The sequence below is a fragment of the Cryptomeria japonica genome, chromosome 8 (assembly GCF_030272615.1).
Source record: "Cryptomeria japonica chromosome 8, Sugi_1.0, whole genome shotgun sequence".
In the NCBI taxonomy this organism is placed as follows: domain Eukaryota; kingdom Viridiplantae; phylum Streptophyta; class Pinopsida; order Cupressales; family Cupressaceae; genus Cryptomeria; species Cryptomeria japonica.
Window position 1 is genome coordinate 164,091,111 of NC_081412.1, and position 72,089 is coordinate 164,163,199.

The 72,089-nt window shown below is 34.8% G+C and overlaps 1 long non-coding RNA gene across 2 annotated transcripts; it reads left to right on the top strand.

Annotated features, from left to right (window-relative positions):
- Positions 1 to 18,666: 18,666 nt before the first annotated feature.
- LOC131056586 (uncharacterized) lies at positions 18,667 to 36,350 on the top strand. 2 transcript variants are annotated; one of them, XR_009108731.2, is made up of 5 exons: positions 18,716 to 19,423; positions 33,721 to 33,919; positions 34,044 to 34,421; positions 34,525 to 34,588; positions 36,060 to 36,350. It is a non-coding gene; the product is annotated as an uncharacterized LOC131056586 (long non-coding RNA). The 2 variants fall into 2 exon arrangements; XR_009108730.2 differs by lacking the exons at positions 33,721 to 33,919; positions 34,044 to 34,421; positions 34,525 to 34,588 and having other exon boundaries at positions 18,667 to 19,423.
- Positions 36,351 to 72,089: the final 35,739 nt, after the last annotated feature.

Here is a 72,089-nt window from a genome sequence, read left to right on the forward strand (position 1 = left end):
TAGGTACTTCCACCATGTCAAAGTTTCTCCCCTTAATCTTGATTTGGCAACCTTAACCTTTTGAGCCTCTGTCACTTCTTCACACTCAAAGTGGCTTTCCATGCCCTCAATCCATTCCATAACAGTGTCTATGTCCATTCTTCCACTGAAATGTGGCAATCCTTCAAAAGCCTTGGTGTTCAAATCCTTAATAGCTTTTACAAAAGGTTCTTCATTAAACAAGGGATCTGGTTCAGGAATAATGTCATCTATGTCAATAGTTTTCTTGCCTTTATCTTTGGTGTCTTCAACCCAAGGTTCTTGTGTCCTCTGATCCACCACTTCCTGCAGCTTATCCCTTATCTCACTCATAGCTGATTCAAGGAGTCTATTCTTCTCCTTCTGCTCTTCTACCTCTCTAGAAAGCTCTGCATTAGTAACCATTATGCTCTCCCCTACTGATTCACCAGTATATAGAGACATACACAGTCCAACAAATCTTTAACTTGCTCTGATACCAATCTGATGGGATGGGGTTTGGGATAAACTAGCCTAGTCTATGCTCTTGGATCCTTTCCTTGGATCACCTGGTGTTCTCTTCACACCCTAGGGTCTCTAGGACTTCCCTAGCTTGAGGAATCCCCTAACCTTGCCCAATCCACCCACCAATGAGTTGCAATGCTGCTCCTAAGGTCTCACCTACTCATGAGACTCAAAACCCCTTACTATGGCTAATAAGGGCTAGGCTTGTTCTACACCTTCTAAGGTCTTAGAGAGGTTATATTAGGTCTAATTCATGGTCTTTCCACCCAATCATGTGCCCCCAAGAAGTTTCAAGACTCCAACCCCTTACCGATTTCACTATTTTGTGTTTTTGTTTACAAAATAGGGCTACAAGGATTTTGACCAATTAGGCCTCCTACCTCGTCCTTTAAGGCTCCCTCTCCCAAATGATGTACAAACAACCTAGACTCCCAAAATGGACTACCATTAATTTGGCAAGGGCTCAATGATTTTCTAGGTTTTAGGCCTCCAAGAAGCCATACAATGCCCTAGGTAGATTTTAAGGTTTTTTAAGGGTTTTTGGGACTGCCAGGGACACAGTGCAAGTTTGCTATTCTTGCCACCTTGTCTGGATTAGTGGAAGCTTCTCCTTCATATAAATGGTACTTCACTCACCCCTCTCCAACTCCTCCAAAGGTTTCTCTCTTCTCTGACCAACCTTGCTCTCCAAGACCTCTGCAACTTAACCCTTCCTAGCCAGGCACTGTTCAGTCTCGCCTAGGATTGGGTCTCTTGATGGCCTCCTTGCATTTTCAAGGGCCCTGCTTGCTTTGCAGTATGGTACAAGGTCTGCACTCTCATGCCCCATGGTTTCATGGTGGTTCCATAATGGGGAATGGAGTTATGCAGCCATTTACACAATCCTATCCAAAACTGGACAGTAAGAAGATAGTTTTCAAAATATTTACAAACACACACAACCTGCAAATAAAAACCTAATCTAATTGCTCACAATGAAATTATTTACACCATAGAAGACATTCCACATAGTTTTACATGCAATTCAATCCTTTAACCAGTTCGGTTGCTTCATTCAAACTGACTGGTAACCAAAATACAGTCACAATCAGGTCTCTTTGCTTAGGTCGTACAATATCTGACATCCAACCCATTAACTTAGGGTTTGGAAATACTTATACCACCCATACCTTAGTTTGTGTGCCCATACTAAGGTTTTCCACGCTAACCTAAATAATTTGACATCATGGTGGAAAAGTTGCTTGACAACTTTTAAAAGTTGTCATGCAACTTTTGAGCAACTTTCCCAATGTTGCTTTTCATGACTCCTAGACCCACATTGGGCCAACCTAAGGACACCACCATGTTATAAAGGACCCCTAAACATCTCCAAGGCACACATACCCTTAATTTGCAAGAAATCCTCAATCTTGACTTATAACCCTTAAGACCTCACTTAGGACCCTAACTAGGACCTATGAGCACATGGCCCTTTATTTTATGTACAAAGGCTTCAAAAGAAGCATAACACCAACAAAACAAGAAGGAGGGAGAGCTTGGAAGGGTGCTCCTACACCACTTTCTCAATGCTTGTTTATATCGGATTATGCTACAAAACATGACACATTGTACAGAAGTGTAAGCACACATTAAACCCATACGCCTACAAACACTACTGGACCAAGGCCGATGAATTTTACATGAGTAAGGAAATAATAGGAACACAAATAATGGACACAAACCACAACATCATAAAAAATGCTCCAGTATAACTCTGCCCCTCACCGCCTGTTATCTAAAAGAAGAGCCCAATACCTATTCATCTCTGCTCTTATCCTCAATGTCTGCCCCAATTGAGTGGACTCCTCTGCAATCTTCTTGCCACTGCATGCACTCAAATTTTCATTCACTGTTTCCTTTAGTTTCTCCCTCGAAATAGACTTCTAAAGTTTCTCATCCAATACTACGGCCGACTACATTAAAAAAGAGTTACTGTATAATATAACACATCATGTCATGATATAGCATTCATGTCATGATATAGCACTACATGTCATGCACAATGGCACCGCATTACCTGTTCATCTTTGCAGCTATCCTCCAACCTCTGCCCCAGTTGAGGAGAGTGCTCTACAATTGTCTCACCACTGCATGCACTTGGTTTTTCAATCATCGTCTCCTTCACCTTCTTCCTCCTAATAGACGTCTAAGATTTTGGACTTGGTTTTTCGGGAACACTACACACGATGTCATCAGGCAACTACATTGACTATTCTTTGCTCGTATCGTCCATCGTCTGCCCCAAGTCACAAGACTACTCCACAATCTTCTTGGCACTGCATGCACCTAATTTTTCATTCGACATCTCCTTCAGCTTCTTTGACGAAACGGACTTATACATAACAAATGCCCGAGGTTTTCGACTTAATTTTTTGCGCAAACTGCATTCTGTGTCATCCAATACCACGGGACAGTCCATGCTCCCTCCACGGACCGCATCAGCCTATAATGACATGGACGAAATAGTCAACATACTACACAATGCAGTGCAAAGCATATCATGCAATGAAAACACACATATGGACAAGCCAACAGATAGTCACCTTCGATGACAAACGTGTCACGTCATCTGAAGTCAAACTTGTTTTTTCTGCGGCATTCTTCTTTTCTTGCTTCCTCGACGAATCACATGCAGGCTCATTGGCTAGCACGTTTGTTTCAGGATGTGAAGTCCGCCTTCTTTTTTCTGCAACATTCTTCTTTTTTTGCTTCCCCGATAAAACAGGGGCACCCTCTTTTGTTTGATGACCTGAAGTCGGCCTTGATTTTTTCACAGCATTCTTCTTTTTTTGCTTCCCCAACGAAACAGATGCAGCCTCATTCACTGGCACGTTTGTTTCGCGATTAGCCTTTGATGATAGAACCTCCTCGCCATGGCCTGCGCTGTCACTTAAAATCTGGGCACCAGGATAGGGTACCTCAATAAGTCATTCTTCACATGTTTAAAGGAATTTAGTAAACTGCAAAAAATACGATCACTAAAAAATTACCTCTATTGCAATATTCTTTCTTTGCAGTAACTCTAAAAACTTTTTCCTTCTCGCCTCCCTAACCGAAGTGTTGTTGTACACTCGCATTGCTTCCTTTATCTCTTCCTTCCCTTCGGTAGGAAGCACATCATGTGTTTTCGTGCCATATTTCATATAGACCCGGTCAGTGACATGTTTTTTTTGCATACTGCATTGTACGCCCATTTGGTATTCAATATTAGACTCCCTCTTTTTCAACTCCAACAACGATTTCTTCCTATGATCCGCGCTGCACTTTCCACTTCCACACTGTTGACAACTATGTCGTGCAATCCCCAAAAATGGTAGTTGATGTTCTCTGGCTCTATGCATATTAAGCCTCCCCAGATCCCAAAACTAATGACCTCCATTTTCAGAACAATAACGGAAGAGACAAAAGTAGTGCAACCTGCCATTAATATGTTCTCTTTTGTGATCGGCCTGTTGCTACACACAACCAACAGAGACAAAGAGTCACATTAAATTTTGCACTAATCAAGCATTATAAAGATAATCCAACATATAATGACTAATAGTGGACCTCCTTGTTACTCGCCCCTCCTTGTTCCTGTTCACGAGCGCTGACAGAATCACGTTGTCGTTCAGCCTCCTACTCTATGCTCACCTTATGCTCGCTACAAAAGTCCCCTTTTTCACTCTCACCACCTTGAGCATCAGTATAATCACCCTCATCTACACTTCCACTGGCCTCATCTTCCTCACCAGCACAACCACTATCATAATGTCGTTCAATAAAATAGCACACATCATCGATCCATTTTATGCCTGTGTATATATCGACATTTCCACTTATAAATCCCAACTTCCACCAACCATGACATGCAATGATGGAAAAAATATATAATGCAATGAGAAATAATTACCAGTGTGGTTGTGTAGTCACTGAGAAGCCGACTTGACAATGGGTTCAAAATTGGAGACCTGACTGGTGACTCATTCAGATTTGAATCCCCAACTAGTCCTTGACCTGAAGGCCCATCCCCTGACTCTTTCGGATTTGGATCCCCAACTAGTCCCGCATCTGAAAGCCCAACTTCTGAGTCTTTCAGATTTGAATCCTCAACTACTCGTGGATGTGAAAGTCCAATTCCTGAATCTTTCAGATTTGAATCCCCAACTTGTCATGCATCTGAAAGCCCAACTCCTGAGTCTTTCAGATTTGAATCCTCAACTACTTGTGGATGTGAAAGTCCAACTCCTGAATCTTTCAGATTTGAATCTCCAACTTGTCATGCATCTGAAAGCCCAACTCCTAACCCTTTCAGATTTGAATCCTCAACTAGTCCTGGATATGAAAGCCCAACTCCTGAAACTTTAAGATTTGAATCTCCAATTGGTCGTGCATCTGAAAGCCCAACTCCCGACTCTTTCGGATTCGAATCCTCAACTACTCCCAGATGTGAAATCCCAACTCCTGAATGTTTCAGATATGAATGTCGAACTCGTCCCGCATATGAGAGCCCACCTCTCTCTTGGGTATACAAATTTGTTCTCTAGTCACAAGTATTAAACAGTTATAACACCAAGCAATACTACATGTTACATAATCCATTAAAACTACTTAGCTTACAAGCAAGCCGATGTCACGTGTCACTGGGAAGCAAATGCGGCCAACTCCCAGGAGATCATCTGCCTTTAGCTCCAGCAACCCATAATCAAGATCAACATTTTCCCTCAACCTTTTTCACAACGCAATTGACATGATTGAACTGAAACATAAAAAAAATGCAATTCATATTCGTCACACTATCAATAACACCACACATTCACTACAAATGACACAGCGAACACATGACCAGTTATGCCCACATTCCAATACAAAGTTAGTATGTCGTTGTGCTATGTACAACCCAGCTAACAGTTTAGCCATAAACTATCCATGACATTCCACTCTAGAACATATTTGGTTGCAATTGCAATGAAATAATGACTATGATCCATCGCCAATGCTGTTAAAAAGGCTTCCTGTGTTCTCCCCATCCAAAATACAACACAAAAACTAGACTTTCTTAAGGATTGATAAAGAAGGATGCAAAACACACTTAACGGATCGGTTGTGTCTATTCCGGCTCCAAAACGGACCTTTCCTACAACGTGTTACCGACAGGTTAGTCAATCGCATCCGCTAATTGCAAAAATGATGCTGTAAAACGAGTGTGCAACAATTAAGATTGTCAATCTATGTCAGAGAATAAACAATGATTCATTACCATTAACAAAGTCTTTCACGATAATTAATGGGTACAAAGACCTTCAATTCATTTTTTGAAAGACACAAGTCTTTTGAAACGAGTGTCTATTATTATTAATGGGATAGTATTATTTATTAAAAACGTACTCTTAAGTTACGAAAAGAAAAAAGAAAAAAACACTCTAAAGGATAGACACATGAGGAGTTCATCGTGCCAATCCGAGACACCTCAAACAAAAGCCCAAATCACATTTCAGATTGGAGTTGGATCATCAAACACATGTACTTCTCAAACATCATGAACATCAATAATCTAAAAATACAAATACACTATGATGAACATTAACACTCTCATGCAAAACAACAGAATATATACAAATTTATAACACATAGTTCACAAGAATCATGATTTCTGGTTCATATATTCAACACTAGTTTCATGACTCGAAGATCCATAAATAACAATCGTACTGCATTCAGGTTCAAAAATTATATCTTGTTGTCTAATATGGTCCATCTATAGCATATAATAAAACGCATCAGCCAATTGCATTGTTCATTTTCATTATTATCAAATTTAGTAAAAGTAAGGACATTAATATTACATGATCAAGAACTGAAATTTATACATACATTTGTACCGCATAAAAAAATTATATACAACAAACTATATATATATATATATATATATATATATATATATATATATAACAAGCGCCTTTCAAAAAGTTGCACAAGCCCAAAGATTATTAATAAGGGGACATTATAGTGCAAGTAGTATTAAACAAGGGAGATAGAGAAACAACCTGGGAACGTCTGGATGTTTGCCGGGGGACTACTCAATAGTCCTTGAAAATCAACAACTTGCATGGATAACTAATGTTACTGGTAGTCTACATTGGGAAGTACATGCATTTCAAAAGACATAAAAGGAACCTACATGTTCATATATGAAATTGCAGTTTAACATCCAATATAAACTACCACTAAGTAATTTATATCACCTAAATTATATATGTCAATTTGCCATAGTACCAAAGCTGTACCAGAGTTGTCTATATCAACCACCTATTTTTGTACTATTGTTGTGCACTCAAGGACAGACGCCTCTATTCCGACTCGAAATCAACGCTATGGTCTGACTAACACGCAACTTAGACTCGAAATCAACACTACAATACCTCCTCCCTGCACATGAAAAAAAACCCGTGTGTTAATAGGCGATAACAATACGACTAACACTATATTTTACATTCAATGGATGCAATTGGATAACATGTCACTAACATGCAGTACCATTTGTCTATTCTCAAGCCGTGTTATTAACTAACTCCATCTCCTATGGTAAATTGCATCGCGTGTTAGCCTTTGGCTTCATCGCTGTTAGTTGCATCAAATCACAACTCGTACATGAACAATGGTCTGAGAGGTTATGTCTCTTCTGGTTCCAAAATAGAAAAATCATATAGACTAACAACGTTGTGTTAGACAGAAACAACCATCAAATGCAAAACCTATGATTAAAAACCTGCCACAAACATGGGGTGTTAGTCCCCCCATTTTGTTTTTTGCAGCCACAATAGAGGCATCCCATTGTGAGAGTAACTTGAGTTTCGTGCTAGTGTTTTCTCTGACAAAAGAACCAAGTTTTTGCAGCCCGCGGCCTCTTCTTCCTACCAGGATGCCCTCCAAATGTGATTCCTTCATTCACAAGATTTTAATGTGCATGTTATGCACAATAAATCGACAGTAACCACGAAGCATGCCGCAACCATCCTCTGACATTTCCACATAATTTTGCGTGGGCGCCGAGGACTGAAACCGAGAACTCGACAACAACTCCACATCACATACCATGGGTCAGAGCACCACGAGAAGTTGGCATGGTATGCATGTCTTGGAAATATATGTCGATGCATGTTGTTGGTACGATACGTCCACTGTCGAGCCACAATACACATAGCCTCCCACATATATATGCATATATGTTTATTCTGCACTTTTCGAGTGTGATTGGGTGCTTCCAACTTGTGTCAGACGTGTCTATTTTGGCTTCAAAATGAGATTGTAACAACGACATGAATCGACATACATGACACACATCTATTCTGGCTCCAAAAAGGACATATCGTACCAATGATATGCATCAACATACATGTCCGAGAATAAATAAATATATATATATATATATATATATATATATATATATATATATATATATATATATATATATATATATATATATATATATATATATATATATATATGCAAATACAAGTGGCAGGCACCTAATAGCTACATGAAAGACAAAGTGAGGTAAAATGTTTTATTTCAAATTGAGCTTCTTTTACGTGGTCTTGACCTCGTTTACATGTTATGGTTTGCCTTTTGATGCAAACAGACTCCTCAAAATTAGGTTGTTGACTGGTTGATGCAACCATTCCTTGACTGTGTGTGACCTGCTCTTGTTTAGGAGTTGATATGTTGTTTGCTGACAATTAGGAGTTGATCTGTTGTTTGTTTGATGATAGCAAACATGGCGCCTTTTTTATTTGCCTAACGTGGAAAAAGAAAGACTAATGCGCGAACGAAAACATTATTGTTGAAGGGCTCCTTGTTGAAGCAGCCTTCGTCTATTCTGGCTCATTGTTGAAGGGGGATTTATGGGACTATGGGTTTTCTTTTTTTTATCTAATGAGCACCTGAGAATAATGGAAACAGAGCATAATATTTCCATATTTTCTTTTATCTATGTTTTATTTTGTTGCTTTCCTCTGTATTGTAGAGGACATGTGTGTGTGTGTGTGTGTTATATATATATATATATATATATATATATATATATATATATATATATATATATATATATATATATATATATATATATATATATATATATATATATATATATATATATATATATATATATATATATATATATATATATCTATATATATATATATATATATATATACACTAACACACACCAAACCGCAAACAAACAATGCAAACCCTGACGGTTTTCAACAAAATCCCCAAAATCAGTCGTCAACAATCAAACAGGGAACCTTAGTATCCTGACACAACCATGCTGCAAAATGATGCCTAATTTTCACAGACAGGACACAAAATGACACAAGAAATAAAAAAAAATTATTGAAAGTCTTAGGGTTTCAAATTACCGCAGCCGCCTAAGCCTCCACCCAAATCGTTGTCCTCTTGACATCTCCTGAGGGCACACTCACAACCACCTCTGCGATACAAAAATGATATAAAAATTTACAATTTCAAACACTGGGTTGACGAAAGAATCATAAAACTATATTTATCTGTTAGGGTTTGAATTTATCGATGTCACCATAACCCTACACAACAATCTTCAATCGTACCACCCCCTGTACACTACGATACCTCCTCCCTGCACATGAAAAAAAACCCGCGTGTTAACAGGCGATAACAATATGACTAACAATATACCTAGACAACTTGGGTTATGCATGCGGTCAACTTTTCTCCTCCCTTTTGGAGCCACACATATTTTAAAAATGCATACCTATAACTACAATTGAAGCGCAGCGCCTTCGCTCAGTGATTCAACTGGGCACATGAATTTACAGCCTGAATTTCCACGGTCGAATATTTTGTTTCGCCTCCACCAGTGCGTTCTGCATGCAGCGACCGGACGAAATATATTTTCAATTTTTGCGAAATCGAGTTTTCATTCAAAATTTTAAAAAAATGAATTGAAAATTGTGCCCATAACACGTGACCACCGCTCGATGGTAGTCATGTTAGTCGACTCGTGGATGCAATAAAGTGGGTTAGCCAAAAAAATTGCCACGTGGCAAAATCGAAATTGGTGGTCACCGAAAATGTAAAATGCTTGCCCGATGGTATGTTAACCGTCTCGCCCGATGTAACCATCACATCGTGGTGACAACGGCCAGGAAAGTGTTAATTGCGAGCAAGCTTTTCCGTCAAATGCAAAACGACAACATCATCCACGTCATCGCAGCCACAAATTCCTCCATGTCATCTGTGGGTCCCAGAAACGTCGCTCTCATGAACCTGCCGTACTTGAATGGTATGCCTTCGGCATCATATGGAGGCATGCCATTTTGGAGCCAGAATAACTATAGCCGTTCCGTAGATCCTTGCATTGTCATTACAGCCATGCTAACTTTCATTTATTATTTGTCTATTTTAGTGTCTATTCTTGCATTGTCATTATAGCCATGCTGACTTTCATTTATTATTTGTCTATTTTAGTGTGTATTCTTGCATTGTCATTACTAACTTTCATTTATTAATTAACTGATAAGCTATATCGTGTGGGGTTTTTCAAAACCCGTCTCACGCTTAGAACAACTCCAAGACTAGAAAACTTTGTAGTCTAGTAATAAGAATAAATGTATAATAAATGCATTGTATCAGTTGGTAGATTTTGTTGTCAAGGGACTGCCGATAGGATATGATTTGCTTTGAATGAATTCTTTGCACCTGGACTGCTCAATATGCATGTCAAATGCCCCTTCAATCAAATAACTCAAGAAATATTTAATACGCTGTAAACTACAATAAATTTGATTTGATTGCATATCTAATTTGCTCAAACTGCAATAAATTTGATCTGATTGTATTGTGTATAGCTGTAAATAAATTTTTGTATTATATCGTAGATCACCACCCAATGTGTCTACAAATAGAATGAACACGATGAAAACAAGAGATGCCAAGGTTGAGTTCCTGCCGCGTGCAACTAAGAATAAATAATTTGTGATAAACAAAGTCTATTATAATAGTAAAGAGAGAAACACTTGTGCGATAACCAATGTTTGTTAATAGGGTTTCATTCATTTAGTTCAAAGGAGAGTGTTTGCAGTGCAATGTCATTAGTTTTATATTGGAAATTGGTTTGTTTGTGTTTTCTATGTTCATTAATAAGTACATACATTAATACATAAAATATATATGCTTAGATCTAAGGGTTTGATGTAGAATATTTTGTAACAACTCGTGATTTGTCTTTGTATTTGATCTATTAGATAACAATTGTATTTTATTTGGTTATGAATTCAATCTTTCATTTGTGGATTTGAGCTTGACCTATGGATTTGAGCTTGATATCTGACTTTTATATTCTTATTTGCCTTAGGCATCTAAACCTACTATTGGCAACTTGGTGTTATGTATTGATATTTTGGGATTATTCGTATAAAGGATAAAAGATATTGTCCTCACTAAAATCATTTAAGATTATTTAACAATTAATCATTTGTGATGATTTAACAATTTTCACAACTTCAAGTAGTCATGTAACTCTCTACATTCCCTAGATAAACTTTTGAATGATTCAAATGAAACATTATTTTTCTTTTATATAATATCTTTGAATTAATTTGAATATTTAACATTTAAATTGATAAATAATAATTAAAAAATCAACTTAAAATCAAAATGTAAATATAACTTTTTGAATTTATAAATCAATCTTCTTCAATCTTCTTACAAATATAAACAAAATTTAAATTATATCTACTAATCTAATCCAAAATTAAAAATCATAAATAATCTAATAAAAGCTAATACCGAAAATACAGACACTAATTTAATTGAAATCAAGAATCACAGTTGTTTCCCAAGCTCAAAGTGCATGTGAAAAAAGTTACACGCGTGGAGATGGTTTTTAAGGATGTCACAACCCTTTTTCCCAACTTAGAACACAGGTTGCTGATATCGGAAAAAAAGGATCACTGAGGCTTCTTTGTCAAGCACATTTCATTAAATGTTCAGTAGAGTTTCATACGATTGACAAATGCTCCTACACATCTGGCAGCTATAAAATTGTTGAAAAAAATGTCAAATTATTGTGATCTGCCAAATTTTTAGCATCGATGCAACCATTTTGTAATATATATAGATGCCATTTGATTAAATCATAATGTTATAATACCACAAGAAAATAAGGCTATGAGCAGGATAAAACCATAATGTTATGGTACCACAAGAAATGAAAGCAATCAGCAGACCATTGGAAACAATTGATACCATTAGCAACTAAATTAGAGGCCAAGGGAAGGGTAGACTCTAAAATTAAAATTGGTATACCAAGGCTTTGATCCTAATCTTTTTCTTGGGATATATGTAAATTATATTAATATTAATAAAATTCACACTAAATTTATGGCAAATCACCTGGAACCATTACCTGCAATTCTTTGCTACATGTGTTCTGAATGTCTAGCATATCAAATTAAAGTCTTTGATAACCTTTTTGTACAGAACAATTCTTGCCAAGAGATGTCAAGGTTCATAGAGAAGCTTCAATGAGGCAGGCTCACAGAAGGGTTTGAGCTCTACAAATTCAACCACCAGAGCAATAAATCAAAAGCTATCCCAATTTCAGCGCGTCTTCATTTGAATTTAGATTATCAATGTAATTTTGATTCAAAAAGATCTCAGAATTTGGACTAAAGTTTTATGTTTTCATTGTACCAATAATTAATGGTTTTGAATATCATTTTGGAACACATTAATTTCCTTGTCCCCAATCCAGTAATATTCTCTTCTGAAGTATTATCATATGTCGTCAATTTCTGCCTTCAACTGTGATTTTGATATGCCTCATCTTTGTAAGGAGAATATCCTTCTTTGTAATGGTTTTCTGAACAACTTTGGTAATAATTTGAATATTGTAATTGAAGATACTCTGGTAGTCAATACAATGAAACTGAGCCTTGTGAACGGTGTGGATGCGGTTCTATATATTGTTACCTTCAATATGAAGACTTTCAGCACATAAATCTTCCGCATTCCTCACTAAGTAAGGATGAATTGGTCTCATTTTTTGGTTTTTGAATAGTGTATAGTGGGTATGGAAATCTTTTGTTATTTAAAATTAATTACCAAATTCTATAAGTTCACTTAAAATTGTAGATGTTGAGTGTTAGTGCAGGATCTTGAAAAATCAACTAAGAGATAATTTGAAAGTGAGCCAGAAAGCGAAAGCAGATGCGCAAAGGGCATACAAAAAATATTTTAATATTTATATGTTTATCAGTTTACAACCCTTGAAGCTGTTTAAAAAACACAATGGAAGTGAAAGAAAAGGAAACTGTAAATTGTCAAGACTCTGTTCATTCGGGGAAGAGGGATTGAAATCCTGACCTCCATTTCCTCCTCTTTGTCAAATAATCTTGAATTCAGCGAATACTCTTTTCATGATGTCAAAGCATTTCAAACTTGGGGAAGGAGCCTCCGCTACAATTTACAAAGGTGAAATAAGGAAAACAACTGTTGCAGACAAAATTATCAAGAAACGCAGTTTAAATAGCCAACGAGAGTTCCACCAGGAGGTATACACATGAATCGATTCTAAGTAATTAACTCAACAAAATTGACCATTCTTTTTTTTTTGTTTAATTTAATCATTGTGTTTGATTCAATTGCATACTCTGGGCATCCATCCATTTGGATTAGGCATTCATCCATCCGGGATGAGCATCTAACCATACGGGTTAGACATCTACCCATACGAGGTAGGCATCTATCCAATCGGGATAGGAGGTGCTTTGGCCAGAAACTTAGACTCATCCAAACCATTCAGGTGCTGAGCCACTCACTAAGTACTACACTCTTCTAATAGAAGTGCACCGAGGTCGCCGTCCTTAAGAGTAATTAAATAACATAATTCAAGCTTGAATTCCGCCTCGAAATTTGGCTTAAAGCCTGGGGAAGTCAAGCGAATCCATACAGGATTCCTTCTGAGTATGCATCGAATTAATTTTTCCATTTTATTATACTTATCTTTCAAATTAGGATTCTTACTCAATCCTTCTTTTTACCAAGCCTAGACCCCACCCACGAATGCCTGAGTATTAGGGACAACTCCGTCCCAAGACTGCCTACATACCCATTTTGGCACGGGATCAAGGCGTAGAATATGTAGTTCTATTTTCTACTCTAAGGTTTGATGTAAACTGATTAGTGGGTATGCAACCCTTTGTAGGGTCAATGTCCTAGACAATTTCTCTGCGGTTGCTACCCACAATGGTAGCGCTTAAGCAAAGGCTCAAGATGGCCTATTGCTTGTGGTCTAAAACAACTAGATCCTAATTCTTATCATAAGCGCCACCCTTGACCAATTGTCAATCGACAACAATTCTTCGAGATTAAATCAATTTTATAAAAGCATTCCATTCAATCAACCCTAACAGGGGTTTACTATGGTTAACTCAGGGGATGAAAGATCATTTCAGAATTATCTTATTAAATTATCGATCCAAGGGGGATTACCCACCCCTTGTATTTTAACTTCCAAGTGTCCCTTATTACTCCCCGACAATTTATAGGGACAATGCCACAGACATCGTTGTTGCAGCTTTATTAGGCGTTAAGTGCAGTAGTTCAACACAACGACATTACCTGTAAGCGTGACCCAGAGGCACTGTATATACCGAACGCTGCTGGGTTTTGGTTTTCCAACATCTTTTATTTAATTTTCTAACTTATGATAAACATCATACTTAGAAATAATTATGAATTGAACGCGTATAATTAGACATTGCAAAGCTCAATTAATTGAATTAATTACTTGATGAATTACGTGGAATAAAAACCATAACTAAAATTATTTATTATTCAAAACTTGAATTATAACTTGCATAATAATAACAATTAGGAAACTTGCATAATAATAATTAAACGTGTAACTTGCATGGAGATGGAAACACCAATAAATGTAATCAATGTAAGGAATTTGCATGAGGCGAAGGTAGTGTAAGTTACATGCAAGAATATCGCCTATAAAGTCACTAGTCCCAAAAATAGAATTTAGCTTCAAATCATATTAACATGGATAAATTTCTAAGTGGATCTTAAGAAGGTATAATTTAATTTACAATTTATAAATTTGCTAAAACTAATTATAAATCTAAAAATTTACCTAAGTTTAAAATTTTTATTAAACTAAAATTTATATATATATATATATATATAAAATTAACATTATACAAATTGCCACGAATTTAATGGAAATGACTTTTAAGAAAAAAAAAAAAAAAGATGAAAGGGAGGAAGTGGGAGTGGGACCCACGGGTCCCATCACCACTGCGGGTACTGCGGAAGCAGGCCTGCAATGGTGAGGGGACCCCGTAGTCCCCTCCACTATCCTGCAGCCACTGCCGTGATAGTGATCGTAGGGGAAGTGGAGGGTACCACTTCCCCCGCGGTTACTAAACCGCCTCCACTAGCTTGCACGTCGCCCAATACTCATAAATTCCAAATGACGTGATTTCAAAATTAAAATTGCTTGCAATGTTTAATATGTTTGTTTTCGTTTGATATAAATTTAATTTTACATATATATATATATATGAAACAACCCATGGAGATTAATTCATTCCCAGCAATGTACAGATAATTGAAAAATAGATGATTATGTTGAGTTAAACAAAGCTTTTAGAGGAAGGATTTCAGGAGCTAATATTTACAGAGAGGGATTTATTTCCTTATTCACAGAGAGATTTATTTCTACATATAAAAATAATCATGAAATCAAATGAGAGTAAAGATTCATTCACAGGGATGAATAACACAGAGGTTTATTCATAGGGAGATATATTCTTCAATTTCAACTGATATTCACAGAGAGATTTTCTTTCAGATTTCTATTCGAAGAGCCAGAGAAATGAATTTGAGGGAAGAAATAAGGATTAAGATTCAAATCACACAAGGAAGAGTTTTAATCTCAGAAAAGAGATTTAAAAAATAAAGGAAATATGATTTTTGCACAGATCTACAATCTTTGGAAAAACAAAAAGCAAGATTATGTGCATATTTCCTAAATAAAATAAATAATAGAGCTGCCTTTTATTCCTAAATAAGAAGAAGAGATTTATTTATTCATTCACAGAGAGAGAGATTTATTTATTTTTATATTCAATATCATCTCTAGTTTTCAAGAGAAAACAGAAAAGTAGAAATATGATTTTCTACCTTTTAAATAGATTAAATAAAATATGCAAGAGAAGTCTGCAATTGTATTAAAAAAGAGAAAGAATTATATCACTGCAATTCTTTAAAGAAAACAAATAGATTTTCTTCCTATCTAGCAAAACTATATATATTTTTTTGTTAAATACAAATTCCTCATATGACAAAAGGAGAGAACCTGGTTTACTAAAGCTTGATGTTGAATCTTCTAGCTATCCTTTGATCCTTCCTTGCAACTTGAGAGAGATCCTTCAAACAACAACTTAAAAATCCTGCAACAAAAATGAGACTACCAAAGAAAAACTTGAGAAATTTCCTTCAAAATATAATCAACTCCCTTCTTTGAAACTTGCATATCATTTTATAAGAAAAATCCCTCGCTTCCACTATCTAGAAAATTTTAATTAAAAAGGAGATTCTTTTCCAATATTGGACTCATGCAAATTGATTAAACTTAGTGGGGGAGTTACATGCAAAGTGGTGGAGATTCCTCTAGAAGCTTCTTATTCTTCCTACAACATGTGCCATAACTGGGAGTGGAAAATAAATAAATAAATAAAAATAATTATATTCTCCAAGTAAGTGTGTGTGTGTGTGTGTGTGTGTTCATTTTATTTTTTTATAACATTTATTCAATCATTTTAAGTAATTTAACCAAAAACATAATAGAATTGTATTTAATTCAAAAAGTGATAGAGGAAGGTTGTGACATCCTCCCCCCCTTAATTTGTGCATCATCCCTATGCACTTATTGAATGCATCCAAAATAGTCTATAGTTCATGATTAAAACAAAAAAGGAAACAACTGCTGCATCTCTCTAGTATCTTCCCACGTGGCATTCTTCTCATCATACTGATTCCATTGTACTTTGCATTGATCAACCTCTCTGTTGCGCAATTGGCACTGGTGCCTCTCCAAGATTTTGAATGGCTCTATCATTATTCCTCCCATTTCCTGGACCTGTAAAGCATCCCAATTCAAAATGTGTTTCTCATCAGGTACATACTTTTTAAGAAGAGATACATGGAAGACATCATGGATTCGGCTCAACTGGGGAGGTAAGGCAAACCGGTATGCAACTGGATTAATCCTTCCCAATATTTCAAAAGACCCAACATAACGAGGTGCAAGCTTGGTCTTTTTCCCAAACCTTATGGAACTCTTATGTGGCCTAACCCTTAGGAAGACTTTCTCTCCCACCTCAAACTCCCTTGGTGTCTTGTTTTTGTCTGCATAACTCTTCTGCATATCCGAAGCTTCCTTCAATCTTTGCCTTATTTCCTTAGTTTTCCTTTCCATTTCTTTCAACATATATGGTCCAACAATTACTCTATCTTCAAGACTATCCCAACTCAAAGGTGTTCAACATGGTCTACCATACAATGCTTCGAAAGGTGTCATTCCCAAAGATGTTTGATATGTATTATTGTAAGCAAATTCTACCAGAGGTAGGTACTCTTCCCATTTCTTCTGTTGGTCCATGCAGTACATGCGAAGTAGGTCTTCCATAATCTGATTTGTCCTTTCTGTCTGACCATCGGTTTCAGGATGGTATGCAGTGCTAAAATTTAGTTGAGTTCCCAAAGCTGATTGAAGGGTGGTCCAAAACCTTGAAGTGAATCTAGCATCTCTATTTGATATGATTTTCTCTGGTATTCCATGCAACCTAAATATTTCCTTAACAAAACACCTAGCCGAGGTAGGTGCATCATCCGTCAGGTTCCCTGGTATAAAGTGTGCCACTTTAGTGAGTTTGTTAATTACCACCATTATTGTATCATGTCTAGAAGGTGATGTGGATAACCCTTGCACAAAATCCATGCTAATAACTTGCCACTTGTGTTGAGGTACATCATGTAATTGTAACAATCCAGCTAGATGTCTATGTTCAGCCTTTCTTCTTTGACACTTACTTAAGTTTACTTAGGATAAAACATTTCATAGTAGTTTGGGTATGAGACACTTGGGTGTTTGTGCCACATTGGGATAGTGTGTGTAGAAGAATTTCCATATTTTGTGGTCTTACCTTGTTGTTACATTCCACCTTCAGTGGGTGATCCACCTCATTTGGAATATTATATTGTTTCTCCTACCTACCACACCTATTTCCTACCTACCCTTTTCTTATTGAGCCACATGTCATGTTTGTGTGCTCACACATCCATATATCCTTGCTTATATAAGCAAGCTCATATTCATTGTATGTATTGATTGATGTTCCAGTTGATTAGTATTTCATCTTGATACAGTTTATTTCTATCAATATTTTGTCTCTATTTTGTACTTTTCACTAAGCTCTTGATTTTGGCAAAATCTCACAAAAACAAAAGATTGATTATTATTACATGGGCATTGTTCCAGTCAGTTAGAGCATAGTGCACAAGCTTTATAACAATACCATTGATCTTAAAATCAAGAATGTCCATAATCCTTGCTGGATTTGCATACTGGATCCTCTTAGATAATAAGCATAGTATTGTTATTATCATCAAAACCATTCCATGTCTCATAGAAGCCAATGTAATTACTTATAAAAAATTATTAATATCTATGCTATACAAAAAGCCTAAAAACCAATTATAAAAGTTTGAGAAAAAGGTAATATACATCTCGAAAAGCCCAATAAAAATATAAATTATATAATTAAATTAATAAATTCAAATTCTTTGTCAAATTTCAAATTGTATCAAGTATTATAAAACATAGAATGCATGGAAAACATAATTAGCAGAGGGCAAATAAGTTGTTATAGCAGATAGTCGTTGATAGAATGCACACTAAAAGAGATTAGAGGAAAACCTATATAAATTAATCTGTTGTATATAATTAGAAAAACCCAATAAACAACCTTCCTCAGAATTCTTTATTGAACAAAAAACAGACAGCGGTAAACAGCGGCACACAACATTATATAATTTTATCTTTTCTTATTAAAAGTTTAGTACAGTGCTTGCATATTATTGGCAAGTCAAATTATCATTCTCCTTGAGAAAATAAACATTCATAGTGTCAGTCAGTCTGTAAGAAAGACTCCATTGGTGGGTTGGTGGAGAATACTTTTTATATTGAAATGTGCACCACTGAGTTTGGTTTCTCAATACAGAAATGGTATATGATGCAGGCAACTAAACTATGGGCTATACTTTTTATTAGTTCCTGCCTGCAGGAAACTATAGCGGAGGCTATTTTCGCTAACCCCTTATTAATTTGAGCCTAAACAACCAATCATATTTATTTTTGTTGCAAAGATTTTCATGTTTCCTTGGTTTTACCCGGAAAAGATGCAAATTATTTAGGCGAATTTTTATCCTGAAGTTTTTTGGCATTGGCATATTGGGTACATTGGCGGTTTGCAGTAGTTTGTAGGGCTTTGTGTGGTTCTCAACAAGAGAGAACGCACACCTCCAGAGGCTGCAGGGCCGTCACTCCAGAGGCTGCAGCAGAGTAGTGACGGTTGCTTCAAACAGATGGCGAGCCAGAAAAGACCTGCAGACCGAGCGCAAGAAACAAAGCATGCAAACATATGGCTTGTAAGTTTTCATTTTGGGCATGCAAAACTACTATGCGCGGGCAGGTTCTGACTAAGAAAAGGAATACATTGTTCTGGGCAATCTCGAAGAAGATTAAAGAGGACCACAGATATTTTAGGTATGATTTTCTGAGTAGATCTAGGGTTTCTTTACAGTTTTCTTTAAACCATTTAGGGTTTTTTACAGTTTCTAAAATTTCTGTGATAATCTACTTTTGATTATGAATTGATGTATATACATACTCTGCTTTAGAACTCCTATTTTTGAGTAGCCTGATAGGATGCTGGCAAAGGTTGTGAAGTCTCGCTTTACATCTGCCAACAACATTTCCTTAGATGTTTCCAAAGCCTTCTCAGAAAACCCATTTTGTGCATATTACGCAACCATGGCATTCCATGAGATGGCATCTCTTCGAGGCAGTCTGTTAAACACTTCACATGCTTTGAGTATACCTCCACATTTTTGCATACATGTCTATCAAAGCATTTGCAGTTACGACGTCCGACAGAAATCCACTTTTGATTATGCTTTGATGCAGTTTCATACCCAGTTCTAAAGCTTCCATTTTTGCACAGGCTGGTAGGATCCTGGCACAGGTTGTGAAGTTGAGCATTATATCCACCAATAGCATTTGATTAAAGGTTTCTATAGCCTTTTCAACAAACCCATTTGGTGCATATCCTGCAATCATTGAATTCCATGAGACCATGTCCCTTCTAAGTATTTTGTCAAGTATTTCAAATGACTTGTGGATCCTTCCACATTTTGCATACATGTCTATCAGGGCGTTGGCAAATGAGACATCTGCCTAGAATCCTCTTTCGATTATGTCTTGATAGAGGTCCATATCCTGTTCTAACCTCCCATTTTGGCACAGGCTGGGAGGAGTCTGGAAAAGGTTGTGGAGTCTGGCTTTACACCTGCCAGCTGCATTTGCTTATAAGTTTCTAAGGCCTTTTGACCAAATCCATTTTGTGCATATCCTGCAATCATCACAGTCAATGAGATTACATTTCTTTGAGGCATTCTATCAAACAGTTCACATGCCTTGCGCATGCTTCCACATTTTACATACATGTCGACCAACGCACTTCCAACTACAATATCTAAACATATTCCACTTTCAATTGTGTTTTGATGGACGACTGTACCCAGTTCCAAAGCTCCAATTTGAGCACAGGCTGGGACAATGCTGGCAAAGATCGAGGAGTTTCGATTTACATCAACCACTTGCATTTGCTTAAAAGCTTGTAAGGCCTTTTCAACGAACCCATTTTGTGAATAACCTGAAATCATTGCAGAACATGATACCACATTTCTTTGAGGCATTTTGTCAAACAGTTCACGTGCCTTGCGCATTCTTACACATTTTGCATACATGTCTACCAGGGCACATGCAACTACAACATCTGACGAAATTCCCCTATCCTTTATGCTTTGATGGATGTCCATAGCCTCTTCGTAAACTCCAATTTTAGCACAGGCTGGGAGTACGCTGGAAATATTTTTGTGGGGAATGCCATTAATCTAAGTTTGTAAAGCAACCCTTGCTATTAGCATGGATGGAGCTCCAGTAGACATTTCTTTCCAAATTTACCTCAAATTCTTATGGGTATGAGCCTTATTAAAGACACTAGAAGATTGTGAATTACAATACTACTACTCTGCTGGTGTGAGTGTCAAACCCCCTTTTGTTGATAGTTAATATAGACTATGTTGCCCTCAGCTCGTATTTTTATCCGAATGATTTTGATAAGATACAAAGAATGCTTCAGCTCACCTGTAAGTATTGAATGTAGATTGGAAAAGTGAAAATCACCTGTACATTAAAGAATGGGGGTTCGGTTTATACAAGTGGAAAATGTTAAGATTACACGCAAAATTCTAGGTCAGTTTCAAAGAATATTTTCATGGCTAATTTAGTTTCTGCAAATTCTATTTCTGTATTAAACAGGAAAACCAGAGATCCTATGGGCAATCTTTGCAAGTACAATTAAGCCAACTGACAAAGCTTCAATTTATAACCAATCATATGAGGAACTTCGCAGGGCCAGAATTAACATTTTTATTCCACATTCCTTAACATGATTTGATGCCTATAGTCGGTGTGTTTGAATCCCACATTAAATAAAGCATCAATTATTCTCAATCACTTGAATGTGCAACTTCATGTATCTTTCCTAAAGGCCTCTTCTTGACAATAAGAAACTATCAATTGATTGGAGTGTTTCCTCTTTGCAGATTGGTCTAACAACTGTTATGGTGCCCTGGGCATCTACTTATTTCCTAATCACTTATGCGACTTTAGTAATTGTTATTGTATCTTTGCACTAGGGAAAAGAATTACCAAACAAGTGCAAGAAAGCAAGAATCAAACACCACCTCCAAACACAGCAAAACCAAAATGGTTGATGGTAGATTGGCAATGTGCCTCTCATATATAAAACTTTGTCATTACTACTTCCCCTGACCTTTCTTTCTTCTCCAATCAATGCTTTTATCAACAAATTTATTAAATCTTCAAAATACCTTAAAAATCCACAACTCTCAAACTCACACTCATCTGTTCAAGGATTGAGGGAATTTGATTCTGAGACTCTTGCACCAGAATGATCATAAATTGCTTTCTTCTCCTTTAGAATATCAAACAATTCTTTTGCATGCCACCTTCAAATCTATGTAAACTTTGCGTTATAGAGTGTAATGATTAAAAATATTTACCTTGAACTTATAAAATGGAATTTTATCTCACACATCCTTCTCCATATGTTGCCATCTTCGTTTCAAACATTCCAAACGGTCTGTGATGCTCTCATTCTCTACGGAGATATAAAGATGTTACTAATTTCTTGCAACATACTTCATTCATCAGGCTTTTATCTTGGACTTACAATATGAAATATTTCAAACTTTTTCTTTTATTCAAATATTTAGTGGCACCATGATCAGTAAAAATTTAAACACCAATATTTATGTCATTTTCATCATTTATAGGCACAGGAATTCACCAAGAAAATTGTAGTGCCAATTTTCACATCCAAGTTCACCTCTATTGCTATACTGCTACTTGTTCAGATGACATGCCTTTATTTCAGATCTCCAAATACCACGTGATTCTCTCATGCAAATGGCAAGGTACTTAGCATGTCATTTGTTCCAATGTAGTGTCTGCAAAGTTTTAGTTGCCTTTTCTTTTAATACGTGATCTTTATATCGTGCATTTGGTTGGACAATATTTCTCATTGCACTGATGCGCTTTATGGTTCGATTCAATCGCCACAGCACAGGGATTAATGCAGCTTGGAAAAGAGCATTTTCTGTTGCACATATGTTGAGGGGAATTGCACTTGTGCTGGCCAAGGTGCCCTGGCCACAGAGAACATCTCTCATTACAATTTGAAGATGTCTCAGGCCAAGGCCAATAACTAGTATCAGCAAAGCAATTTAGACATTAGGCCTGATGCTAAATGCCAAATCAGTAATCTAAAGCATGCCATTTTTCTTACAATTGAGTCTTCAAACATCAGTTAAATTGCAAGAGGCAAGGCAGGGAAGGTAACCCATTGAAAGTTATTGATGTGCACAAACACTGCACATTCTGGAACTTACCAGTCATAACATATTCAGGAGCAGCATAACCATATGTAGCCATAACACGAGTGGAGACATGGGTTTCATCTCCCTGAGGACCATCTTTTGCAAGTCCAAAATCAGATAGCTTAGCTGTATAATCCTACACAGAACAAAGACAATAAGCAGGGAATTTCAGTCCAGCGTAAAATAAAGCAAGTCTCATCGCTATAAAGAGATTTTCAAACTGCACTTCAAGCATGTAAATCATGACTTGTGAGTTGTGACCAATTCAAAGTCAAACATATAAAGCAAAGAAACATATTTCACAAATGTAGAATAGCACTCCACAACTGCCAATACCAACCGAGTCCAATAAAATGTAGGATGTCTTGAAATCTCGATAAATGACTGGCTTTTCTGCTCCATGAAGAAATGCAAGCCCCTTAGCAGCTCCAAGTGCAATCATCATTCTTGTAGACCAAGGCAAGGGAACAGATACCTCTATATGCATCAAGAAAACCAACATTCAGGGCACATCTTCAATAGCTTTTTACGTGCCTAAGGCATCTTAGAAAAACAACGTTATAGAAAATATGCCTCAAGAAATAAAGTTAGTTCTTGTTAATTTCTATAGCAATTTTACTATTTTTGTCACCAAAGAAATTTAATCCTGACGACAATTAGAATCACACTGATGTGATGGCCAATTTCCCTGAATAACTACTAGGATCTCCTAGCATATCAAAGTGTGCCATAGATATGTACATTGATTTTTCTTTTGAGCGGGTGAGGTAAATGGCTTGAACTCGGGTTTCCTGGGCTAGTTTTTCAGACATTTTCCTGAACTACTCAAAATAAAAACTCTCCAGCAGTAGATATGCACCAGTTGTCAGAGAGGTGGCATCACTGAGCCATAAGGTTTTTGGATTGCAGGAAGGTTCACCACAGCCCGAGAATAGTATAAAACATCACTAAGCCATTAGGGTTTTAGGATTGCAGGAGGGTTCACCATAGCCCTGAGAATAGTATAAAACCCAGGCATATATAGCAAGATACCCAACTGTCTAAAAGCTAAAACCACCATTAACATGGTACCTTTTACCTGCTGATATTCCTTGCGGCTCTCTTGTAAGTCCACAAAGAGGGGATACAAGATCCAGTTAGGACTAATAGATGAACTGTAAGCACTCATGCATGGCTTAAAAGTTGTTTAAAACCACAAACCAGTAGCTTTCTCTGTAATGCCTTTGATGAGGGCTCTGCCATCCTACCCCATATGTCTGTTTTACTTTTCAACAGACACTTTCATTCTTTTGAAACATTCTTTGACTATCGTTTCTTTCAATGGACTGCCCATATACTCTTTTCTGATTTGCAAGCATCGACTGATCACTGCATCTTCTCCTTATATCTTTGAGAATCCTTGCCGTGAAGGGGATTGATGGATATTGAAAGGACCGTCATCACTACCTTATGCATTCCCCTTTTGTGATTGCATCCTTTTGTGACTGGCCTCTTAATCCTTGCCTGTACATCCCCTCCAAACCCGTAGTCATTAATTTCCTATTATCTCAAAAACCATTGTCTCTAAGGTTACAGTGTTTCAGAGTTTGTAATGTTGCATGGTATATACAAAGTGTTATTTTTGGAAAGGCTTCTGAAACTTCCAAACAAATGTTGATAGCTGGAGTAAAGTCCTCTCTACAACCCTTAACCTGCATCTTTCTGCCTATGCAAATACCAGAGCTTTGGAACAGGGTATGGGCATCCATCAAAGCATAAGATAGGGAGCTTTTATCGGATATTGTAATTAGACATGTACACAAAATGTGGAGTCATATACAAGATATGTGAACTATTTGTCAGAATGCCTCAAAGAAATGTATAGTCTTAGACTACTATGACTACAGGATGCGTGCAAAAAAAGAATTATTAAGAAGGCTTAAGGATTTAGAAACTCTCAAGGAAATGCAAATGGTAGGCATAAGGCCATGTTATTTGCCAAGTGTCCTCCCAACACACAAAAAAATAGAGGACAACATAGAACTAGGAATGTTAACAGCAGACCTAGAGATCCTACAAAAAAACAAACTAGGACTGGTTAAAACTAGTTCCAAATGCCCTCCTACTGTGTTCCCTCATCAGGAATGTGGACAGGACATTAGAAGACGCCATGACAGACTCATTTACACCATCGTCAGAGTGGGAGAAAAAAAATCGTCTTAGAGCAGCAATGCAGGAATGTTAAGGCGAATGAATTCATCAATTCCAAGGCCATTTAATCATGTCAATCTGTTATTCTTCATCCACCCAATATTAATCAAACCTACCTTAAATGCAATGTCACTGATGATAATTATGGGCTGGCCATTTCTGGTGTAGAGCCTCCAAATGTTTTGTAAAATTTTAATCAAATTTAGGGGAACAAGGGCCTCTTCAGGCTTAGTCTAGGAATACCGCAACCAGTACCTTACCCAATTTATCTATCTTTGTCACTGTAAATGAAGTCCCTAGGATTAGTTTATTTTTCTTTTTTAACATAGTCCAACATAAGAAACTTGGAATGCTGGCTGCAAAGTGCAATCTAAGAACTCCCTCATAGAATTGGCCAACCAACCAACAAGCATGGCCTCTCCATAAGAGTGGATAAAAGAATACTAAGAAATTTAGAGTTCCTTGTTTTCATTTTTATATCAACGCATAACTGTGCTAACTCCAAGACCGTTCCAATTGTATATCAGAGAATCCTCTAGAGTACAGTACTAGAGGCCTTGCATATCTAGGTCTCTCAGCTATATGACTCTCTTTTTATCCTCTTCTCTCAGCTTTTCATGTTGCTCTACTTTGAAAGAAAAGGCTTTCTTAATTTGATTTTTTTATTTAACTCCTTTGACAGTTTCCATCCAACGCTTCCTCCATATGCTACTCTTATAGTTTTTCTGGTATCCTTTTGTGACTGGCCTCTTAATCCTTGCCTGTACATCCCGTCCACACCCGTAGTCATTAATTTCCTATTATCTCAAAAACCATTGTCTCTAAGGTTACAGTGTTTTGGAGTTTGTATAAAAATATAAATCGTAGCATAATAATAAATGACAACATATGAAAGTAAGAGTAGAGATTGAGTTGTGTTAATACCTCCCAAACTTCTTCCAAAGAAAAGTCAATATTTTGCAATAACTCAACACTGCTATCAGTGTTATTGCTATCAAAGTTAATGCTATCAAGAAACATTGCACCTGCTATTTATTCAACTATATTAAACAACACAGAGGGTGGGTTCAGATCCTTTTCGTTTTCATTGATTTCTTTAGTGAATGTCTTCACCTACAAGACACCAAAACTTTCTCAAATGAAAATGCACTATCCACATGCACAGCTCTGGCTAGGGCTTCAATTGGGTTTGCAAAAACCTTTGGAGGTTTTACATCGCTCTTTGATATAGATTCATCTGCCATAGCTTCTTCGCATTCATCAGCCTGTAAAAACACATCGACAATAAGAGTTGAATAGTGACTAAATAAGGAGTTTTTCAAAGGTTTCAATATGAAAAACTTACCCTATTTTTCACACCGTTATCTAATATGTAGTTGTAAAACCTATTTTTTAGTGCAGCACTTCATCATTCTCCACATTTATTGTGACTAATTTAGCTTCAAGAACAAAGTTCCAATGTCATGCCCAAAATTTAGGGCAAAAACGGATTTTTTTTTTTTTTTTAAAACATACTAAATTAATTAACAAGTTCACTTTCGCGACAAGCGTTAATGAAATTTCCATTATTAAATTCGAGCTAATTCTGAAACGAACTAAGCATCGATAAATTGTTAAATTTTAATTGCGTAAGACTAACCGGTTTAATTTTATCTCCAAGAGATACCTAGTCCTTAGGTTTATTAAATTAATCAAGCTAAAGGAAATAGGAGAGGAAAATTAATTTAATCTCCCATATGACTATATTATCTATCCATCCATTTTTAAATTTCTCTTTATTACTTGTTCCAAATTATAACCAGAATTATATATATATATATATATATATAATTAAATACTTAATCCAAAATTATGATCAAAATTCATATATATACATATATATATATCCATATATATATATATATATTTTACATATATGTTAAATATTTTAATTCTAATTCAAAAGCCATTTTAACTTCCTAAATATTATTCCATATTTTTCTCCAACCCTAATTGGGGTTCTATTTTCTCACATATATATTATCTAAACTAATTAACATATTATTTTTAAAACCAATTTGCCCTAGCCCCACCCGAGCTAGGGTTTAACCCATATTTTTTTTTTTGTTACAGACAATTTTTTTTTTGCTGGGCCGAAGACCCCAAGGCGGCCATGTTTTTTTTTGATTGCAGGCTGCGGAGGAAGGAGGCGGGTTTGGCCGCGCGCCACTGTGTGAGCGCACAGTGGGCGCCGCGACACCACTGTGTGCCCACACAGTGGGCGCCGCTAGCGGCTCCACTGTGTGTGCACACAGTGGGCGCCGCGTGGCCCTCCACTGTGCGTACACACAGTGGGGTCCGCGAGGACCCAATTACATTCTCCCTTTTTTTTTAATTTTTTTTTTTTTAAATATATATATATATATATATATATATATATATATATATATATATATATATATATATATATATATATTTATATTTATATTTATATAAATTTATATCCACAGTTAAAAATGGTGAAAATATTTCAATATGAATATATACATTTTTTTAAAAGAGATTTACATGCGAATTTTTTTTAAACTACTATAATAAAGGGAAAGGCATTAAGTTTATTCAGAAATATATATATATATATATATATATATATATATATATATATATATATATATATATATATATAATAAGCTTTTTAAATCAATGCTGACTGAAATACAATTTAAAATACTTTTTAAAAGATACAATATACTTTTCTGGAATAAAAAGAATTTCATTGTTTTTTTTCCTCTAATAAAATATTTACATAAAACAACTTTTTTCATTAAAATACTTAAAATCTTTTAGCATCAATAAACTTCTATTTTGCCACAAGTAAAATATAGATAAAATTTAAATGAAAACAATTCTCTTTTTTTTTTCCATAATTCAAAGACGCTTTTGCATGCAACACAAATTAACTTTTCTTTTTCTAAAAACCAGAAGTAGAAATAACAAGCTTTTCTTTTTTAAAACATCTCTAAGATATTGTACCAATTTACAGGATGTTTCTCTGAATAGTCACAACAATAAAACTTCAAGTCTACTTTCACAAATTACAACTTGCTTCTTTTTTCTATGAATGAGGCATATTTCTATAACAATTTTAAACAAACATCTGCAACTGAATTTAAGAATATTCAATAATAATCTTCAGTGTCTTTTTCATGGTTCCTATTCTTTTTTTCCTGTCTTTCCTGCATAATAGATAAACATGAATATGACCACGGAGTGCTCACCTCCCAACCTAGGCTAACTGGTAGCCACCCCCGAGCTCGGAGAACCAATTCCTAGACGGGTAACAAACAGGCAAACACATAGAAAGCAATGCATACAGATTTTCCAGACACATTCCCAACTTGGCTTTCACAACACCACACTTTGGTGATGTACATTTTCAAAGGGTGGTAGTGGACCAATACCCTGAGGAGAACTGCAAGTATGAAATAAACAAGAAGCCACCTCATGGCACAATAATAATATCAAGAATCTCAACCCCTTATTCTTTATGCCCCCCAAAGGCATTCTAGCCTTATATCCCTCCTTATGACCCCCATTGCACAAACAGGCCATGCAGCAAGGGTCACACAAAGATCCCTTGTGATCGCTCTCAAAAGAGAGTCTCTCACTCGAGGGCTGTCACTGCTACCACCCTCAAGATCCTCTTCTCTCCCAAGAGTAAGAGATCTTGAGAAAACTCCCAAAACACAACAATTCATAAAGCAAAAATACCAAAAGATTTTCTAACACAAACTTTCAAGATCACAGATTTCTTATACCAACAACTTCCAGACATAACAAGAATAAGACATTAAAATAATAATTGAAACCAACCTTAATCTGCCCAAAGGTTATTATGATATTTGATGAAGAGCTGCCCAATCCACAAATCTTTTTCCTTCTACCCTTATTCAATTTCTCTATTCCATAACATTATTTTCTTTCCAAATTTTCTTCTATCTCCAAAAATGGAGAGTGGGTGATTACCCTCCTATTCTCCAAAAATCTTCCTTAAGAAGCTCACTCTCTGAGTTCTCACAAGATTCTAAAAAAAAACAAAAAAGAAGAAAGAAAACAAAAATGCAAAAAGACTCTCATTCCAAAAGGAAAAATCTTGATTAGATTTAACTTCTAATTTTCAATTTTTGCTCAACTCAAAAAAACCAATTTTTAAAGCATTAGAAAGATCATTATAAAGTAGAAGCTTGCCTAAAATTACCCCTAACCCCTAGGTATACCTTATGGGCTTTAGAAAACCCTATTAAACTACCCCTAGGTGTTCATTTAACCCATTTTAAACCCCTCTGAAGTTTATTTTCGGGTCAAACATAAGTTGACCACTCCAAATATTATATTCCCAAAGTATTTATGACAACACATTATTTTATTTAAGAAAACTAAAATTAAACACTTTCCCACCAAGAGACAAAATAAAACATTTAAATTTAAATCCACACGTGTCAAGTGACACAAATAAAACACTTTTACAAAAATAAAACATGAGATTGTCTCTCGTGGTTTTTACACATTAAATTTAATTAACACTTAACACTCATGCAGCATATACTGATACGAATAAAATACAACACAAATGGGGTGTTGTCTCTCCAAATAGACAAACCCTGGCTTACGAACATACATAAGTCTAGGTTTGATTTTCCGTAATTTTCCATGGTCACATGGTAAATTTTCCTGCACATCTCAATATACACATTAGTACTTCCACATATCCAATTATAATATAATTCAATAATATAACAATGCACATCATTACTTGCATACAATTTTCATCTGCACAGATTGAATACATCTTTTATCAAACAATTTCACATAAGCAATTTTCATCCCAATTCACATAAACTAAACATACATCATAGTTCTATATTCAGAGTAAAGTCCTGCAAATTCAATAACGACAGCTATCTTTGCAATATCATTCTATCTAATAATCATGTAGTGTTCTATCTCATAAAGCATGTAAGTAAATCATCAAATCATAGCAATGTTATCCAAATCCTGAAATCATATAAGTTCTAAGTCTCAAAATGCATCAAAATAAAGTATCCATAATAGTCTAAAATATAAAATCCACTGTATGTCAGACTGAGTCGAGGTGAGGCCTCACATCCAAGGAACTCCAATGATTCATAAGATCTCAGACCTACTGATTCAACTGTTTTTGTGCATTCATCGCATCGTATGGATGTGCTTCCAAACAGCATCTCCATAGGCTTACAAAATGACTCTCTCAACAAATCCTTCCTCTTGAAACTATACTTTAAGTTTCCTTCAATCTTGTCCAACACATCAGACTTATATGAAGGTTTCTGGATATCGGATTTTAAATTTTCAAAAAACGTTTTGTTTTCATTGCACTTGCATTGTTTTTTCTTTGCTTTGTTTATTGGACCGGCAACAGTTTCGCTTGTAGAAGGATTCTCCTCTGGACTTAGCACTGGATTTAACATAGGCTTGAAGACCTGTAAATGTTTAGGACGCTTAATTATAAACACCCATATCCTGTTTGTAGACAGCTTTTCTAGTAGTTTGTTTTTGATAGATCCCATGGGGATTTATGACTACAATATTTGGAATAAACTTGTACTAGAAAGAAAAACAGAACTTTAGCTTCTAATCAACAATACAGTTTTTGTAGATGGAATACTTTATTAACAATTACTAGAAATCCCATATAGCATTCAGCCAATAGAAAGACCTATGACCACTCTAACAAAAGCTGAAGGGCAGCAAGTTCTTGCCAATGATTGAAAGAACAATCATGATTATATTGCAATTTTCGATAGCGTACTGTTTCCTCTGAAACAAGTTATATAAACAAAACGAATATCCTTATGCAAACTATTGCAATTTTCTGCATAGTGTATTGCTTCCACCAAAACAGCTCATATGGATAAAGAAAATGACTTTGCCGCAAATTATTGCAATTTTCATTTAGTATATTGCTTCATCTAAAACAATTTATATCGATAAAACAAGTAGCCTTGCTACAAAACATTGCAGTTTTCTGATTTTATACTGTTTCCTCTTAAACAACCTATATAGATCAAACAAATAGCCTTACTGCAATCCTCTGCGATTTTCTGAGAGAACAAATTGCTTCCTCTAAAACGACCTATAAAAATTGAAAAAAAAACCTTGACCAACTATTGCAATTTTTTAATTGCCACGGTTCCTCTGGAACAGACTATGGAGACTCTTGAAATCTTATACTTGTCCACAACCTAGTTAGGTATACTATATCTCTTTTGCATTTCATTTTGAAATGTCTTGAAGAATCTCCAATACATTGTGTCATATGTCTTAGTATCTGAAAAGATATGCATATGATCCTTAACCTGGAAAGATACTAGAATATCTCTTCTCCAGACCACATTCTTCAATATAGGAAATTCCTTCATGAAATAGAACATTAGATAAATAATAAGAGAGCCATGCTGGAATTTTTATCTAGTTTCCATTGTCTTTCTGCAAGTTATCCATTAGCTACTTTCACAAAAGTTTACAAACATCAAAGTTCTTTCCTTCCCTCACCATTTGATATGTAGTATGAATTGTAGTGGTTATCGACAAGAGAGATGATTCAAGAATAAAGAACAATGAGACACAATGCTAGAACTGAAGTTGCAAGATAAATTATGCAAATGTCAGATGTATGATGCCTTCATTCATTGAATAGAGTTGTTTATTCTTAAATACCTTAAATAACAACCATGTTCAATTAATATGCAAATGTGGAAAATAAAGGTACATCATAGCAGTAACAAGAAATGAACCAACAAACGCAACCCCTTGCATCCTGTTGGTTCATTTTCTCAGTTTTTTCTTTTTTGGAACTGCTACAAAACGGTTCTAGAAGAATAGTTTTGATTTTTGATAATTTGTTTGCATATACATACATTCTCTTTTATCATAGGCTGAGACAACCTAAGAAACAAATTCCGTTTCATGATAGGGGGGTGTTATTTCCAAATGAAGTATACGCAGGAAATGGGAAAATATAGTTTTTCTTAACAACAGTTAGTAAACACGAGAATGTTGCAATTGAAGAAACACAAAGAGGAGAATGTTGCAATTGAAGAAACACAAAGAGGGAAAGGCTTGCAAATGGCGGGTCTGTAAAAATTCAGTTCGAAACTTCATTCCAACTCTTCTTTAAGTTTTTTGCTAGCCTTTTTTAAAATTGTCAGTCCCATGGGAGGGTTTACTAGCGAAGAGATACAATGGTACTTTATTTTTGTGAATGAGGTGTTTAGTTTTATGTATTTTATATTGCATGGCAAAAAAAAATGCTTTGATGTATTTCATTGATTGTAATTTTTAATCTATCTTCATTGTCTTTAATGTTGTGAAATATTAGATATAAAAGGCACTTTTACAATGCACGATTATGTTGTCGGTTATTTAATGTTAGCTTGTTATTCATATACAAAGTCATGTAGGTCAATGTTATAAACAAGTCACAAAACACCAATACTCTAGACTCAGCTACTATATTCATGTATACACAAACACATCATGCAACAACAATACCAGAACAATAGAATTGAAACAATATCCTTGTCAGGATGCATAGTTGAACAAAGTTAAAACATTTTGCTGTCAGCCAAAGTTATTGCACAGGATTAGATGGATAACCCAACACCCAAAGATCAATTGCCGTCAAACAAACGAAAATCACAAGAAAATATGTAATGCTTTTACACTCGTCCCCTTTTCTTTTCTTCACATTTTCACCAACACTGTCTTGCGTCTTTTCTCTTTATTATTATATCAGAAACTAAACTATCTTATTCATTTCTTAGTAGCATTCAAACAGTTCTTGATGCCCAAGAAGCCCCTCCAGACAGCGGAAGTTGTTCTACTGACAAACCTTAGCCAAAGAAGTAACTGTTGTTACAGGTTCCTAAAGTATTTCTTTCACTTCTACTTATACTATAAAAACTGAAACATTACATTTCATTGCAGATTAAAATTGCAACCATTGCATATATCAAGCATCATTGAAATATGTACAACACAATTTGCTGCCGCATTTGAAGGCGATGTTCTTGTAACTTACGGCCCAGGTTGTAACAAGAACCCTGTAAGCCAAATAAAAACACCGATTGTGCATGTGGACATGGTTGACAGTCATGGTCAAATGACTATAACAGTAAATATCAACAAGAAGTTGATTGATATCTTCCTTTCACAACTATTGCCTGGTGTTAGTGTTCGCCTAACAAACTTCATAATAAAAAAGAAAAGCCAATACGAAAGAGGTGATGCTGATTCTTGTTTCCAGTTAACTGCAAAAACAACAATTGAATGCATTGGAAAAGTCTGCAAACAACGCAAGCTAACACCAAACAAAACTATAGCACAGCTCATCGATTCACCTAACACTTACTCAATTGGTTCATTGGTTGTTCTTGTCGTTGGTTATACTGAGGCACCAACAAAATATCAATTACTGGTTAAAGATGGTGAATCCGACTCTGACACAGCCACTATAAGATATTTTGCACCCTCTCCAAAAACTAAATTATTCGTTTTCCATTTTGTATAATTATCTTACTATGTCATTTAACACATTTCGTTTCCTTGCAGCTCACAGTGCCAAAAAACCACTCGGATGTCTATGCCACTCTACAACAACTTCTTCCTACAACAACATCGCCCCTCTTATATTCAAGAACATTGTACGCAATGGTGCCCGCGGAACACACCTGTTAAAGTCAACGCTGTCAACTTTTGTTGATGAGCTCAACGATGACTACAGCAAAATCTGGCTTCATCCAACATTCGGGTACTTATTTTAAACAATTTATATTACACCACAACTTTCCCTGCTCCCTAAATTGCACATATTCCTCCACCCCACACTAACATTGTTCTTTTACCCCACACTAACATTATTCTTTTGTTCACAGGTCACTGGAACCCTCAAGACTAAAAACGCCCACCTTCCCCCCTACCAGCCCCTCTGTTCCATCTGCCACCACATTGTTCATTCACTTCCCACTGCCACTGACAACTCAACCCAATGTCTCACTTGCGCCACTTCAACCCCATTCACCTACGAACCTTACTTGCAATGCACAATAGAAACTGCAACTAGTACCATTGATTGTAACTTACACACCACACTCTTGCAAGAAAACTTTCCTCAGCTTGCCAAAATCCCATTTGAAAATTACAAGAAAGACATGTCAACAGTTGTTTTTCTTATGCGCAAATTCCAAATGGATGCAACATTCACAATTGCAATGAACAATTCTATTATTCACATTGCTAAGGACGACAATGAAGTAACACTCTCAAACCCGCCTTTTTTAATATCATTATTTGTAAAATAACATGGCTTAAGAATAATATTTCACATCTAAATAAATTGTTGTGCAAAAACTGCAGGGTCTGTGAGACCAGATTGCCATATGAAAGAACATTTTGCCCAGCCAAATGCTTTTTTGTCAAGGTACTGCCAAAACCTTTAAGATTTAATATCAGCTATAATTTGCAGAGTTACCCGGGGACGCGTCCCCGACCTAAAAACCCCCGTCCCCGTCTCGGGGACGTTTCGGGGACTTGGGGACGGCCAGGGGACGTTTCCCCCTGTCCCCAAATTGCCCTATATTTTTAGGGGACATCCCCGAAACGGGGGGACGCCTGCCCTAGCCTTGGGGGACGCCCGTACGTCCCGGGGACGGCTGGGGACGGCTGGGACGTCCCCAATCCGTCCCGGGGACGGCTAGACGTCCCCCTTATCTAAGGCCATTAATAAATATTAAAAAACTAAAAAAAGTTGTATTTTCAAATTTTTAAATTTTTTTTCTAATATAGGCCCCTTATTAATTCAAATTGTTAGTAAAAATAAAAAAATTAAAAGATAACATTAATTTAATTCATAATTTTGACAATGAAACTATATGGCAGCAGTGTAGCCTTTGGGCATTTTGACACAGAGATTAGAAAATCGCCCAAAAATCGCCAAACTCGGCGAGTTAATAGAAAAATAACACCCAACACTTTTATGAAAGAATAAGTTTTTTTGGCCTCGCGGGGCGCTGCCCCTCGACCCCGCCCTGTATCGCGACAGGGAGCGCGCAAGGGGCGATGCCCCTTGACCCCACCTTGGGGGCGCTGCCCCCAAACCCCCGTTGAAAAATATGGGGGGAAACCGCGTCGATAGAAGTAGGGAAAATTTAACCTCTTTGTTTTGACATTTTGTATGTTATTTCTTTAATATCTATTATGATATGCATATTGACAATGTGAATGAATTGAAATTCTGATTTATGAATGCATAATTGCATATTGTCTATCGAGTATTAACAATGTTGTATGTTCAGAATTTACATTCTAAAATGTCTTCAACTTTTCATAGTATCATACACATGCCATTTCCATGTTTTATTGTTTTCATATGAATATAATGTATGTATGCATGCTTTATCCATGTTTTCATATGAACATTTAGAATTTTGAAATTTTCCTATATATTTTAAATATTTCCTATATTTTAATAGCCGTCCCCTTTGCCGTCCCCCGTCGTCCCCAAATTTGGCAAAAAAATTTGCCGTCCCGGAAACGCGTCCCGCCGTCCCCTGCCGTCCCCGTCCCGGAAACTCGGGGTAACTTTGATAATTTGTCATACTCTAGCCATAAATAAGTTTTATTTATGATTCTTTGTATGCATGCTGAATCGTTTTTCCATCTTGGATTTATAGCACCTAATGTTTATTTCTCCACTCACTGAAACTCACTGGTTTTTAAAACAATCCTATCCATCTTTTTCAGAAGAAATCATCCAGCAAACTAATTGCCTTAGTAACAATAGTCATATTCATTGTTCCATGCTAGGAAAATGTAACAGAACCAATTCATAGATCAGATTTAGGTACAAGTTTTCTGATTAAGCTAACTACCAATTTTAATGCATTTTGCAGGTCAGAGAAGCTCAGGACAACCAGAAAAGTCTACAAAGAAACTGAATCAGAATACCACTATACTAGTTTTGTACGCTAACGAAAACAATCACAAAACCTGCAGAAAAGCTCAGGACAACCAGAAAAGCCTACAAAGAAATTGACTCTGAATACCACTATACTAGTTTTGTACACAGTCAATTAACAAACAATGTTAACGACAAAAACTTTCAATTTAAATACCATGTAATCAATTAAAAAATGCTCTTGAAACATATGTCAATATATATACATATTTTCTCCTTTTGCTCCTCTGTAGTGTTTTGCCTATAGATGATATTACTTTGTTGTGAAAAAGTTGTTTTATGCTTTAATTTGTTTTGGCTAGCCACACGTATTGATATGCACTTTCCAAATATTAGATTCCAGATTTCTCAAACTGTGTAGAAGTTCAGTAAATTACAAACCAACCAACGTCAAAATCACAAATCTATAACAGAGAACACAAGCAACAAGCAATGACTCTCGGCAGGAACTTCGCTGCTTGCAGCTCTTGTATTGAAATGGTGGAGAGTACTTTTTATATTGAAATGGGCTATCAATGGAATCAGATTTGGTTTCTTTTCTAGTGTAATCAGCTTTTAAGTCGATATAAAAATGTTTAGATACAACTTGTGTTTTTTTTTTTGTATCTGTAACTATTATTGATAATAATAATTTTTTATAGATATTTATAATATAAGAAAGAGAGAATCTAATCATCTGTACAAATAGTTAATAAAAGAAAGGATATCAATTGTGGAAGAGAGTTTAATGAGTAAAGGAGGACTGAATTGATTTATGACAAAGACATCGCTGAATATGTCATCCATCTCATCCTCGTTCATTCTTATGGTTCTCTTCACTTGCCCTTTTATTTTAAGAATAATTCAGTTACATGTTTGAATTTTTAGCAAATAGTTATGCATAATTTAAAATGAAAAATGTTAGCATGAAGTTGTCTAGTGACTAAACATAGAATCTTAGATGTAAGATGATGATTTGGATAAGAGTATCTTATTTGTATTTACTTAAGTAGTAAATCATAATTAAAATTAATAAAAGTTAGAAAATTATATATTGAAAGGTTATTTTTAGAAGTTAAATATAAATGAATACGAAATTCAATTTGGGGAATCAATGAAGAGTAATGTAGATTTTGTATGTAATTTATTCATTAATGATCAAAAAGTAATAATCTTTTTATCATCTCAAAATTCGAATAGATTTTGATTAAATGACAATTATCACAAATTTGTCCTTTGATATGTTGATATAATCTTAGTACAAAGTGTATGCATTATATTGTTCATCTTTGCTTTCTATCTCTAAACCTATTTGTAAGGACATTATTAAAAAATATATTTAGGAAAGTTGTTGGATCACTAAGATTGAGTTCTCCTAGATCAATAATATGTCTCATGTTTTGGTCATATGTGTGTATGTGTGTTGGTTATATATATATATATATATATATATATATATATATATATATATATATATATATATATATATATATATATATACACACACACACACACACACACACACTTTTCAAAAAGCTCACTCCAAAGCTATGACCTTGCAAAATATCCTATCATGATGACTCCATTTGATGGTCCAACCATTGTTTAAAAAAGAAAAATTGTTGAAATCTAAATTTGATTAAAAAAAAAAAGGGAAACATAAAGGGATTCGAATGTGGGATCTTTATTCCTTAAGGGATTTTGAACATGCAACATTTAAAAATGAAAAATTATACTTTCATCGCCTCTACATGTGGCAAGTATTTTGTTTTTAAATGTAGGCCCTTAAATCAACGCTGTTCAATAATTTTTCATCCCAATTCTCATTTATGTGCCTCATCCCACAAGTTAGACAAACTATTGTGATTTACCCTCAAATGTATAAAAATGTGCAAATGTGAAAGATAAAAGATTGGGGAATGAGATAACTTGTGACAATATTGCATCACTAGTCAATGCATAATTATATAGTCAATCTATCGAAATAGGCATGAAACTAAATGAAAATTGGCATGGGTACATGAAAATTTCACCTCTGAAAAGAGAAATAAGAAGCACATTTCTTTCAAAAATATAATAATATAAGCTATACAAGATCAATTCAATACTCTAATATGGCTCCAAAAAAATTTAATTGAGTCACTAAAAAGATAAGTAAATGATAAAACTAGACAATAACTTAAAAATTTATTAGAATTTTGATGGTTAGAGTGGTGGATGTGATGAAAAATGACTAAATATGTGCTCCAATACTACTCCATTACCATTAAACTTAGATTTGAAGAGCTACTTTTGAGGTAGATAAGTTTCCATTCCTTTACTACAATTGAATGCAATCACACTAATGTTTATATCCTATGCTCTCACAATTATATCTCGTTTATTGTGGCAATGTCTTTGTCAAATGCTTAGTCTGGAAACATTTACTTCTAGTTGGATAGTTAAATTATGGTTAAGATGGTATTAAACATCTTTTGGCGAGTTCTTTACTACAATTGATCTATTAGACTTCTTTGAAGTTAAATCAAGCCCTTTTTTCTTGTTCATAACAATTTGTATGAGAATTTTGTAAATGCACATAATATTCAAGATGCATGAATATATTCTTATTGTTGATGTAGGTGCGCTAATCTATTTAGTATTACAATGCATTGGTTTTCAAGATTGAAAAAAAAATTTATTATGAACTTTGGAGCTTATACTTTATGAGAATTTTTTAAATAATATAATGGTGTAACAAACCCACTATACTATTTCAATTTTTTTCATAAATTTATCTTTGAGCTCCAAGTCCCTAATAATTTTTTACATTCTTAACCTTGACAATGGTTACTTAGTTTTGCAAATGAAGAATAATTTCATTTATAAAGATTGTTTGATTTGGAAAATACCTATTCTAAGAATGATATCTCTCTATCTTTATAAATTCTCAAATTTTACCTTAACTTGGATCTTTTTTGAGGATTGAATCTATAAATATAGGTCTCATCTATAGTTGTGGATTTATCTTCTATGTATAAACTCAACCATCGTTTGTGTGATTCTATACTCCATTTTAAATTTCTAAGATTAGTGATATTTAGAAAAACCTTAAAGAAAATTATCATCAATATTAGAAGGGGACACATTCTATTAGTTTAACTTGTTTAAAAATTAGGTAAACAATTGTGATTCTCTTCAAAGGGCAGAGCAGAGGAAGTATCCTCATCGTCTTCATTGTTAGAGTAGCGGAGGAAGTATGATGTTCGGCATTGTTCTCATAAAAATAAAATACGCGGAGTGCGTGGGTACCACTTGTAATTTTCTATCGCTTTAGGATTTTGACATTATGAGAAGTTCGGCATCATTCGAAGGGCATTTATTGAGTGCTAATTATTCGGTGCAGTTGAAAGTAGAGTAGTAGATAAGATCATCCGTTGATCTGGGCGTTACAAACCGCAAAATTTCCTCGCTTTTCCACAACATGGGATGGAAATTGAAATGTCAAGTCATGAATGAAGATGAAGTGCACATGTTTCTGTGTATTCTTGGAATCATAGCATTTGTCGTGAATGAAGATGCTTAGCAAGGAAAACACAGTATACCAAGTCAAGTCAATGCGTTTTTCAAAAGTGAGCTATTCTCCACGAGTGGGGATGAATAAAGTGAAGGCTGACTAGCCTAACAATGACAAAGACAATGCTAGACTTTTAACATTTCTTAAATTCAAGGAAATTTTTTGATAAAAGACTGATAACTTCTCTAAGCTGGTGACGCAATTTGTAGCCCCTTATTTTCATAGGTTAAAAATGGAAACCTAAAAAGTAGAAGCTTCTATTTTTTATGTAGTAACCCACCATGATTCATCCAACAAAAATTGAGTATAATTTTTTTTTTCTTTATTATGTTTTATTCAATTGCATACTCTGGGCATCCATCCAATAGGATTGGGCATTCATCCATTCGGGAGGAGCTTCTAACCATACGGGTTAGGCAATTGTCCATACGGGACGTAAATTCCATCTATCCAATACGGGATAGGCATCTACCCATACGGGGTAGGCATCCATCCAAACGGGATAGGAGATGCTCTGGCCAGAGACTTAGACTCATCGGGACCATTCGGGTCCTGAGCCACTCACTAAGTACTACATTCCTCTAACAAGAATGCACCGAGGTCGCCGTCCTTAGGAGTAATAAGAAAATAATACAAGCTTGAATTCCGCCTCGGAATTTGGCTTAAAGCCTCGGGAAGTCAAGCGAATCCATACGGGATTCCTTCCGAGTATGCATTGGATTAAATTTGATTAACTTATCTTTCAATTAGGATTCTTACTCAACCAAGCCTAGACCCCACCCACGAACGCCTGAGTACGAGGGACAACTCCATCCCAAGACTGCCTACATACCCGCTTCGGCACGGGATCAAGGCGTAAAGTATGTAGTTCTATTTTCTAATCTATGGTTTGATGTAAACTGATTTTTGTGGGTACGCAACCCTTTCTAGGGTCAGTGTCCCAGACAGTTTCTCTGCGGTTGCTACCCACGAAGGTAGCATTTAAGCGAAGGCTCAAGATGGCCCATTGCTTGTGGCCTAACAAAATAACTAGAACCTAATTCTTATCATGAGCGTCACCCAATTGCAAATCACCAATATCCCTTCGAGGTGAATAATTAAATAAAATAATAAAAAAAATAAGTAAATTTCACGAGAGCTCTTAACTTGACCATCCCTAAGAGGGGTTTACTATGGTTTATCTCAACGGATGTGGAATTCAATTAAAAGTTATCTTATTAAATTATCGATCCAAGAGGGATTACCCGCCCCTTGGATTTTTAACTTCCAAATGTCCCTTATTACTCCCCGACGATTTATAGGGACGATGCCACAGACGTCGTTAATGCAGCTTTATTAGGCGTTAAGTGCAGTAGTTCAACACGACGGCATTACCCGTAAGCGTGACCCAGAGGCACCGTATATACCGAACGCTGCTAGTTTTAGTTTTCCAACTCCATTTGTTTAGTTTTCTAAACTAACATCATACTTGAATATAATTATGAAATGGATGTACATAATTTTAAACCTTAAATACTATTTGAACAAAGAATATCATTATTCTACAGTTAATTAGATTAATACATGTATTGGCATGGTAAAGATAATTGTGAACTTACAAGTAATCGCATGAAAATTAAGGAATACGAAATAATCATAATGCAATGCAAAAGTAACGTCATTTATATTCAAAATGCAGAAATGTTTTTCTCTATCGCAAGACTTAATTAGTTATAAGGTTACAAATTTCTCATTAGTGACCAAATTGAATAATAATGAGACTTTACTTATCTCAAAAGTTATGGGTCAAATAATCCATTCATTTCTCTAAGGATTTGAAATAATACATTGAATTCAACTCTTGTTAATTTTAAGGAAATTAAATTTAGCTAAACAAATGTACACAAAAAAAAAGAAATTAATTTAATTTCAATTTAAAACGATACACAAAAAAAATACTTAAATGTTAAATCGAATGTTAAACTTCCATCGAAATTTCCCATGGCAATCTCGTTTTAATTATTGCATATAGAACCGGGGGTGGGGACCACGGGTCCCGCCACTCCCTACGGTCCTGCATGTGCAGGCCCGTAGGGGTTGACGGGCCACGTGGTCCCCTCCACTCCCCTGCGGCCACTTGCAGTGACCGCAGGGTAGTGGGGGTACCACTAACCCTGCCGGCTTACGGTAACGCCCTTCTGCGCTCGAATGGTTATTTTCGGGGTCTGTGCGTACGTGCGGTTATTTTGGGGTCTGTGTGTACGCAGTGATTGATAATGTATCATTTAAATTGCAAATTGACAATGGGGTTATATAATCTATATATATATATATATATATATTTGTATATATATATATATAAATATATATATGGTTTCAAATTCTTTACAGGATAATTTTTATTCAAGAAGGTAAGAACAGGTAAAATAACTGAGTAATTCTTGGTTTGTCTCCTTACAGAAACCAGACCTTTAATGTATGTATATATATATATTTTTTTTTATAAATCAGAATCACAGAAAGAGAGAGAGAAAGATTTATCCAGCCATTACAGGAAGGGAGTTGTTCTCAGACTTCTCAGGAAATTGGTTTGTTTCCAGGGTTATTCTCAGAGTCCAGGAGAATTTATTCAACTGGTAATTTCAGTGAGCTCTTTATTCAATCCACAAAGAGTTTTCAAAAAGAAAATAATAATAAGAATACTCCTTAAATGAGATTTGGATAACAATAACCAGAATCAAAAAGAATAAGAGGAACAATTTAAATCTGGATCTAGATTTAATATTACATTATATTTTTTTTAAAAAAACAGTGAATCTAATTCTTTGTCAAGCAAATTTAATCTACTTCCTTATCAAGAATCTGAAACTATTAATCAACAATTGTTCTATTCTACTCCAAAATTTAAAACTAAATTTTATCAAAGTTTGAAACAATGAATCAACAAATTTATTTTTCTTTCTATCAAACATTTTAATCTACTCCAAATCTGAACTAAATTTTATCAAAATCTGAATAATGAATCAACAATTTATTTTCCAAAATCAAGAATCCAAACAATGAATAAACAATTTAAAACATTTTAATCTAATTCTTATCAAAGTCTGAAACTAATTTCACGAATGAATTTCATTTGCATAAAATAATCTGATCTAATCTACAACAAGAACAAGATGCACAAACTAAGCTTGAAGGAACCTGGATGCTTGCAAAAAATGATGTAGAGTCTTCCTTGATCCTCCAAATTGAAGTGAAATACTCCCAGCAAAACCTTGGCTGCAAATGAAAAATGGACTACAAAGGAGAAATTGCAGAATTTTCTTATGGAATAGCTAGCTTTTCTTTTGAAACTTGTACCTATTTTATAAAGCAAATTTCAAATTCCCACTACCTAATTTTAAATTGAAAAAAATGAGATTCTCTCCCAATTTGGCCTCCATGCAAATTAATTGGGCTTAGTGGGAGGAGTTACATGCAAGGAGGTGGAGAAGCCTCTAGAAGCTTCTTATTCCTCCTACAACATGTGCCTTAATGTGAGGGAAATTAAATAACTAAATTAAAAATGCATTTTCCATGTGTGTGTGGTTTATTAATTTATTCCCTTACAATATTCAATAATTCATCCAAAGAGTATAAATAAAGTTTTGTATTTAAATAAAAAAAAAAGAAATGATAAAGGAGGGTTGTGACATCCTCCCCCCCTTAATCTGTGCATCGTCCCGATGCACTTATTAAATGCATTCAAAGAGTTATAGTTCATGTTCAAAATAAAAAGGGAAATAGCTGCTGCATCTCCTTAGTATCCTCCCACGTGGCATTCTTTTCGTCGTACTGGTCCCATTGCACCTTGCACTGATCAACCTCTCTGTTGCGCAACTGGCACTGGCGCCTCTCCAAGATTCTGAATGGCTCTATCATTATTCCCCCCATTTCTTGGACCTGCAAGGCATCCCAATTCAAAATGTGTTTCTCGTCAGGTACATACTTCTTAAGAAGAGATACATGGAAGACATCATGGATTCGGCTCAATTGGGGAGGCAAGGCCAACCGATAAGCAACTGGATTAATTCTTCCCAGTATTTCAAAGGGTCCAACATAACGAGGTGCAAGCTTAGTCTTTTTCCCAAATCTTATAGAACTCTTGTGTGGCCTAACCCTTAGGAAGACTTTCTCTCCTACTCCAAACTCCCTTGGTGTTCTGTTTTTATCTGCATAACTTTTCTGCCTATCCGAGGCTTCCTTCAACCTTTGCCTAATTTCCTTAGTTTTCCTTTCCATTTCTTTCAACATATCTGGCCCAATAATCACTCTATCCTCAAGACTATCCCAACTCAAGGGTGTTCGACATGGTCTACCATACAAAGCTTCAAAAGGTGCCATTCCCAAAGATGTTTGATATGTATTATTGTAGGCAAACTCTACCAAAGGTAGGTACTCTTCCCATTTTCTCTGTTGGTCCATGCAGTACATACGAAGCAGGTCTTCCATAATCTGATTTGTCCTTTCTGTCTGACCGTCTGTTTCCGGGTGGTATGCGGTGCTAAAATTTAGTTGAGTCCCTAGAGCTGATTGAAGAGTGGTCCAAAACCTGGAAGTGAATCTTGCATCTCTGTCTGATATGATTTTCTCTGGTACTCCATGCAACCTAACTATCTCCTTAATGAAACGTCTAGCCAAGGTGGGTGCATCATCTGTCAGATTTCCTGGTATAAAGTGTGCCACCTTAGTGAGCTTGTCAATTACTACCATTATTGCATCATGCCTAGAAGGTGACATGGGTAGCCCTTGTACAAAATCCATACTAATAACTTGCCACTTATGCTGGGGTACATCGTGCAATTGTAACAATCCAGCTGGGTGCCTATGTTCTGCCTTTACTCTTTGACATTCCAAACATTTAGCTACATACTTGACGATATCGCTCTTCAACCCTTGCCAAAAGTATAACTTCTTTAGATCTGCATAAAGTTTGTTAACTCCTGGGTGGCCTGAATAAGGGGCATTGTGAGCCTCCGATAAAACTACTTCCCTTAAATTCCCTGAATTAGGAACATAGATTCTGTTATTGTATCTGAGTAGTCCATCTTCATCAACTGTATACCCTTCGACCTTAGGGTCGGTCGGGTTGTGTCTTATAGTTAATTTGACTTGCTCATACCATGGGTCATGTCCTTGCTCATCCATTACTTGCCCTTTGAAGGAGGTTTTGAAGGTTGCTATAGTCATCAAGTGCCTTCTCCTACTTAAGGCATCTGCCACCCTATTTTCTTTCCCTTTAATATATTCAATCTCAAAGTCATATTCACTTAGAAACTCTAACCACCTTCTTTGTCTGGCATTTAAGTGAGGTTGGGTAAAGATGTATTTTAGTCCTTGGTTGTCCGACTTAAGCTCAAAGGGCTTCCCTAGTAAGAAGTGTCTCCACTTTTGCAGGGCATGCACAATTGCTGCCAACTCTAAGTCGTGGGGTGCATAATTGACTTCATGAGTTTTTAGCTTCCTAGATTCATAAGCCACTACCCCTTCATCTTGGACAAGTACTCCTCCTAACCCTTCAATAGAAGCATCTGTTACAACTGTGAAGTGTCCATTTGGGTCTGGTACCTTTAGAATGGGTGCTGAAGTTAGTTTTCCCTTCAAGATTTGAAATGCCTTATCACTTTGCTCGGTCCATACAAACCTTTTGCCCTTCCTTTGCAACGAGGTGATGGGATTTGCTATCTTAGAGAATCCTTCCACAAACCTCCTATAGTAACCTGCTAGCCCCATAAAGCTTCTTACCTCTGAAACATTCTTAGGGATTGGCCATTCTACTATTGCCTTTATTTTATCTGGGTCGACTGCTATTCCATCCTTTGATATTATATGCCCAAGGTAGTGAATCTTTTCCTCAAAGAAGGCACATTTGGACAATTTCCCATATAACTTATGTTCTCTTAACCTTTGCAAAACAATTTGTAGATGCGCTAAATGTTCCTCTTCATTTCTAGAATAAATCAATATGTCATCCAAAAATACCAAAACAAACTTATCCAAGTAGTCATGGAATACACTATTCATTAGGTTCATGAATGCAGCTGGGGCATTAGTTACTCCAAAAGGAACTACTGTGAATTCATAATGTCCATATCTCGTCCTGAAAGCTGTCTTCGGAATGTCTTCTTCCTTAATTCTGAGCTGATGATACCCTGACCGAAGATCTATTTTGGAGAAAACTGCCGCTCCTTTCATTTGGTCAAAAAGGTCCTCTATGCGAGGTAAGGGATACCTATTCTTTATGGTAACTTTGTTCAACATCCTATAGTCGATGCATAGCCTTAAGGTTCCATCCTTCTTCTTAACAAATAAAACTGGCGCTCCCCATGGTGATACACTTGGCCTTATTAATCCCTTAGCTAAGAGTTCCTCTAATTGCATTTTGAGCTCTTGTAATTCGGTTGTGTTCATCCGGTAAGGTGCCTTTGATACTGGTTCAGCTCCTGGGAGTACTTCGATAGAAAAGTCAAACTTTCTCTTAGGGGGTAAACCGGGTAGTTCTTCTGGAAAAACATCCCTAAACTCCTTTAAGAAAGGGGTATTTTCAAATGTTGGGGTATTTTCCTCCTTTCCTTCATCAATTTCAACCATAAAGATTTGTCCTCCTCTTCTCCTTTCCTTCTTTAATTGCATTGCTGAGATAGTTTCTATATTAATGGGTTTAAACTTTCCTTGGATTTTGACCCTTTTCCCCCCATCATCCAAACATTCCACAATTTTGCTATAACAATCTACATTAGCTTGGTGGTCTGCTAACCAACTCATTCCCATAATTACATCATATAGTCCTAAGGGTGCCACATAGAGATCTACCCTTGTTTCGAACTCAGGGAATTGTACCTCTGCCCTTGGTAAACACTTAGTTACTTCTCTAGTTGCCTTATCCCCATATTGAACCGTCCATGATGACTCCATTTGATTAACTTTTAATGCATATTTGTTCACTAATTCAGGTGAGATGAAACATTCAGATGATCCAGTGTCAATTAGAATTGATATTGGTTGTTCAAATAGTGTACCTGTAGTTTCCACGGGAACATTCTGGTATCTCCTTCTTTGGTTCCTAACTGCTGCATGAATCCTCTGTTGGGGCCCTTGTTGGGGTTGATTGGCTCTAATTTGCCCTTGCATCCTGGGGCAGTCTCTAGCAAAATGATTTTCCCCGCACATAAAACATCCGCCTGGAGGACCTCTCCTACCTTGATTTCTAGGGGGATCATTCCTTGTTTCATTTCCCCTGGGTGGATAAGTTATCCTGTTCTGCTGGTCATTCCTGTTATAGTTGCCTCTGTTATCATTACCCCTGTTATTATTGCCCCTGTTATTGTTGCCCCTGTTATTATCATTTCCATTCCTCTGATATTGATTAGGTGGTGGTCTCCTTTCGGAAGAGTTATTCCTTTGACCCTTGTTGAAGTTAGTGTTTCCATTGAATTCTTGCTTCCTTTTGAATGAGTGATTCCCATTATAGTTCCGTCCTGCTAGTGTCTGAATCTTCCTCTCTTGCCTTAGGGACTTTTCAAGTACTTCATTCATATTTCTGGGTCCATGCATATCAACCTCTGCCCCTATGTTGGTATTTAGCCCCAAAATGAACTTCCTTGCTTGGCCTTCTTCATCCCTTTGGTACATAGGCACGTACTTAAGCAACTTGGCGAATTTATCCCAATATTGTTGAACGGATAGGGACCCTTGACGTAGGTTATGGAATTCTGTCACTTTCTCATCAAAGAATAATTGAGGGAGCCACCTATCTCGAAAATGGTGAACAAATTGATCCCATGTGATTGTATCCCTGTTATACCCATTTTGTTCCTTGGTGTTGGTCCACCAACTAGCCGCCTCCCCTGTGAGTTGATAGGAGCCCCATAAAGCCTTAGTTGTTTCGCTAAAATCTCTTAACTCAAAATATTTTTCCATTTCATTTAGCCAATTCTCAGCCCCTTCACCAATTTGCCTCCCATCGAACTTAGGAGGGGTGATTTTCTTTAAATCCTTGGAGAGTTCTAATATGTTATTTTCCTTTCCTTTACCCATCACATTTCCTTGATTGCTACCAGGGTTTCCATTCTCGGTACCGCTTCTATTCTCATAGTCATTCTGCCTTTCCCTAAGATCCTGTAGTGATTGTTCCAGGAAGTTGATTTTATCTCTCTGTTCGGTTAGAAGGTCGATTATAGCTTGAACCCCATCTCCGTTATTCCCTAGGTTGTGTCGATCCTCTTCATGATCTTCCTCATGGTTTTCCACATGGTTTTCCTCATGGTTTTCCTCATGGTTTTCCCCCCTTTGACTCCTGGTACGTCTCCCATTACCCCTTCCCCTTCCTCTTCCTCTTCCTCTTCCTCTTCCTCTTCCTCTTGCCATTCTAGGTTTTACCTGAAAGTTAAATTGTGTAGTTAGTTTCTTTTTTTTTTTGTAGAATAAAATTTAATTTCCTATTATTGTAAAACATTCCCTTAGTTGAATAAATTGAAGTGAGCACAAGGCCTAGATTTGAACCTTTGCTCTGATACCACATGTAGTAACCCACCATGATTCATCCAACAAAAATTGAGTATAAATTTTTTTTTCTTTATTATGTTTTATTCAATTGCATACTCTGGGCATCCATCCAATAGGATTGGGCATTCATCCATTCGGGAGGAGCTTCTAACCATACGGGTTAGGCAATTGTCCATACGGGACGTAAATTCCATCTATCCAATACGGGATAGGCATCTACCCATACGGGGTAGGCATCCATCCAAACGGGATAGGAGATGCTCTGGCCAGAGACTTAGACTCATCGGGACCATTCGGGTCCTGAGCCACTCACTAAGTACTACATTCCTCTAACAAGAATGCACCGAGGTCGCCGTCCTTAGGAGTAATAAGAAAATAATACAAGCTTGAATTCCGCCTCGGAATTTGGCTTAAAGCCTCGGGAAGTCAAGCGAATCCATACGGGATTCCTTCCGAGTATGCATTGGATTAAATTTGATTAACTTATCTTTCAATTAGGATTCTTACTCAACCAAGCCTAGACCCCACCCACGAACGCCTGAGTACGAGGGACAACTCCATCCCAAGACTGCCTACATACCCGCTTCGGCATGGGATCAAGGCGTAAAGTATGTAGTTCTATTTTCTAATCTATGGTTTGATGTAAACTGATTTTTGTGGGTACGCAACCCTTTCTAGGGTCAGTGTCCCAGACAGTTTCTCTGCGGTTGCTACCCACGAAGGTAGCATTTAAGCGAAGGCTCAAGATGGCCCATTGCTTGTGGCCTAACAAAATAACTAGAACCTAATTCTTATCATGAGCGTCACCCAATTGCAAATCACCAATATCCCTTCGAGGTGAATAATTAAATAAAATAATAAAAAAAATAAGTAAATTTCACGAGAGCTCTTAACTTGACCATCCCTAAGAGGGGTTTACTATGGTTTATCTCAACGGATGTGGAATTCAATTAAAAGTTATCTTATTAAATTATCGATCCAAGAGGGATTACCCGCCCCTTGGATTTTTAACTTCCAAATGTCCCTTATTACTCCCCGACGATTTATAGGGACGATGCCACAAACGTCGTTAATGCAGCTTTATTAGGCGTTAAGTGCAGTAGTTCAACACGACGGCATTACCCGTAAGCGTGACCCAGAGGCACCGTATATACCGAACGCTGCTAGTTTTAGTTTTCCAACTCCATTTGTTTAGTTTTCTAAACTAACATCATACTTGAATATAATTATGAAATGGATGTACATAATTTTAAACCTTAAATACTATTTGAACAAAGAATATCATTATTCTACAGTTAATTAGATTAATACATGTATTGGCATGGTAAAGATAATTGTGAACTTACAAGTAATCGCATGAAAATTAAGGAATACGAAATAATCATAATGCAATGCAAAAGTAACGTCATTTATATTCAAAATGCAGAAATGTTTTTCTCTATCGCAAGACTTAATTAGTTATAAGGTTACAAATTTCTCATGAGTGACCAAATTGAATAATAATGAGACTTTACTTATCTCAAAAGTTATGGGTCAAATAATCCATTCATTTCTCTAAGGATTTGAAATAATACATTGAATTCAACTCTTGTTAATTTTAAGGAAATTAAATTTAGCTAAACAAATGTACACAAAAAAAAGGAAATTAATTTAATTTCAATTTAAAACGATACACAAAAAAAATACTTAAATGTTAAATCGAATGTTAAACTTCCATCGAAATTTCCCATGGCAATCTCGTTTTAATTATTGTATATAGAACCGGGGGTGGGGACCACGGGTCCCGCCACTCCCTACGGTCCTGCATGTGCAGGCCCGTAGGGGTTGACGGGCCACGTGGTCCCCTCCACTCCCCTGCGGCCACTTGCAGTGACCGCAGGGTAGTGGGGGTACCACTAACCCTGCCGGCTTACGGTAACGCCCTTCTGCGCTCGAATGGTTATTTTCGGGGTCTGTGCGTACGTGCGGTTATTTTGGGGTCTGTGCGTACGCAGTGATTGATAATGTATCATTTAAATTGCAAATTGACAATGGGGTTATATAATCTATATATATATATATATTTGTATATATATATATATATATATATATATAAATATACATATGGTTTCAAATTCTTTACAGGATAATTTTTATTCAAGAAGGTAAGAACAGGTAAAATAACTGAGTAATTCTTGGTTTGTCTCCTTACAGAAACCAGACCTTTAATGTATGTATATATATATATATTTTTTATAAATCAGAATCACAGAAAGAGAGAGAGAAAGATTTATCCAGCCATTACAGGAAGGGAGTTGTTCTCAGACTTCTCAGGAAATTGGTTTGTTTCCAGGGTTATTCTCAGAGTCCAGGAGAATTTATTCAACTGGTAATTTCAGTGAGCTCTTTATTCAATCCACAAAGAGTTTTCAAAAAGAAAATAATAATAAGAATACTCCTTAAATGAGATTTGGATAACAATAACCAGAATCAAAAAGAATAAGAGGAACAATTTAAATCTGGATCTAGATTTAATATTACATTATATTTTTAAAAAAAAAACAGTGAATCTAATTCTTTGTCAAGCAAATTTAATCTACTTCCTTATCAAGAATCTGAAACTATTAATCAACAATTGTTCTATTCTACTCCAAAATTTAAAACTAAATTTTATCAAAGTTTGAAACAATGAATCAACAAATTTATTTTTCTTTCTATCAAACATTTTAATCTACTCCAAATCTGAACTAAATTTTATCAAAATCTGAATAATGAATCAACAATTTATTTTCCAAAATCAAGAATCCAAACAATGAATAAACAATTTAAAACATTTTAATCTAATTCTTATCAAAGTCTGAAACTAATTTCACGAATGAATTTCATTTGCATAAAATAATCTGATCTAATCTACAACAAGAACAAGATGCACAAACTAAGCTTGAAGGAACCTGGATGCTTGCAAAAAATGATGTAGAGTCTTCCTTGATCCTCCAAATTGAAGTGAAATACTCCCAGCAAAACCTTGGCTGCAAATGAAAAATGGACTACAAAGGAGAAATTGCAGAATTTTCTTATGGAATAGCTAGCTTTTCTTTTGAAACTTGTACCTATTTTATAAAGCAAATTTCAAATTCCCACTACCTAATTTTAAATTGAAAAAAATGAGATTCTCTCCCAATTTGGCCTCCATGCAAATTAATTGGGCTTAGTGGGAGGAGTTACATGCAAGGAGGTGGAGAAGCCTCTAGAAGCTTCTTATTCCTCCTACAACATGTGCCTTAATGTGAGGGAAATTAAATAACTAAATTAAAAATGCATTTTCCATGTGTGTGTGGTTTATGAATTTATTCCCTTACAATATTCAATAATTCATCCAAAGAGTATAAATAAAGTTTTGTATTTAAATCAAAAAAAAAGAAATGATAAAGGAGGGTTGTGACATTTTAGAAAAAGATTCCAAATAATCTGATAGGAAAAAAAATCTTCATTGGACCACCTTTTCCTTGAATATAGAACATAAGCCCCCCTCATGGAACCCTCCTAAGTGGCATCATCAACTTCACAAAGTTATCATATTTAATATTTATCTAATTATTTCATTTCCATTCATTTTATTTCTACATCTTTAAAATACTTATTCTAGGTAAAAAAAATTATATAGTAGTATTTCCAAAAATATTGCTATGTTCTTTTTTTCGTAAGATTCTTAGATATTTCTTAAGCTTATTTTCCTTTTCTTGAATGTTTGGGAAAATGAATTAGAAAAATGACTGTAATAATTCGGTCTTTCATATTTTATGTGCATCCAAATTATAGAGCCCTTTAGGTATTATGTAATCAAACTTTATTATTTTAAATGTTTTTAGAGGTGTGTGTATGAGAGTATTGCTTTCCTAACTCTATGTTTCCTTAATATTTGTATAAGTATAACTAATGTGTCCTTACCTTTAATTTGGTTCTAATTTTTTTTTTTTTTGATTGATAAAAGATAGAAGCCAAATAATTTTAATTACTTAAAAAATAATTATAATTACACATCCATTCAGTGTGGGCACCGGTAGGAAAGAATAGAGGAAAGAAAACCTCCGGTTTGGCCCAAATCCATTAATAGATCAGAAAATATACAAGATTTGAGTTACAATAATGAGGATGATGTAGGTCTTGTTGGATCCATGTCCCGAATGGTCTTGAAGAGGGCATGTGAAAATCCATCGCAGTAATTTGAGCAGCAGACTACCCTTCTCTGTGGGTGATCCCCTCTCTTGTGGGTGATAGCTCTGTCTATACCTAAAATAATTGAGTGGAGCAGGCCCTAACCCCTAAGCTGCACAAAATACTCATGACATCTCTTAACATGATGTTAGAAAAAACGAACAGAGATCCACCTGCTAAACTGAGATCATATATTACTTGCATCTTCTATAGAGTATTATCCACAAGGATGAATTTAGTGGCTAATGATTTCATTGATTATTGAAGTCCAAGAAGAATTTATGGTCATACATTTTATTATGGTTAACGTAACAACTAGATTACCTAAAAAAATCAACATTGGCCATATTAACAATAGTACAATATTAAAATTAAATTAATATTAAGATTATTATTCCTTAAGACCTTTCATTCAATAGTTCATGTTCCACATAGGCTCTCATATATTGGTCTTTGTAAATAGTGAGGCAATAAAGTAGACCCCATGTTATAATATCATTCAAAGTTTATTTCACTCATGTAATAAAACAAGGTTTTAGTTTTCTTCTACCTTTATTTTTGATCATTTTAATTTATTTTAAGTAGTTTTGATTTGACTATATGGATTGTAATACTCAACCAAGAAAGTTTAGAGGATATGATCAAAATACACTTAAGAACATTTGCATAATTTTTTTTTTAAGTTCTCAAGTGTCAATGTACACATTTTGAACAAGTACTCAGTTCAAACCTCTTACACGGGATATCCTCGAAACTAGACATATATTTGTCTTATAAGGGGTTACACATTCTCAAAACTAGAGCAAACAAAATCTTACATGAGATGTTTTTGAAATAAGACATTCGCCCCTTGGCATTTGCATTTTCACATATGTCTTAAATAGGTTGAAGCATGCTTGAAACCAGAGAAAATAAACTCTTATATAGTGTGCTATATACTTTAAACCAAATATCACTTTCACACACGCACGAGGATGAGTGGAACTAGAAAAACACAACTAGACTATTCCTACTCTCCTCCCCAAAATGGATCACCTAGAAAAACACATCTAGAATGTGTATCCATGTCTCCTCTCATTCTTCTTCTCATGGATCACCTAGAAAAACACATCTAGAATGTGTATCCATGCTCCTCTCTTCTCTTCTGATGAGATCATATTTTTTCTATTTGTAATTCATGGATGATGTGTTCTCTTTCTCCTTTATATGATCAGTTATGTTCTTGAGATGGCAATTTTCAAGAATGATATTAGTGGTTGACACATTTTGACATCGAGGTCTCTTCAACTAGTTGATTTGAGGTCTTTCTTTTGGTCTTTAGCTTTTGTGTTGTGTGTATTTTGCCTTTTTGTCTTTTTTCCTTTGTATTTGTTTTCATCCTTTTTTGTGTGCCCTTGCATGCATTTGAGTGAGTTAAGATCCTAATATTGAGGGCTTAGTTCTTTGAAATTAGTGATGCCTTATACTCCTTGTGATTATTCTCCTCATTTATCCTCTCTTACATCTCTTTCATCTACTTTACCACAAGTAATTTAATAGGCTCACATTCTCGTTAAAGTGGGGGCTAAATGTAGCATCATAAATTGTCTCTAGGCCAATTTACACCCCATGTAACTTGTGCTCCTACTTTAGCGCATGTCTCCCTCTCATCTCTTATCCTGGTTCGTTCAATGCCTTAACTCCAGTTTTGTTTTGATGCCATAATACACTTACCAAATGACTCTCTGAAGGGGTATCCTCCTCTATGAGACTTAATTATAAGCACTAGCATCCTGGTCCCTCTCAATGGGGCCCAATTTCCAAATACAGGATGGGACCTATCTCTTTGGCAAGAAATAAAATTGGTGGTTCTATATGACTGTTGGAGGCCAACCCAATCAATAAATTGACCCAGGATCTCATATATAAAGACATTAATCAATTATTTTCAATCTAGATCACCAAGAAATCAACCTAGAAATCTTGCATCCATGAACCATTCATCATAAAGTATTTCTAGAGGTCTTCAAGGCTTCATATTATTCATTCAACAATTATGGAGAAAAATTACAACATTCCTATGCAAGCATGTGTGTGTGATTAGGGTTTTTTCTTGTTCATGCCATTTCATAGAATTTATACCTCTTGTATTGTCAAGAAAAGGTGGGACATCTATTGGTAATTAAGGAGTTTTAGGGGTACCAAAAATAGACGTCTAATTGTATTTAATCTATTAACTATCTCAGTCAAATCGGGTCTCTCTTGAGGTGACTCGATTGTGCAAAATATCCCAATTTGTATAAACTAACTCATATCAAAATTTTGCACCAAACCTTCACTTTCTAATACTTATAGTAGCTAAACTATTAACAATTTGAAGATGAAATAAACTACTAATTTGTAAGATTTTTCATGTAGATTCTTAATATATTTAAAAAAGAAAATAGAAATGAATTGTCCATATTTTTATTAACTTTTAATAGCTAAATATTTTTAATAATCAACATTTTTTAAAAGTGACATTTACTACGTAGTGCACAAATTTTTTTATAGAAAGAATAAAATTTTAATTTTTAAAATATTGATTTGTCACACCAATATCTAGTGATGGATATGTTTTCATAATTTTTTGTTACATTTATTTTTTTAGTTAATTTTTGAACTCAGAGTAATTGAAATTTGGACAAGGGTGTATTTCGTAATGCATAACTCTTTTTGTATGCATTTGCAATAACTTCTTCTTCTTGTGTTGAAATGAGGATATCAATACCTTTGGAAAAGATATCTTTTACAAACAAAAAAATTCTATATTTCAATTTTTTCCTGTGTGAAACACAGTCCTTAATGTTCAATGAAAAATCTACATTCATAAGAAATAAAAAATAAATATATTGATAAAATTAAATATATTAGAATTATACTTTTTGGAAATCTTATAATAAGGTCTACATACTTATAGAGCAAACATTCTAAATAAATTCATGTGACCCCTTAAAAGCTAATATAAAAATGGTTTTTTGTCAGTATTTTGATAGGTGTGAAGGATACTCCATTGCAAGTATGGTTTAAGAGTAAAGATGTTCTATTGAAAGGATTTTGATCTAAGAGACTTTTATCTAACTCTCTTCAATTAATTACTTCAAATGGGACCTCCAAAGGCTTAAATCATTATATTTTCTAAAAATGTGTTATTTCAGTATAAATGAGGACGTACCAAAAGTGTTACTAGTATTGTGGGATCAACTTACATCTAAGATTCTATTTGGAAATTGTATTTCTATCCATTTTTGTAGATTGAAGTTCCTTCAGCAAATGCACAATCTGTTGGTTTCCTCCTTTTAAACAACTCTAGACTCAAAATTTCATAATTATATACATCTCCTTTTGTAGTAAGCTTTCCACCTATTCCATATTCTATTAGAACAAATAAACAAGGACCAAAGACTCTTAAATTATTTGAAGCATTTGATGGTTTATAAGATAAATAAAACCAATAAAATACATAATGAAATAATGAGAAATCTATACCTAGTGCAATGTAGCCAACAAATCCTTAAAGTGCATCTATAGAAGTCAAAGGATCAATATTGAAAAATCCAAATTCTACTATGTATAAAGTCATGTCATCTTGTTGGGCTTGTGGTCACGGTGAATCGCTTGAACAAAGCATTGATGGTATGAAGACATGTCATTCCTTTTTCTATGTCCATTTTTATCCTTATTTGATCACTCAAATTTAATCTACATCAACCACCTTCCAGATGATACAACCATCGCACTCTAAACTTCCATTTGACATGAATGGAAGAATTAAGGATTTAAAATCAAGGTTGGAGCATATCCAATGATTCTAATTATATTGTGGTGTTGAACTATCTTTAATGCATTGTATTCTCAGCTGAAACTTTGGTGAGCATGTTCATCTTGTAACTTAAGAACTTTAACAAAAATATTTGTACCGTTCTTTATAATCCTTTTACAAATTGGCTCAAAACTACCAATTCCTAAAAGATTTTCACCACAAAACCCACTCGTTATTAAGAAAATGCTACCAATAGAAGAGACATGATTAAAATTGTAACGCCTACTATGACATGAATAATCACTTTTTTGGAGGTTGATGGTTGTTTGTGGTTAGAATGAGAGAATGGTGGTATCCATCCACTGTAGAGGCCAAGATTTCCTATAATTTATGAGTTTATCCAATATTGTGAAAGCTCTTGCCTTTGGGAACTCTCTATTTAACCTATTTGAAGAGAGATTGTGATGCCAAAGTATTTTCATCTTTTTGAAAGTCACTAGCATCATACTTAACAAACTATTGCAAAAAAGATCCATGTACTACAGATTTGGCAAATCTATTAGAGTTGTGGGGATTGCACCCTCAAATGCATTCCTAGAAATATTTAGATATTCCAAGCCCTTATAGCTTGCCAGTGCACTATTAATAACACTCGATAAATTATTTTGAGAAACATCTCTAGCTAAAACCATAATCATTTTCTCATTTCCAAAATAGAACCTTACCTTGCAAGAAGTTGCTAGAAATAAAACTAGAGATTCTGAAGACCTACAATTTCAAGAGGTATATTTCCCATTAGTTTTTTGTGTGTAAACTTCACCATCTCCAACATATGATGTCTCCCTAAACTAGAAGGTATTTTACTTGATAGTTGAATGCGATTAAGAAAAAGATCTCTTAATTTGGGAAGCTTGCCAAGACTTTCTGGAATTTACCGTGAAAGGATGTTCTCGATAAGTGACAACAATCCCAACCTTTTTGATTGGACAAAACTTTCAGGAATTCTTCCTTGTAAATTGTTTGTGTCCAAAGATAATTTTTCTAGATTTAAAATTTTATCGAGTGTAGATGGAATGGTCCCATTGAATTAGTTTTCTACTAGGTCTACTGACACCAAGTTTGTGAGGTTACCAATCTCATCTGGTATGTTTTCCCCAATTCCATTTGATCCTAATCCTAAAAAGTAGAGTGAATTTGAAAGGCGACCAACTGCAAGATTAGACAATAAGATTATTAAATGACAAATCGAGTTGTTCCAAGCTATTATCAAAGGGAATGTTTGTAAAGCGATATACTTAAAATTTGAGTTTAAAGTTCTCAAAATCACAAGTTTAAAATTGATTCTACTAAGAGAAAACTCTACAATAGTGATACCACGTGATGATCTAAGATTGTCTTGAGAAAGTTCAAGAAATTTGTGCTAATATTTAGGTTACGAGACTACTCTTTAAGACAATATATCATGAACAAAATAAACAGATAACACATTTAAATTATTTAATTTGGTGTGTTATAACGAATGTCAATGTAAATGAATTCATTCACACATAAGGATCTATATTTCAAATAAGAAATGTAATCACAATTTACTGCTGTACAATTTTTTGCTATTTTATTTACATGTATGAATAAATAGTATTAGATATCAGTTTTGTGAGTGAAATTTGGAGGAAAAAATCGAAAGGAAATGAGAAAAAAAAAAATTAGACACCACATTTTTCTCAATATATAATTCTTACGCTTTTTTTAAGATGGCCTAATTTTAATTCTAAACAATAACTGCTCTACTTAAATGGAGAAAAAAGATTTAAAATTATATTTTTCACAACCTGGGATAATAAAAACAGATAAAATCTGTCGCTAATTATTCGGCGTATAGCTATTCGGCCGCAAAAATGAGCAATTTTCTCCTTGTCTTGCGATTTCTTCGCCTCCTATTTTGTCCAAAAGTCATGAATGAAGATGAACTGCACATGTTTCTGTCTATCATAGCATTTTTGATTACTTGACCAAGGAAATTACTTAGCAAGGAAAACACGTTATAGATTGGAGAAGATAAGAGAAAAGTGAGCTATTTTCCACAAGTGGGGATGGATGAATGAAGTCAAGTGCACATCCTTCTGTCTATTATTTGACCAGCGTAGCCCAGGCCCCAGACGGTGTGAATAAGCGAAAACTGAAAGCTGAAGTTGAACTGTCTATTCTTTCCTTTGTTATTGCAGGCTTTTCCAGCTTAGCCCAGACGCTTGCCCAGAAAAACACGGTGTACCCAGTCAAGTCATTGGCCAACTTTAATGCATTACTAAAATTTTCTTTTGTGTGTCTGTCACAAGATTAATTATCTCACTGAGTCACTAGCGTAGCCCACATGTTTATCAAATCAAATGAGCCCATAGAGGAAAGTCTAGTGGTAATTGGTTCAAATAGATTTGAAGGTGATATAACATGTCTTATGGTCACATATTTTCATTTGTCAAAGTTCAGGCTCAAACTCGCAAGCATCATGGATCGACAAAGACACTAGTCTATGATCACAATTGTCCTAAGGGGTTTTGAATCTTGGTGGCCACAACAACACCACCACTCAACCAGCACACTACGGGAAGAACCTCAAAATTTTCACTCATTCTATCTCTATATCTTTAAATTATTTTATGTAGATAAAAAAAATTATATGGTAGTATCTCAAAAAATATGTCATGTTCTTTTTTCTAGTAAGATTCCTAGATGTTCCTTTTAAAGCTTTCTTTTCTTTTCTCCGAGGTTTGAGAAATTAAATTAGTAATTAATGACTTTAATATAATTTGGTATGTCCTATTTTATATGCAGTCGAATTATAAAGGCCTTTAAGTATTAGGTAATAAAATTTTATTCTTTTAAATGTTGTCAATCAAGGGTGTGTGTGCGGGGCTACTTAAACTTTTATCAAGCCTTCTCAACAAATTCATTTTGTACATCCTTGATATGGAACACAAAACTTGCTCATTTCATTTGCAAAGATACTATTCCCTACTTTATCTATATTTTCATATTTCTCGTGTATTTATACCAAAGATACCAAAAATCCTATTTTGGCATAGGCAAACATTGTCAAATCTTAATTTACACTTGCAAATAGCATTAACTTGAATGTTTTAAAGAATTTGCAATAATAAATTATATGCATGCGCTATAATCATTATAATCCATGAGAGCACATCTATTTGAAACATTATTTCAAATTCTTCTCCTTGTTTATGTTTTCCCATTTTCCATATACTTCAACTAAGGGAATTATATTTACAACATCTGGCAAAGTTAAACACCTAATGAAATTTCTTTATTTTTAATGCTTTGATGGATGTCCACATTCTATTTTAAATCTCCTATATTGGTAGAAGGGAAATTATGTTCACAAAGGGAGCAAAATTTTTCTATCCACTTACCAATTGTAGTTTCTTGTTATTTTTTGTGTGAATCTCACAATCATTACAATTGATGATGACATCTCTTTAACACTTTTTATCTCATTCACATCAATACTATTATTCGTGGGTGGAACATTCTAAACATGATAATACAATCTTAAGATTGTTAACCACTTAATGGGCTACCACTATATGTTATGTTGTACTGAGTTCAATTCCTAACTACTGAGTTTAATTCCTAACTAGTGATGGCATTTTTTTCTCCCTCCATAAATTTGCAACTTACCTTTGCATGTGCTACTTGTTTTTGATATTATAAGAAGCAAAAAAAGGGATCTGACCCTATACAAAGACATGCCAAAAAGGCCACAAGTAGCTGGTCAAGAACAAACCTTTGACAATAGAGGCAAAAATAGACCACTTACAACACACTAGTAGAACAACTAATAACCCATATCAAAGATGGGTAGAATAAAGAACCACAATGCAGGGAAGAATTTGGTGAGAGGGAGAAGAATGATCTTTCCTCCTCCAATGAACAACAATCCAAGCAATACTATCATTTGGAGCACCATCACAAGGGGGAATGAAGATGGGAAAACATTAAAGTGAGATTGCCAGCACCAGGATCAAAAAGTTGACCAGGCAGCAAAACCTCCTTTGAAGGTAGGAATGGAATAAGGGTAACAAATGGAGAAGGTTCCATTGGTACAAATTGGGCCCCACCAGAAGCAAGAGGTGGAGAAGGATCCACATAATCTAAGGAGGCCACACGAGTAGCAAGAGGTAAACAATCATCTAGGGGGAGCCATCAACAACATGTGAAGAGTCGTTAGAGGAAGAATTCAAAGCTAAGACAGTTTGGTGATCACTACAAATATCCTTGCACCAATTTGTAGCACCTTTACACTACGAGAGAGACCAATCTATGGCCAAGTGACCTATAGAAAAGCAACAATGATATTGAAAGATGATTCCCTTATAATCCAGCAACTAAGTCCATGGCCTATCCCCACCCATAAGAATGACATCCCCAGGAAGATGCATGGAGATTCCAATATCGATTAGAATGTGTGTAAATGTAGAAAGAGACATCAAGAAAGTGATATCATCTACCTTCAAGAAGCGGCCAATAGAGTTGCTAATGGCTTCAAAACAAGAATTCTCTCAAAAATGATTGTGAAGATTGGGAAGATGAATCCACACTAGATGCTCTTGCTTCCTATTTAATAATCATGGACACAAAATAATTTCATGGCTCTTATACCCTTTCTCTATATTACATATTTAAGTTATATGGTATGAAAGATTGTTGACAAGAGAATCTACCAAGAAATAATAAACATGACTAGAACCTCCCAAATCACTCAATGGAGAAAAGGGAATTACAACAATGCAAATAAACAAATTGTACTACTTGATGCACAAGCCTTATCAATCTTCATTGATTCTTCAATCACACCTTGGAGAATGGGTGTTTATTGTGTGTTTGTATTAGAATATAGCACAAACACAATATGAAAATGTAACACCATAAATTGTATGCCCTTTACAATTTCATGTTATGATTAGCACCTATTTTGGAGGTTATGTATGATCGAATGCAAACAAGCTCATCTAAGGTCCAAATTGGCAACATTAGTCTCACCGCAAGTGTGTTGTTCAACAATTAATACTGCAAAGATCAATGCACAAATTAGTGTGTAGTAAAGTTACAATTCACTAGTTATTCAGTATGCTTGCCAAATTTGGAAGAACTTGGAGATCATTTGTATTCCTCAAAAATCTCCACCACATATACATTCAAAATTACTTGGCCTACAGTTAGCTAATGGACACTAGCGCCCAACGTTAGTTTCCTCCCAATTTGGCTCCAAATTGAAATATTTGAATGTGAGTGTCAAGATCTTAATAGTTACATTCATGTGTTGGCCTTTTATGAGTATTTGTTTATAAAAAAGATGTAAGTTGCATATAAAGGTGACACCCTCCCTCGTTTGAAAGTATAGATAAGTACTCTAATCAATCTAACACCCTAAGGATCAGGACATCAAAATCAATTGAGTTAAGAAGTCTAAGGATTTTTCCAAAGATAATATTATCTATAATTGAAGTGATTTTATTCTTATTGTGACTATTATGTTGAGTACTATATATATTAAAAATTGGCCTCAAGAAAATTAATTAAATATGAGTTATTTAATTAATGGATCCTTAATTCTTGTACTTATAAATAAATTGGATATAATTTATTTAAATAGTTCATTTTCCCTAATTTCTCCCATCATAAATAATTTTCTCCATTTTCCTTATTAATGATAAAATTTTCTTAATTTGTCTTATTCAATTATCCCTCCCAATTCATTTGAATTTTTAATTCAAATTGATCACATGCTTCCTAATATAAACTATCCAACCTAACCCCACTCTAACCCAATCTACCATCTAACTTGAGGTTTAACTAACCTTACCCCTTCAAACCACCTTATCCTAACCTCCTATAGAGTGTCTATCCCCTCATGACGACACTTGGCTTCTTTGCCACATGTCCTCCCTCTCCATGCCACTTGCCTTCTTGTGAGACATGTGTGACATTTGTTGAAGATTCCCTTGCCACTTGTCCTTCCAAGAATGACAAGTGTCATATCTTCCCAACCCCTTTCTAACTTCTTCATCTCTTACTATTCATCTCTCCAGACTGAATCCAGACCATTGAATCCTACCACCTAGGCTCATATCTTGAAAAAGTTATAAATACCCCCATTTTTCATTCATGAAGTCTCCCTAATCTTTTAATATTGCATTCTTAATCTGTTGTTTCCTGAAATCTTGCATACATACTTAGTATAACAACATCCATATTTTGTATTTTAGCATAGCAATCTTGGTAATTTAGAATTATGATCATCCATCAAGCATTTGCAATTAGATCATAGGTTCAATAACATAGCTACTCATTCTTTAGGTTGTTATCTTGGAGGTCATACTGCTAAGAGCCAATTTAACAAACCAATAAGATCTTCGGAGATAGAGGACAATGTGACACCATTGGGGAGTGTTTCCTTCAATTTGTTTCTTGATTTATGTCTCAATATAATGTCTCATTGATGTGTGTTAGATGTTATAATTAATTGATTCACATTTCTAGCATACATATTTTATGGCGCCCACTGTGGGATCTTGCCCTGTATTTAATAACATCTTGCAGGTTTGTTGACAGGTTAGCTCGGAGAAACAGTTCCAGTTTAGCACATCTACTGCAAATATTAGCGCATCAAGCTTAAATAATATTGCATAAGACTTCTATTTTGGCACATACACTGCCAAATCAGCGCATACACCTGGTGTTTTTGTGCATCCACGGGATCTGGTTGCATATTCTATTTTTAATATTTTCAGTGCATTTAATTGACAAAGTAGCGCATCAGAAGTTTGTTTTAGAGAGTTGACTAGTTTCATTAGCACATACGATGAAAGTTTTAGCGCATAGACTCTCTATTTTAGTGCATCTGTTTCTATTTTCTTTTTTAAAAAATTTATGTGGCTAATCAAAATCTTTATATTTTGCAGGTATATTTTACATTGTCAAAGACTAAAAATTTGAAACTACTAACAGTGTCTGTAGGGGCTGGAGCTATTTTATTTGTTAAATTAGGCACCTAGTTTAATGAGAAGGTTAAAGAGAACCATGTTTTCCATGCTTGGGATGATAGGTGAGTATACTCTTCCCTTCATTGGGTGGTCAGAAAACTAGACTCATCGCCTTTTTATTTCTAGTAGTGCAATACCTTTAGAAGGCCTACCCTCCTAAGTAGCCCATAAGGCTAGGTGAGAGGGGAACAACCTAAGTGAACAACCTAAGTGGGAATGACTAACGTCAAGTTCTTCCAACCCACTATAAAATAAATATAGTTTTGATGAAAATCAAGATCAACAGAAGTGCTCAAGAATAGCTCTCCTTTGTACCTTTAGGTATATAAAACCTTGCTTCTCAAGGTTGGGATACCTCTTAACGGATTTAATATCACGACGCTCCAAATGATTGCCCTTACTAGAACCGTTAGAAGAGAAGCCACCCTTTAAGCCTTGGTGCAATAATTATCAGTACAAGGGATAGAAGGTTTCCCCTCAATATACTCACCATCAGGGTCCCTCGAGGAAAGGAAAAAATCCTCGGCTTTGCATAGGCTACTTGTAGCATTCCAAGGATAGGTTGATTTGGTCATCCTTCCATTCCTAGAGGCCCCTACCTATCACCTCTCGACAATGACCATAGTGGGTACCTCCTCTTAGGGTGCTTACACTTGTGTCACAGAGATTCCAAGTTGTGGGCTGAGTTATCGCATTGCATCCAATCCTTAGGCTAGAACTATCTAAATTGTCTAAATAAGTCAATTACATTATTGAATTCTTAGGAATTAGTTAAGTATGATTTAAAATGAAAAATGAAAAATGTTAGCATGAAATTGTCTAGTGATTAAAGGAATCTTAGATGTAAGATGAAGATTTGGATAAGGTCATCTTATTTGTATTTATTTTAGTAGTAAATCATAATTCAAGTTATTAAAGTAAGGTTATTTTCAAAAGTTAAATATAAATGAATATGAAATTCAATTTGGGGAATCAATGAAGAGTAATGTAGATTTTGTACGTAATTTATTTACTAATGATAAAAAATTAATAATCTTTTTATTATCTCAAAATTAGAATAGATTTTGAGTAAATTGCAATTAGCACGACTCTGTCCTTTGATATGTCGATATAATATTAGTACAAAGTGTATGCATTATATTGTTCATCTTTTATTTTTATCTCTAAACCTATTTGTAAGGACATTATTAAAAAATATATTAGGAAAGAGTTGTTGGATCTTGAAGATTGAGCTCTCTTGGGTCAATAATATATCTCATGTATTGGTCATATGTGTGTGTCTGTGTGTTGGTTATATATATATATATATATATATATATATATATATATATATATATATATATATATATATATATATATATATATATATATATATATATATATATATTCAAAAATATTACTCCAAGTGCTATGATCCTACAAAATATCTTATCATGGTGACTCCATTTGATGGTCCAACCATTATTTCAAAAAGAAAATTTGTTGAAATCTAAATTTGATCAAAAAGAGGGAAACATAAAGGGATTCAAATGAGGGATCTTTATTCCTTAATGGATTTTGAACATGCAACATTTAAAAATGAAAAATTATACCTTCAGTCGAAGCCTCTACATGTGGAAAGAATTTTATTTTCAAATGTAGGGCCTTAAATCAAAGTGTTTCAATAAATGTTTCATCCCAGTTCTCATTTATGTGCCTCCTTCTTCAAGTTAGACAAAACTATTGTGATTCACCCTCAACTATATAAAAATGTGCAAATGTAAAAGATAAACGATTGGTTAATGAGCTAAATTGTGACAATAGTGCATCACTAGTAAATGCATAATAATATAGTCATTCTATCGAAATTGGAATGGGCACATGCAAATTTCACCTTTGAAAAGAGAAATAAGAAACACATTTCTTTCAAAAATATATTAATCTAGGCTATACAAGATCAATTCAATACTCTAATATGCCTCCAAAAAGTTTAATTGAGTCACTAAAAAGACAAGTAAATGATAACTTAGAAATTCATTAGAATTTTGATGGTTAGAGTGGTGGATGCGATGAAATTTCACTATATATGTGCTCCCATACTCTCCATTACCATTAAACTTAGACTTGAAGAGCTACTTTTGAGGTAGATAAGTTTCCATTCCTACACTACAATTGAATGCAATAACACTAATATTTATATCCTACGCTCTTACAATTATGTCCCATTTATTGTGGCAATGTCTTTGTCAAATTCTTAGGCTTGAAATGTTTACTTCTAGTTGGATAGTTTAATTATGGTTAAGATGGTATTAAACATCTTTTGCTGAGTTCTTTACTACAATTGATCTATTAGACTTCTTTGAAGTTAAACCAAGCCCCTTTTCTTGTTCATAACAATTTGTATAAGAATATTGTGAATGCACACAATATGAAAGATGTATGAATATATTATTATTGTTGATGTAGGGTTGCACTAATCTATTTAGTATCATAGTGTATCATTTGTCAAGGTTGAAAAAGAAATTATTATGGACTTTAAGCTTTTTGAAATAATATAATGGTGTAGCAAAACCACTATAGTATTTCAATTTTTTCATAAATTTATCTTTAAGCTCCAAGTCCCTAATAAATTTTGTCTCTTGTAACCTTGACAATGGTTACTTAGTTTTGCAAATGAAGAATGATTTCATTATAAAGATTGTTTGATTTGGAAAATACCTATTCTAGGAATGACATCTATCCATCTTTATAAATTCTCAAATTTTATCTTAACTTGGTTCTTTTTTGGGATTGAATCTATAAGTATAGGACTCATCTATAGTTGTGGATTTATCTTCTATTTATAAACTCAACCATCCTTTGTGTGATTTTATACTCCCTTTCTCACATTATTAATTTATTCATTTTTTCTACTCATTTTAGATGTCTAAGATTAGTGATATTTAGAAAAACCTTAAGAAAATTATCATCAATATTATAAGGTGACACATTCTATTAGTTTAACTCATTTAAAAATGTAGATAAATAATTGTGATACTCTTCGAGCATACATATGCCTCTAGGATAACCATGGAGATTTAAATTCTTTTTACTATGATAATTGAAGAGTTTTCGTCCCTTAATGCAAATAATATGTGAATGATGCTTCAAAGTTAAGGAGTTATGTCATGAATGTAACTGAATACCTTTAAATTGTGATACTCTTCAAGCATACATATGCTTCTAGGATAACCATGAAGATTTAGATTACTTTTACTATGATACTTGAAGAGTTTTCATCCCTTAAAGCAAATAATATGTAAATGATGCTTCAAAGTTAAGAAGTTATGTCATGAATGTAATTGAATGACTTTAAATATTAGTACATACAACTAAATCATGAAAATTAATACTTGGTCAACCCAAGATCAAAAAATAAGGTGCAAAAATTAACCAACATTTGAATTTAGCTTTTATAAAGTCAATGATTAATTTGACAACTTGATGGAAATGACTATGGATATGCAAACTATTAAACCTAGATGGACACATCTTATGCTAAGGTTGATGTAAAAGGAAATTTAATAAATACAAGTCTTGAATGATTTTATCAAACTACATGTGTAAGAGTAAGGTAAGAGCTAAATGATCAAGCCAAACTTTACACTAGATTGTGTCATTTTACAATATATACATGTATTAAGTCATTGTCTAAAAATAGACATATAAAAAATAACATTGATATACAAAATTTAACATTACAATATCTTCTCAATAAAAAATATAAAAATATCTAATATTATAAAATTTTTAATTTGTATGATTGTTATAACTGAAAAATAAACAACATACACATCTATTTTTTGCTCACAATTTCAAATGTTTCATAACTAATGTCACAATATTCTATGCAAATGTTATAAATATCACAATCTAAACATTATTTCATCTCCTCACTATATATAATCAACTACAAAATATAATGCATGGACATTATTATTATGTAGTTGTCTAGCAAACAAAACAGCAATATTTATGTAGACCTAGGAGGTATATGTAGATGAACCTTCATTGTTCCCTAAACCACCCACATTTATATCTCTTGTATTGTCAAGAAAAGGTGAGATGTATATTGGTAATTGATGAGTTTTCTAAGGTGTACCAAGAAACACACCTCTAATTGTATTTAATCTATTAACTATCTCAATCATATCAGGTTGCTCTTGAGGTGACTCCCTTGTGCAAAAGAGACCAATTTGTATAAATTGAGTAAGGCATTTTGTTACCATTGATGTCTCTAATTCATGCTCGCATCTATAAGAAAACAGTTATCCACCACATTTGAGATTCTATTTGGAAAATGAATTTTTGTCCATTTTTGTAAATTGATTCCTTCAATGAACATAACATCTGTTGGTCTCCTCCTTGTCAAGAAATCTAGAATTAAAATTCCATAACTATATACATCTTCTTTTGTAGTAAGCTATAATAAATACGTGAATTAAAATTCCATAACTATAATATAATATGTGAATGATGCTTCAAAGTTAAGGAGTTATGTCATGAATGTAATTGAATGACTTTAAATATTAGTACATACAACTGAATCATGAAAATTAATACTTGGTCAACCCAAGATCAAAAAATAAGGTGCAAAAATAAACCAACATTTGAATTTAGCTTTTATAAAGTCAATGATTAATTCCACAACTTGATGGAAATGACTGTGGATATGCAAACTATTAAACCTATATGGACACATCTTATGCTAAGGTTGATGTAAAAGGAAATTTAATAAATACAAGTCTTGAATGATTTTATCAAACTATATGTGTAAGAATAAGGTAAGAGCTAAATGATCAAGCCCAACTTTACACTAGATTGTGTCATTTTACAATATATACATGTATTAAGTCATTCTCTAAAAATAGACATATAAAAAATAACATTGATATACAAAAATTAACATTACAATATCTTCTCATTAAAAAAAAAAAAAATCTAATATTATAAAATTCTAAATTTGTATGATTGATATAACTGAAAAATAAACAACATGCACATGTCTTTTTTTCTCACGATTTCAAATGTTTCATAACTAATGTCACAATATTCTATACAAAAGTTATAACTATCAAAATCTAAGCATTATTTCATCTCCTCACTATATATAATCAACTACAAAATATAATACATGGACATTATTATTATGTAGTTGGCTAGCAAACAAAACAACAATATTTATGTAGACCTAGGAGGTATATGTAGATGAACCTTCATTGTTCCCTGAACCACCCACATTTATACCTCTTGTATTGTCAAGAAAAGGTGAGATGTATATTGGTAATTGATGAGTTTTCTAAGGTGTACCAAGAAACACACCTCTAATTGTATTTAATCTATTAACTATCTCAATCATATCAGGTCGCTCTTGAGGTGACTCCCTTGTGCAAAAGAGCTCAATTTGTATAAATTGAGTAAGGCATTATGTTACCATTGATGTCTCTAATTCATGCTCGCATCTATAAGAAAACAATTATCCACCACATCTGAGATTCTATTTGGAAAATGAATTTTTGTCCATTTTTATAAATTGATTCCTTCAATAAACATAACATTTGTTGGTCTCCTTGTCAACAAATCTAGAATTAAAATTCCATAACTATATACATCTTCTTTTGTAGTAAGCTTTCCACCTATTCCATATTCTATAATAACAAATAAACAAGGATCAAATACTCTTAAGTCATTTGAAGTATCTGTAGAACTCAAAGAATCCACAGAGTTGCCAAAAATAATATTTTTAAGACCAAATTCTACTATGTATGAAGTCATGTCATCTCCTAATAGGACATTGTTGGGATTTTAGTCACAATGAATCACTTGAACAAAGTAATAATGGTGAAGATATTTCATTCCTTCTGCCATGCCCATTACTATCCTTATTTGATCACTCAAATTTAATTTACATCTACCACCTTCTAAATGATACAACCATCTTTCTAAACTTCCATTTGACATGAATGAAAGAATTAAGGTTTTAAAATCAAGGTTAAAACATGCTAAAATGATTGTAATTGCATTGTGGTGTCAAACTCCCTTTAATGCATTGCATTCTTTGCTGAAACTTTGGAAAGCATGTGTCATCTTGTAACTTGAGAACTTTAACAATATGTGTACCATTCTTTACAATACCTTTGTAAATTGACCCAAAACTACCAATTCCTTAAAGAGTTTCACCTCTAAACCCATCAGTTGCATCTACAAGTTTTTCATATGAAATTTTTGGAGGCCATACTTCGAGAACAGGGGTACTAGAACATCAATATAATTTATAGGAAAATGATACCAATAGAAGAGTCATGATCAAAATTATAATGCCTACTATGATAGCAATAATCACCTTTTTGGATATTCATGGTTGTTTGTAATTAGAATGAGAGCATGGTGGAAAGTTTATCCATCTACCATAGAGGCCAATATTTACCATAATTTCTAAGCCATCAAGTATAGTGAAAGATACTTGCTCTAGGAACTCTCCAATTAACCTCTTTGAGGAGAGATTGAGGTGTCAAAGCATTTTCATATTTTTGAAAGTCACTACTATCATACCTAACAAATTATTGCAAGAAAGATCTAATGTCTGACATCTCCCTAAACAGGCAGGTATTTTACTTAATAGTTGAATGTGATTAAGAAAAAAATCTCTTAATTATGGAAGCTCGCCAAGACTATTTGGAATTTACTTTGAAACCATGTTCTCGGTAAGTGACAACAATGCAAGCCTTTTTGATTGGCCAAAATTTTTTGGATTTCTTCCTTGTAATTTTTTTTTGTCCAAAGATAATCTTTCCAATTTTGAAATATTATTGTGCAGATGGAATGGTCCCATTGAATTAGTTTTCTATTAGGTCTACTCCCAACATGTTTGTGAGGTTACCAATCTCATTTGGTATGTTTCCTCCAATTTTATTTGATCCCAATCCTAAAAATTAGAGTGAATTTGAAAGGCAACCAACTGAAGTGGGTAAAATTGGACAATGAGATTATTAAATGACAAATCAAACTGTTCCAAGATGGAGTAATTAGCTAACACTAAGCTATTATTAGAGGGGATATTTGTAAAGCTATATATGATCCAAATTATGGATTCGAATGACAACACTCGAGTGAGAACCAGTGGTATTGTGGATGAACAAGATAACATAGAATTGAAAGTAAGCCAAAAAGTGATCTATTCAATTCAAAAATTCAACATATAGTAGTTCATGAGATTCCAGGGGTTACAAAAACCCCTTGAGAATTGAAACCCAATAGTCACATCTGTTTATTACATAATAAAATCTAAAACTATGAAAATTTCATAAAACTATATGAAATTTTGTCCTAACTTTAACTAGACATAACTTTATGCTCGGGACTCGAAATTATGAGTCATTTAACTCATTGGAAAGGTCTCTAAGAGTTGAAGGCGAAGTCTTGAAAGATCATGCCTACATTCCAAAGGACATGCCAAACTTTCAAGGGCTGAAAATGCCCCAAAGGCCTTCAAAAATGGCAATTACTAACATATAGAAAAACTAAAAAAAAAACTAAAAATATTTTGTTTTCAATATTTAAAATTTGCTTATGATCATTACTTCCCCCTTGAAGAGAAATGGGCCCCATTGCATCAACACTCTGGATAAGATGAGGAAAACGGAGCTGAAGCTGCTTCTTGGCAAACCACTTTCCTTGTTGAGCGATCTGCCCTACTCGAACCACTTTGTACAGATAGATCTGATGTTGTTTGAGTGTTTTCACCATGGTGTCCACAAGCTGATCATATTGGAATGGAGAAGCTGCATCTGGATTCAATTCCGTAGTGGAAATTGTTTCTACTACATCTGCAACATCTAATTGTGGAGGAAAATATGGCTTCAAGAGTTCCACATTGAAGACTGGATGAAGACCCAGAAATGGGGGTAAGTTAAGCTCAAAAGCATTATCACCAACTTGCTTAATGATTGTGTATGGCCCATAACGCAGAGGGCGAAGCTTCCTATTGGCGCCCTGCAATTGTTCCTTTTGAATATGCAACCACACCTTGTCCCTGACATGAAAAGTATGAGGATTACGATGCTGATCATGTCTCTCCTTATATTTCTTATTGGTATGCTCCAATATTTCATGAACTTGTTGTTGCAGATGATGAATTCTATCAATGAATTGGGTTGCCTTATCTTCCTCCTTACCAACACGTGGAACCAAATCGAGTTGAATAAGTGGTATGACAACATCCATGGCTGCAAGTGGTTGTTAACTAAGACAGACCTCAAATGGACTGTGACCAGTGGAACTGTGAATTGCCATGTTGTAGATATGTTCAACATATGGAAGAATTTCATCCCATGTGCGGGGATGTTTTGAGTGATACATGCGTAGGATGTGAATGATCATTCGGTTCACAACCTCTGTCTAGCCATCTGTTTGAGGATGGAAAGCAGTAGACTTTGTTAATTTTGTGTCCATCTTTTCCCATAATGTGGACTAGAACTTATTGAGAAACCTGCTATCCTTATTTGAAATGATGGTATTTGGCAGACCAAAATGAACCCAAATGTGCTCAAAGAAAAGCTTTGCAGTGTCCTCTGTGGAAATTGTTTTTTTACAAGCCACTATTACTGCCATTTTTGAGAACCTATCTACCACAACATACAAACAATCCTGGCCTCTTTTGGTGGTAGGAAGACCAGACATTAAGTCCATAGAAACTGAATACCAAGGTTTTTCAGGAACATGAAGTGGTGAATACAGTCCAAGTTTACGATTGGCAGGTTTAGCAATAGCACATGCAGTACAAGCTTAAATATATGAAATGACACCATTTCTCAACTTTGGCCAATAAAAATACCTCTGAAGTATATTTGTAGTCTTACC